The 60,948-nt window shown below is 39.5% G+C and overlaps 1 protein-coding gene across 1 annotated transcript; it reads left to right on the forward strand.

Annotated features, from left to right (window-relative positions):
* The first annotated feature begins 9,487 nt into the window (after positions 1-9,487).
* Positions 9,488-59,975, forward strand: AHCTF1 (AT-hook containing transcription factor 1). Its single transcript, XM_086482332.1, has 36 exons — positions 9,488-9,523; positions 14,182-14,308; positions 15,538-15,791; positions 19,565-19,745; positions 20,473-20,680; positions 21,953-22,069; positions 22,965-23,049; positions 25,584-25,734; positions 28,688-28,820; positions 28,905-29,086; positions 29,567-29,628; positions 30,550-30,678; positions 32,765-32,855; positions 32,943-33,032; positions 33,193-33,333; positions 34,091-34,195; positions 34,967-35,060; positions 36,588-36,711; positions 36,816-36,872; positions 38,045-38,191; positions 38,953-39,140; positions 39,312-39,456; positions 39,551-39,682; positions 41,628-41,775; positions 41,863-42,013; positions 42,561-42,668; positions 43,161-43,356; positions 44,652-44,855; positions 46,105-46,534; positions 48,308-48,410; positions 49,321-49,427; positions 52,388-52,572; positions 54,667-56,503; positions 57,264-57,397; positions 57,842-57,948; positions 58,588-59,975. Exons 2-36 carry the CDS (start codon positions 14,188-14,190, stop codon positions 58,778-58,780), a joined length of 6,840 nt encoding a protein of 2,279 aa, XP_086338458.1. The 5' UTR covers positions 9,488-9,523; positions 14,182-14,187; the 3' UTR covers positions 58,781-59,975.
* Positions 59,976-60,948: the final 973 nt, after the last annotated feature.

Below are 60,948 nucleotides of genomic sequence, written 5' to 3' on the forward strand. Positions count from 1 at the left end.
CAACATATGGGAGAAGCTTGCTTTAAGATTTAATTGGCTATGCACTGAATAAGGTGTAGCAGCAGCAGCTTCTCAACCCTTGATGAACAGAGCAATTCCTTGGTGTAGCTACCTAAAAGTGAAGCACTCTTCCTTGTGATTTGTCTAGGTTGCCTCTAATATTAGAGGGAGCCCCAGGTACCCCTAAGGGACATTCATGCTGACCCACCCAGTTGCCTCTCCTGTGATGGGACAAACAAGGTCTGCTGAAGTGCATACTCTTTCCTCCAGCTACAGAGGGAGCCCAGATGACTTCTTTAATTTACTGGCAGTGGTGCTGTAGGCAGGAGTGTGTCCAGGGCATGGCAGGGTTGTAAGCAAGGGAAATCTGCCTTATGGATCAGTCAGCACAGCTGAAGAAACACAGTCTTTTGGGGACACTTAGACTAGATACTCACCTTTCATATGGCTAAAGTTAGATGAGGAATATCCTGCCATAATGACCAGTTTGTTTCTAGAAGCAACCGTTTCCCTTGGAGGTACATCTGCATTCCTTCTCTCCCTTGCTATTGACAGAACAATATTCATTTTGGGTTAACACAAAGTTATTGCCTTGTGAAGAAATGCACGTACTTGAGGAGAAAAAACCTGCTTATGTGGGCAATGTGAAATATTTGAAATCCCTAATTTCCTCACTTCCAAGTGACTGCTTTTTGTAGATTTTAAGTAGATGGCGTGGTGCCCCTAAATTATGAAATTAAAGGCCTGAATGGCATTAGTCAAGCTACTAATATTACTCAGAGGTTCCCACCTCCCTGAAGCCAGATGATAGAGCATTTGCCTTCTCTCTGCTCCTCAGTTAGGAATACATGTATGCCAACTAAGTGTTAGAGCAAAGACAGGTCTTTTCAGTGCCACATCTCACACCAAACCTGCTAACCACAGTCATTCCCCAATTGCCTTGCACAGCAGAGGGGTGACAGAGAATCAGATCCAGAAAGCACCTTCCTGCCCCAACCTGATTTAAAGGAAGAAAAGTCACACTTTAGATCAGTAAGAGAAAGATGTCTAGGCTTCAAACAATTACCCCAATGGAAAAAAAACCCAAACAAACCCAAAACTTTGTATTAACTTTGTAACGCATAAAATGCAGCTGTGATTAGCTCTGACAATCAAGCTGTAATGTTTTCTACAGATGAAACTGAGATGTGAGCAATACACAGTGTGCTGCTCAAGGAAGCAGTTTTCAAGGTCTCCTAAGGTCCTTTTCCTGTTTGAACTGAAATGCGGACACTTCTCTCCTTCTTTTTTTTTCTGCCTGCATGACTCTTCAGCAACTGCAGTTCCAACCACCATTTAATTTGCTTTTTCTTTGGGAAGGTCTGGAGAGCCTCTCTTTATATTAAATTATTGATGCTCTAGTGGAGAGTAGAAGAGATCCTGTTATAGTATTTTTGGTTCATTAAGTTTCTAATCACTTTGGTTTTGATCTTGAAAAGCACTAATTAATGCCTTTAATGTGTAATATTAGTAATGTCTTACAATGGAATTAGTACCATTTAAAAGGAAAAACAGAAAATACATTCCCAATGAAATATATAGTAGAATTAAAGGCTGAGAATATTTATAAATTACTTAAGAGTATAAAATGTATAGAACTAATTGCTAGTATCTCATAACCAGGCATTCTGAATCTAGAAAATTAAATTAAGATTAGTCTTTTTAAAACCACGAAACCGACTAAATAAAAAAATTCTCAATTGAAACAATTCACAATAAAACCTCTCAAACAGCCCAAACTCCTGTCTGTTGTGTCTGAGGCCTTTTAATATTTGGCTTTAAAAATGCAGGATATGCTTTATAAACAGATTCCTCCTATGCAATTACTGAAAGGCAGTATTTGTCTTGTTTTTAAACTTGTAGACTTGTAATTACATATTTGGATAAGTATAACTGCATCTACGAGCATACTGTGTTTATAAACAATCCTGTGCTTGAAAATAATTATTGCACCACTGCAGTATTTTCTTTTTTGTTTCACCTTTACATCCCTGATGTATGCTTACAGCCTGAACTTCATTTTAACACAGGGCTTTCTTCATCTGAGGATTTGCTTAATTTTGGTACAGCTTACCAAAAATTTCAGACTCTGAGCACCAATTAAGAAGTGCTTCTAGAGGATGTGACTCTGCTCATTACAATGACTTGAAAAAAATATTATCAAACATGCGTCACTTTCCATTTTAGTTTTTTGAGGCAAATTTGCAGATACTCAAGTGCAACACAAAGGCATGATGTGGATGATGACTGGTTACACTGGAGCAACAGCCGCACCACAGTGTCAGGGCAGCACAAAGCAGCAGACCATGCTAGTGAGTCTCACCCGTAATTAGGTATCGACATTATTGACTTGGAAGGAAGATTGTGCTGCCCAGGATGCCACCGGGGAGCCTGAGCCCCACCTCCTGCTCCCTGTCATTCAAAACTGCTTTTGGGCTCTTCCCCCAGCTCCCCTAGAGGAGAGGATCTGCCTCAGTGAGGAAGGCAGTGGTGCTGGAGCCCTTCCCCACACCCAGTGCTGTGCTCCAGGCTTCCCAGTCCTGCGGGGAAGGGGAGGGCCGGGTACCCCCATGGGGTGCATCAGCACCCACCGCGCAGGGACCTGCAGCTGTACAGCAGCAGGCGGTGACCAGCTGCATTAGTGCCTAGGTCTCAGGGGCCTCGTTTCAGAGGCTGCTGCTGCTGTGACTCCATTTGTTCCTTACCCAGCTCTAACAATTAGATTTGGCAATCATTAACTAGCTAAATAAAGGCATTAGCTTTCAAACAAAGCTTGTCCACTAGGTTTTCAACAATCTTAACTGCACTAAACCTGGTGACATCTTGTACACCAAGCAGCCTGATTTTTCCAGCTTAGCTGAACATTTTCAATGTGAATACAACTTCTGTACAATTCCAGTTGCAGCATCTCCCCTCTTCACCACATCTCCCTTCCTTCTTCTCTATTTGCACAGGATCTCACTGCTTTTTTCCAGTGCTTTGACTTCGGACCCCCCTGCACTCTCTCACATCCACTTCCACTTATCTCTCTCCAGTTCCAGTTACCTTGCTTAGCTTTCTGATGCCTGCTCAGATTAGCCTTGCTGTCAGTTCAAGCTGAAGCTCAGCTAAACCAGACCACTTCATCATGTGGCTCCTCAGTTGCTGTTTAGGCCAATGTTCATGTATGCCTACAACTAGGGGGACACCTTTGGTCCAGACCTCTCCCTGGGTCCTTATTCAAGCCATGTCTGAGCGTTGCAAGGTTTGTTCTATAAATAATTTCTGACTCAAAGCCTTTCTGTCTCCATCCATACAGCTAAGGCTCTCATCCAAGCTATTGCCACTTTGAATCGTGCTTACAGCTGAAGCGCTTGTCCTGCCCTTAATAAATGCAGCTCTGTCCTGCACATAATCACTTTTAAATGCCTCCATGAAGGATACGGCTCTAGCTGGTCCTCTGGTGCTGCCATGCCCATCATTGCATTTCTCCCATAGCTCCCTACTCTCTGTCACATCAGATGACAGCTGCTTGTCCTCACTTTTAAGACCTTCTGTAGTCCACCCCAGCTCTGCCGGTCTCAGGCATAGCCTCTCATGTGCAACAGCGTCAGCCCTGCCATCACCCATCAGCTGGTGGTATCACCTGCTCTGTACATTCTCCTATGCAGCCCTGCAGGTGTCATGCTGCCCCGCTTGTCTGGGAGGAACTGCCTGCACATAGATGCAAAACTAACCCACCTTTGAAATTCCACTTCTCCTTGCAAGAAATACATGGCAAGGGTTCCTTTTGTGCAGGCAAATACTGTCTCACCAACGCCTCGTGACTGTGTGCACAACCTCCCCACTCAGGTCAGGAGCCAGGCTGTCCCACACGACTTCATTGCTTGGTGCAGTGGGCTCCTTGTCAATGACGTGTGCTCTCATATGCTACAAATTAATAGATTTAAAATGGCAACAGCAGTCACCAAGTCATGACCAGCATTTGCATAATAATATAAAGAGTGATAGACTTAACCTTAAGAGGCACAGCTGTAATTTAGAGATAATGTATTCTGCTAATAGTGCTGGGAGAAATTGAATGTATTTGTCACTCCCTTGATGATCCTGCCGCTTCTTAGAAGCACTGTAGATCTGTTTATTAATATCTGAAAATGTCTGTTTTAAAGAGTGTTTTGACCATGTTACAATAGATACACTCAAAGAGGTAGCATTAGACTTGCCCTTTTCGCTTCATACTTTATCTCCTTTCAGTGACTAACGCTGTTTTGTGTTAACTGTGTTGGCTTTTTACACATGCTTTCTTATTAAAAATGAGAAAAAATCTGCGGCTAAATAGCCCACCCGTTTAAAATCCAGAGGGACTGGGGGCAGGGTGCGAGCAGTTATAAGGCAAGTTTGGGATATCAGTAGGGGCTTCCTCTCCTGGGAAAGAGGAGGTGAAGAAAGAAGCAGGTGTCTGCTAGTCATCTTTGGATTATGCACCTTAATTGGTTTGCAAAGACTATATTCTAGAGTGTTCAATGGATATATTTTATATTGAGGGTTTTTTCTTCTGAATTTTGTGTTGAGTAAAGTCGTGTCCTTAAAGAAATTCTGAGTTTGACAGGGAGTCCTTGCTGTGATGGGAAACAGATTAGTCCTTACTTACAAGAAGCTATCGTTCTGGAAGAGTATTTGGGAATCTCAAGTAGGATCATTTAGTGTTACTACCTGGTTCAGGTTTTTTCAGTAAACCTTTTTGAACATGTATTACCATGTTGCAGGTTTAAAGATTCATCTCAAAGTTTAGCTGCTTTGCTCCAAAATCAATTAAACTCATTGTGGATGTTGTGAAGAGGTCTGGAATGCAAGAACTGGCCTGTATTCTGATTTTCACTCTTACTCTTTGTAAGGTATTTTAGGACATACATGTGGGAGTGTGAAAGAAAAGGTAGGTATTAAACTGCTGGAGTGACTCTTAATAGCTCTGTTTTTTTCTGGACAATTTGTAAATTGTAATGAAAATTATCTTGAATTTGAAGTGCGATGAATCTCTTTGTGAAGAATACTATGTGGGTTGGAGAAAAAAATAGCATGAAAGCAAAAATTCTGTTAAAATGTCAAAGACCAAAATTCTCTCTTTTTAAAGTTGAAAACAGAACACTTAGTTCCTTAGTCTAAACTGAGGGATGAAAAGATATTATGCTGCAGGCACTACTGTAAGTTCAGTGAGCTTTATTTGTGACAACAGCAAAACACTCACATAAAAGAAATTAGGTGGCTGTCATTTAAGTGTGTTAGTGACTGCATTATTCTCTGTTGAAGTTGGGATGGCTGATGGATTTTTTTTGTTTAAGGCAAGTACAAAAGAAATTGAGCTTTTTTCGGTAGCCAAAATAAAAGGAGTACCATATTCTGAACAGGCATGTGCAGATTGATTAAAAACTGTCTTCTGCATGTTGATGGAGGTTTGAATACACATGCTAAGAAAGAACAAAATGGCTAGTTCTTGGCTACCTGGAGAACAAGATAGGGCATTGTTAGGTGGAAAGGGGGTTGGAAGTATCTCTGTCATCTAATTCTCACTCAGTACAAGCAACTGGGACTTTGATTATTCTTTGTACATAAACAGCGTTGCACAAGAGATGCATCAGTCTGCTATCGCCATCTCATCCTAACTGAAACAACATCCAGAACAACAAAAGTCATCAACTAGGATCCAGCGAATACTCATTCATAAGCACAGTGACACTTCTCTCTCCTAACATTGCTGATGTTCCACCTCCAAGAGGCAAAATCCAAAAGGGTATCTTGCCAAGGTGATGGTGATGTGTACCTTGTGTCACAAGAAAGGTCACAACTCAGCTTGGCAAATTGACAAAAAGAACTATCATCATGACAGGTGTAAAGAATAGTTTTGTACCGGAAAGTACCTCCAGCTGCTCTCTTTTTTGTGGTGAACATGTGCCATAATCATGGTTTCTATTTGTAAAGAAATGCTGATTTATGCTGCCATGTGGGTATTTTTTTAGTCTAAATTTTTACTTAATGTCTAGAGGTGAACTATTTTAAGTATTTTAACTGCCAGTACTATTTCATTAAGTCTAGCTATGTTTCTGCTTCCTTGCTCTTTAGACCTCTGCAGTCAAATAGGAATAACTGTAACGAACTAGAAATCAGGAATCAAGCATGCCTGGAAACTTGTTGATTTACAAAACGTACAATGTCCTCTTCTCATTGGCACTTAGCATATTTTACGAGCAAATACTCCTGGCATAAGCCCCATTTGGATTGCTGAAGGATGTTAATACAAAACCACTGCCTTTACAGCCACCTCACAGGCTGGTACCAGGCACCAGGCTTAAGCTCCACTGAAATACAGCTGCATCTTCTCCCGAGTTTTCACGGACACTGCCAAGATTGTAGTTGTTGCTGAAACCGCTGTGCTGTCACAAGTCTGCAACGAGGTGTGGGAAAACCACAAACCAAGCCTGCCAACTACTAGTGAGGAGTTCGATTTCTAGGCTAAGCTTGCCGGGAGCTGAGCCCAGTGGCGAGGGATGCTGCCCCTGTCAGAGGGGCCTCGCGCCTAGGGAGGGCTGAGCTCCTCTGAAACCCATTTTCAGGAGCAACTAAGTGCCTCAAGGAGGACAGGCGGCCCCCGCGATCAGAGGGACACCCGTCGGCAGGGCCGGCCCGGGCAGGCCATCTCCCCGCCACGGCGGGTTCCTCTTTGGCCGGACAGTGGGGCAGACCCGGCCCCACAGGGTGAGGTGCTGCGGGTCGAGAGGGCGCTGCGGGATGCGCGGCTCCGCAGCGGGTGGGAGTCCTCCCTGCGGGCTCTGGCACCGCCCCCCTGCCAGACTGCCCAGCAGGTGAGGCGCCCGCTGGAGCCCGAGGCAAAATGGCGCCTCCCCTACCCCCCCGCGGCAAGGGCGGGCGCTGCCGGACGCACGGAACTACAGTTCCCGGCGTGCCGCGCCGCCCCGGCCCCGCCCCCGCCCCTATGGGCGGTGTGCCGCCGGCCGGCTGCGCGCGGGGCTCGCCGGGACACGTAGTCCGGGGCCGGCCCCCGCCCTGGGCCCGGTCCCGCGAATTTGAAAATTCCCGCGGTGGCCACGGCAGCTCTCGCGAGAACTCCGCCTCCCCCGCCCCGTCCCGCCCCCCTCCCCCCCGCGCGGCGGGTGAGCGAGCGAGGTGGGTGCCGCGCGCGGGGGGAGGGCCGCGGCGCGACGGGGAGTGGGGCGCGCGCGGCGCGGAGCGCACTGGGTTGCGCAGAAACGGAGTGTGACGCGGCCGGGCAGGCCCGGGGCGGACCGAGGCCGGTGTAACCGCTGCGGGAGATGCCGCCGCTCTCACTGGCACGTACGGGGGAAAAGCGGGCTGGGCTGGGCTGGGGTGCGGGGGTGGGCAGGAGGGAGCGGCGCTGTGAGAAGGCGGCGGCGGTGGTGGTGACTCCCGTCTGCTTTCCTTCCTTCCCTCCCCCGGACCAACGGGTACCGGGTGCTCCTGAAGCGGCTAGGCCGGCACCGCCGCCGTTGGCACAGCGCGGGCCCGGCCGGGCCCGGCCGCCGTTGTCCGGCCGCTTATGTAAGTGACCCCCCTGGCTGCGGCGCCTTCCCCCGCCACACATGGCCCGGCCACGGCGGGGGAGGCCGGGGCGGCCGGCGGCGCGGCCTGGGCAGCGCACATGGGAGGAGGCGGCGGCGTGCGAGGCTCCGCAGCCGGGAGGCGGCCGTCAGAGGCTGGGGGCGTGGGAGATGTGGCGGCCGCCGCCAGGAGGTTTCCCTCCTGCCCGGCCACCCGCCGACCCGGCCACCCGCCGCCTGGCCGGCGGACGCCCCCGCCTCTCGCCCTTCGCTCACTTTTTGGAGGGCTTTTATTTTCTTTTTTCTAATTCCACCCACTCCCACCCGCTTTCCGTGTCATTTTCCAGGAGGAGGCGGGAAATTCGCTATCTGCGTAGTTTGGCGATCGCGGGAAGAGGGCTGGGTTCAATGGGGAGAACACAGCTTTACAGGAATCCAGCGCGTTTTGTGGGGGTCTCTTGATTTTTGCATGAAGCGTGTATCAAGCAGCAAAGTTGCTGACTTAAACAAAAGTGCTTGACTTCTTCCTTAATAAGCCATGACTCCAGGTCTGGAGCTTTTGCCAATAGAAGGAAGCATAGTGTCAGCCTTTCAGGTCTACTAATTGCTTCCTGATCATGTTTGGTAAAATTATGGGAGATCTAGGGACTTACTCTGTCGGGGATGCAGAACCCTGTTCAGGGTGTGTGGGTATACGTGGTAGTTTAAAGTGCCTTCTTAGGCCCATCGATCTGGATGATTGTATCCATCTTGACTGGCCGTTGTCACATGCATTTGGGCACACAGTGCTGTGTCCTGTTCTCCTAAGGACAGCTCCTCATTCACGTACTGCATCAACTTGTTTTCCTGCATTGATTTGCCTGGGGTTTGTTTTTTTAAGACTGTGAAATGAACTTAATCAGGCTTCTATTAATTTTGTGTCTTCTACCTAGTAAGCTGTTGGATAGTGTGGTATTGTTTTACTTGCATGGTGGTGAGAATACTTAAGTTGATTGGAGAGAGTCATCAAAAACCTGGGCCTGCTGGCATGTCTTGCAAGTGTTTTTGCAGTTCAGCTGGTCAGGTTGCTGTTTGCAAAAGGATGTGTCAGAATTAGATGCTCAAAAGCCATCTGGACATGGCCCTGGGCAGCCTGCTCTAGGGGACCCTGCTTGAGCAGGGGGGTTCGACCAGATGACCTACAGTGATTCAGGAAGGCCTTGCTCTTCATTGTGATTCTGTGGTGGCTGGACATGTTAACTACTGTCTCCTTCTGTTAGGAAGGCAGTATGCGTGTTCTGTGCTGAGACTTCACACCTATGTCTGTCTGTGCAGGTACACCAAGCAGTGTTAAAAAGAGCGTGATTTTAGAACTGACTTTAGGAAATGTTGCTAACTTAGCCACATTAGACAGGGACTGCAACTCCTGAACGAAAGTATAGTTGTGTTGGAGAATAACCATAGGAGGTAACTGGGCAAACTGGCTCTAGTGTCAAATTCTGATCTCTGGTTTTGTTTGCTTTTTTGTTTAAAGGGAAATCAAATCTATGGTCTGCATCAGAGCCAGGGTCTTAGCTCTTGGGGATTGTTGGGATAGAGCTGAAAGTCTTCTCACCTTCTGCTGTAGCTTTGTGCTTGTGGAGCATCTGCAGAAAGTCTGCAAGAGAATCTGTAGGCTGTACTTGAGTGAAATAAGCCTGATTGTAGAATCCTGATACAGACTATATGTGTTATGCCAGTGGCTTTTTAGACTGAAACTTAGGTTTTGGGCTAAATGTAGGGGTTTTGCCTAAGTGGGAAAGAAATGACGCAGCAGTACTCACTAAATCACCTGCTAACTCACTCAATAAATCCTCTTTCTGCAGGAGTAAAATATTCAGGATGCTGCAAATTCACTGAGCCTGACTACTAAGGTGCAGAAAGTGTCTTTTCCATCTACTGTGCCTCCAATGCTTGTGAGTTGCTTCCTGTTTTTCTGGGGAAAATGTCATTGAACCCGTCAATAATCATAATTCAAAAAATTCTGTAATTGTCATCTTTACCTGTTATTGAACAAAGCAGACGCTGTTTTTCTCAAAAGAACTTAGTCTTTCTTCTGTTTCTTCTTTGTCTTCTTCCCACTCTTTGTCCTGTTTCCTTAGAAAATGTCACCTGAATAGTGTCACACAATGTCCATTCTCTGATCAGCGAGTAACACTTCCCTGAAATCACTTTAGCTTCCACATCTGGCTGAATAGAAGAGTGACATCTGTCAGCTGCAGCCCTTCTCAGTGAGATAGTGAGTCTCTACATGCAAGAGGGAGTTGAAAGTTGACTGACTGTGTCTTGTGTGGTGTCCTTTCTAAAAGTAAAGGATTTTTTAGCAAACTGAGCCTGTAGTTTCGCACAGATATGAGCTAGCATAACGGCTTACTGACACAAAATGCAGATGGATGAGTTCCCTTTCCTTAATGCATTGTCCTGCCTCCTTGTGCCAACTGTTATGCTTGCTAGTTATCTCTGCAAGCCAGTTTAACTCTCTAACCTGGTAGAAAACGATCTACTTCTCTGGGTTAGTTTCCTGTCTGCTTAGGGAGTTAACCTGGCTCCTAAAGTGCTCTAAAAAGTATTTAAGTCAGTGCAAGGCAAGCCACAGGAATACGTCATGGAACAAAGGAGCAGATGGAGAGATGGGAGGTGGCAGCAAGGCCCTTCTTTTGGTGGCAATGAAGTCAACATGTTTTATGAAATCGTATCTTCAGCTGCTATCATATCTTCAGACCATATTTTTAGCTTTTTCTTAAGTAAGCCCATAACATTTGAAACAAAGCCCATTGGCCTTTGGAACTGATTTTCATGTACTACTGTCAGTCAAAACTAACATCCCATAACTCTGATTTGGATGTATGTGATTCTGCTTGAACATGTAATTTCTCAATTATTTTTTTTTCTCTGGAGCTTTTAAATCTAAAAATCTATCATCAGTCTATGACTTGTGGCACATTCCTTTCCTTGGAAATAGTTCATGATGTTTGGAAGTCATAAGTACCTAGGGTGAAGAAGGATGGTAATTTTGGCAACTTGTACCCAGACCATTTTGGTATAGGATATAGCTGAGAGGTTGGATTCTGGTTTACTCCTAAACATGGAGTAAACCTGTGGTGTTTTACACTGATCTGATTTCTAACAGACAGAAATAGGAATTTGATGGTAGTCATTGTTTTCAAAGACAGCAGAAATGCAGTTGGTGTTGGGTATATCTCTTAAAGGAGAGGCTTCATGCCTTTAACCTAGCTATGACTATTTTGCCACTGTTTTAATTTGCCGGTAATCATTGGCTTAACTTGGCAGAATGATGCAAGTAAAATATCCTAATAACCAGATCACTATATACACTGTTCATAATTTAATACGGATTTTATCTTCCTAGTTCCATATTGCCAAGACAGATGTCTAGAAAAACAAATTGTTTAAAATGCCCGTTGGTTTACTAGAGGAGAGCTGGGCACGCCTGATGCTCTGACATTTTCGCCTGCTTTTATACGCAACAACTGCAGTTGCACCAGGGAAGATTTAGATTGGATATTAGGAAAAATTTCTTTACTGAAAGAGTGGTTAGACATTGGAACAGGCTGCCCAGGGAGGTGGTGGAGTCACCATCCCTGGAGGTGTTCAGAAGACATAGATGTAGTGCTTAGGGACATGGTTTGATGGTGGGCTTGGTAGCATTATGATAATGGTTGGACCTGATGATCTTAAAGGTCTTTTCCAACCAAAATGATTCTATGATTAAATTCAAAGTTACATGGATGGTCCAGGTGTTGGAGTGTAACTTAGTTGATGGTTCTTACTGGTGGTATCGGACTGATGAGCACATTTGATGTGTACTGTAGACAGGACTACACTCTGTCAAGGTGTGAGTTTCCATCAGAGAATAATTATTTCTGATTTGGTGGAGTTTTTGGTGTGGCGAGTGGTTTGTTCTTAAACTCGTATCTCCCCAATAGAGTATCTTAAAGTTTGATTTCCAATTTGTCCTCACAAAGTTCTGTGTTCTTGGCCTGTCCAGGTGGGTAGTGGCAAAGGCAGGGTGGCTCATGGTCAGCATGCAGTTAAAAAGTTTTCTTCAATGCTGTTACCTGCCCTACTGGAAAGTAATTGCTCACTCTTTTTCTTAAAACTGTCTTACTATTACTATGATACATTGTATTAATAATCATGAAGTACTTGCCATGCAGACTTGTTTTTCAGAAGATTTTTTTATTATTATTTACTACAATCATATATGCTCTTTTTGGAATTTTCTGCTGAACAGCCTTATGCACCAGTATGTGTTGGGGGCTGCCCAGCTGGAAAGCGGCTTGGTAGAACAGGCCCTGACTGTCCTGGTGGACACAGAGTTGACCGTGAGCCAGGAACGTGCCCTTGCGGCCAAGGTGGCAGACCGTATCCTGGGCTGCATGAGGGGGAGCGTTGCCAGCAGGTGGAGGATCCTTCCTCGAATCGGCACTGGTGAAGCCGTGCCTGGAGTGCTGTGTCCAGGTCTGGACTCCCCAGCCTCCAAAGAGAGATATGGAGGTAGTGGAGAAAGTGCAATGAAGGGCTGTGAAGATGGTTAGAGGAGACTGGAGCACCTCTTCTGGGAGGAAAGGCTGGGAGAGCTGGGACTGTTCAGCCTGGAGTAGAGAAGGCTCAGGGGGATCTCCTCAATGCATAGGAATAACTGAAGGGAGCAGGTAAAGAAGGCAGAGCCTGATACTTTCCAGTGGTGCCCAGTGACAGGACCAGAGGCAATGGGCACAAACTGAAACACTTAAAAGATGCTATTCACCAGCGCCCTATATCTGTGTTGGTATTTGGTATTATGCATTACCCATGAAACATATTAAATCATTATGACTAAACTAAGCCAGAGTGCTGGTCAAATTGTGGGGCTTTTTACTGTGGAGCCCTTGGATGCAGTGCAAACGTTCATCCTGCTGTCACTTTGAAATGATGACAAGTACCAAAAAGCAAACCCAACAGAACTACTACAGATATGTTGTCCTGCTTGGAACGTGATCTGTGCTAGTTGTGAATGTTGGCAGAGCGGTCAGGCTGGCTGGCTGCAGCAGCATCCTGCAATACTGGCTTTGCTATGCACAATATGTTTTTCAAAACGTTGAGCTGCGCTTAGTGCGGGACCCTGACTTATACTTCCTGTGTTTCATGTGCTCATTGTTTTCATGCTGGCAGAAGATGCTCGAACATAGTCTCAGAGTGCTTGTGGCTTGAAATATAGTAGAATCTGGTGCCCAGGCTTTAGAGCATCATCTTGTTCCACAGAAGTACAATTAATTTAATTTATGTTTATAAACATTTCCCTTTAACTTTGTATTGCTCCCAGAGTGTAGTCTAACCTCCTGTGCTGTAAGGAAAACAGGTTATTAGTGCATGCTGGAAGAAACAATCATAAAACTTTATTTGCAGGAGAACGTGTATGGCACAGTTATGCAATAGGCTTTGTGTGCACATTTAAGTGGCCAGCTGTACTGATTTGTAGCATAGGGTAAGGGTTCTGTTTGATGCCTTGGTTGGTCAGCGTGTGTAATGCCCAGAAATAGCGAACTACATATAATATCTTTTTTTGAGACTGCATGAAGAAAGCAGTGCTCTTTGAACAAGATAATTACATCTGTCTTTTCTTCTGGAGGCTTCAATAACCTATAAAACTTGCAAAACATAATTACTTAAAATAGTTTGTATTTCCGTGTGTATGGAACATCTCTTACTTAGTCAGCAATTTAATCTTGTAAATCACTTCAGCCTTTACGTTTTTCCACCAAGACAAAAAATCTGCCTTGACAAACTGAAATGGGAACTCTTTGTGGAGCACCTACGGAAGAGTGGAAACTGTCCAAAAGGCCTAGAAAGTAAAGTAAAATACTGCAGAGATGTGATAAGGACAGGCAATACGAAGGAAGGCACTGGAATAAGGGATATGAGGATTTAAGTACAGAAAAAAAAAAAATCAGCCTTTTAAAGTGCTGTATTATGTTTATGTCATAAGTGTATGGAAAACTTTCTAATTGATGAGCTATGAAAATCTGTATTGCTTGTAATGTGAAAATGTTGACAGTATGTTTTCTGAAAATTTGAGAATGAAGGTAGTTTAGAACTTAGTATTCCTTCATGTTCAAAATAAACACGCAAAAAGTGAGCAAGACAAATGATGCGTGAAATCTGCTAGAAGGCAATTGACAATAAAGAATAAAGTATAAAATCAAGAGAAAGGACAAGTGAAAACTTGTACTGAGAAGGTTTTTAAAATATGATTTTTCTCAGATCACATCTTATGAACCTATGTGAGTAAACTTGAACATAATGTGTTGGTTTTTTTCCCGTTATTTATCTTGTCAATACCTCTGTGTCACTTTTTGTTGGTGATCTCATAGGCATCAGAAAAGCAAAGGATTCTCCTTTTGCCCTGTTCTGAGATCAAAACCTGTCCTGAGTGCCACTTTTTTAATGAAAAGAGCTACAGGCGATGTATTGGAGATTATTCATTGCATCCTGACGAAACTGCTGTCAATCTCAACAATACGTATGGTGGACGTGAGTCTGGTTTTTAATTTTTTTTTTTCTTTATTTATAGTGAAGAATGCGAGACCTAACAGCTCAGGTAACGAGCAGTCTGCTGCAGTTCCCAGAGGTGACTATTCAGGCACTTGGGGAAGATGAGATAACCCTAGATTCTGTGCTGAGTGGGAAGTTTTCTGGAGGTGAGCATTTTCCTTTAAATTTGGTCTTGGTATAAAGTTATAACTTTTTTTACTGATGTATATAACCTGGAGGTTGCCTGAAGCATAGGGTCATAGTATCAACTGTGTCAAGTTGGCGCTGTTAAGATGCATCAGGTTTCAAGAGAACAAAAAGGATGTTTTAAAGATGAAAAATGTTAATATTAAAACATTAGTATAGTTAGACATTGAAATTACAACGACCTGCACCAATCTTGTGCTGTTAAAATAATTTCCGTAAGCATACCGAGTCAGTGAGCCCTCCTCAATTTCTAATTAAAGGCAGTTTTCAAAAGAGTAATAGTGTTGTTTAGAGCCATAGTTCTTTGTACCAGCTCAAGCTCTATGTCCATCATAATATCATGTGCAGAAATAGTTCTTATACAATGTTACAAATGGAAAACCCCCATACTTTTTACTTTCTAGCCTGAGTAAAAACAGAAGGAAGAGGATAACACTGCTAAGCGCTACAGCCATATTTCCAAAGTATTTAATAGGATGCGAATGAATACTGAAGTGAGAGTTGCTGAAAGTGGCTAAGCAGATTAGGGAGTTGACTTTCTGGGTGATCTGAAAGAAGAGCTGGGTGCCTATCAGGATTTCTGCTTCTGTTAAGACCAGGTAGAATCTATCTACCTGAGTGTAAGTGCAGTAATTGAGTTAATACTTCCTTTGAGCTTGAAGTAGTTCAGTGAAAATGTGTTAAATTCTTTCTGTGATCAGCGTGTGTAAAAGTTTTAATTTAGTTATGCCATGCCCATTTTAAGATAATTTGTTATTAAAGTCCAAATCCCTGTCCGAAGTAGCCATGTGTCAAGTGAAATTAATAAACTAGGAATTAATTGGTTTAGATTTGTTATATTTGAAGTATGCAGTAAGACTTGTATTCCTGCATGTATTTAGGTGATTTCTAGCAAAACCAAGCCTAATACAGACTATAGATTGATACGTTGTAATCTTTATCCCAAACAATCAAAATTCTTCAGTGCGGGAATGACAAGTATAAATGCAAAAGAATAAGCTTGTTAATTTTAAGATTTATTGCTTGAGGATTTCAGTGGGTGATTTTAGATAAATGACCAGAATTAGCTAAGTTGTTCTTCCTCTGTTAGGTACTTTTATTAAAGGAAAGGGGCAGTGACTGTGATTTTTCTTTTGTTTTCAGTCTTCTATTGGAAATTTGCTTTAGTCAGCTTTCTTTTCTCTTACAGGGAGAAATGGCCTAGCATGGTTGGCATGTGGTCCTCAACTTGAGGTAGTGAACTCTGTGACAGGAGAGCGGCTCTCTGCGTACCGTTTCAGTGGAGTAAATGAACAATCTCCCACTGTTCGTGTGGTAAAGGAGTTTTCCTGGCAGAAGAGAACTGGATTACTGGTTGGGTTGGAAGAAGCAGAGGGAAGTGTTCTCTGTCTGTACGACCTTGGGATATCAAGAGTGGTTAAAACAGTTGTTCTTCCAGGAAGGGTATGTACTTTTTAATTGGAGAAATGAAGCTTTTATGTTGTTAGGTGCTGCATAATCCTGTTTCAGGAAAAGCTTTGGAGTGTCTCTTTGTAGGAGGTATTTTTTCTATATTGCATTAGCATACTGTCACTTCAGAGTATCCAGTCAAGAGAGCCTCGATGTGAAATCTTGGTCTTAATGGTACCATTATCTTTTGGTTTTACTGATAGTAAAATAAGTTTTCTGATTTTATTGTAGAGTACATAGTTACCTAATTCTCTGCTTCCACAAAAAGGCATTGAAAACTATCTTTTGGCCAGAGTGAAAAAGAAAAAAAACCTCCTTCTTTGAAGTGTAATGCCTAATTTTGGTCAGAAATACTGTCTTTAAAATATCTCGAACTTCCATACTTGTGCTGTAAATGACTTAGACACATTCCCAAGAATCTCAGACTAGCAAGCAGGTGATTTTAGAGCAGAGTGTTTTTTTATGTTGACTTGGGACAGGAAAAAAGAGCCTTTAGTGAGTTACCTGACAGATTGTTGAAAGATTGACTTTCAGTCTGCAGTCCTTGAATCTCTCCTTATTGAATATTATGTTTTTGTAGCTGGGAGACACTAGTGTAATGTTTATGTATTTTTTGTGTCTTCTGTAACCATAAACTCAAATGATGTAATGTCCCCTAGTCTCATGTTTTTAATGTAAACAAGAATCAGTGTAAGCTAATAGAACATCAGGATTCACTATATCATCTTAGAATCTGCAACAAATAAATACTGATTTATTACTCAGCTTTCTATAAACGTGATTTGGTCTGACTTGCTAGAATGCAGGTGGAGTTCTGTTTGTAATGCGACAGGGTGATTACTAGTAGTAAGCATTTGTATTGTGGTGATTTCTAAAGATGCGAGTTGGGTTGGTGCTCCACTGTGCTAGTTTGCCTATCATTTTGATAAATCTTAGAGTTTTGGATGGAAAGGCAAGTTGTGTGCTGATGTAAGCATATAATCAATAAGTAAATTATGTTTGTGAAAAAACTTAACAAAGCTATGTCATTTATATCTTAAATCTAAGTAAACTGGAAATAGGAAAAAGAAAGGTTAAGAAGGATTATGTCACGTACCTAATCTGTGTCTGCAGAAGTGATTTGAAATGAAGTGTAGTTATAACTATCAGTTTTATTACAGAGTTTTTCTATACCACAAAAAAGTGGTTCGGCAGAAAATATGATGAAGCCTCAGAGGGAAAATTTGGCTGTTGTGTGATGAAGGTTATGAATTTTGTAAAAAAGCCAAAGCTTATCTGAATTTTTGCTCTTATGTCCTGAATGCTCTTGATTACGAGCATGTTTGGTCTGTTGCTTTCATTTTGCTTCCTATTTTTTTGCTGTTAGAGTAGTTAGATCAGCATAGACAGGACACAGGTATTGCTAGTTGAACTGTTAACTTGTAAGTTGTGAGTGGGAGTAAGGGTGTGCAAAAATACTAGGTAAATCTTGCACTTGGCCACTGTATGTATGATTTGTATAATTTGTATAATACAGAATAAATTCATTACATAATACGTGGTTTTAACCTGCCTGAATGTTTCGTTGATTATTTCTGAAAGTAAAACGCAGGTTTATTCTTAACATCACTTTCTGCAGTTTTTGTCGTTACTATTTCAGGGCTTTAACGAGCATGATAATTTCTGGGCTATTTTCTGTGTGGCATATTTTCTGTGGACAACTAAGTTGTACACGTTAACGTAAACTTGAGTAACTCTGCTCCAACGTGTAAAGCCATTAGTGTATTAATATAGGGTATTTATAGTGACTGTATGACTGCGTTTTAGTGTAAAAGTAAATGTGTAGTCATCCAGAGAGTAAAGGAATGAGTTAAAAAAACCAAACTCACAAGCATAGAAAGAATTTTGGCATAATTTTTTTTTTTGGGTGAGCATTTCTCATTACCCTCTGGATATACCTGTGAAATGCAGCAGAACAATTCAAATACTACTTCATTAACATTTTCAGTTGAGTCTAGTAAAAGCAAGTCTGAATTTAAAACATTAATTATATTAAATTGGTTTAGAATAGTTGTCTGCTTCAGAACTGTTGAACAGTATTTTCACAAATTTTCCTGGTTTGTATGAGGCAGAAGGATAGCATTCAGATTCAGTGAGCTGAGAAAAGTTTTCTTTGTTCATTCCCAGAATGAGTTGGCAGTAGTCTAGGAGAGTATGAAAAGCCAGTGCATAGTGCAGTGGAAAAATATGCAGTTTCAGGAGCTTCTGCATGGAAAATTGAAGTGTTAAAACCAGGAAACAGTTTTGGAAGACTGCATGCAAAAATGGAAAAGATTCATTTGGAGCCAGTTGTACAATGAAAAACATCTTAAAAGAAAAAGAAGTTACAGCAACACTTGAACTAACACTAGCTAACGCTTCGGCTAATTCTGCGGCAAGTTATGTACAGTATTGCTAATTTCCTCAGTTATCAAGTCTTGGAGCAGCGAGAATTCAAATAACCAAAATGCTTTTGATAGTCCTTCAAGTAGCAGAGAAGATTGTAAATTCAATTCAATTTACAGGAAATCTGAAACAAAATAAGGTTGTCTGAATTACTGTAGGTACTTCTAAGATTAGAATTCTTGTGACCAAGATGAAAGGTAAATTCGTAGTAGATTGCCAGGCAGCGTAGTCATAGGAAGTGCTTGATATGGGAGAGGAGAAAACTTTGGGGCTTAGGGGTTTGGTTGTTTTTCCCCACCTCTGGGGGTAAAAAAATTAACAACCAAACCTTAAAAAATAGGCTCCCTTGTGATGCTCACTTCTTGTTTTATTTTCATGTAAAACTTTGTTGTTGATGTAAACTCTCCTGTTCTTGTTGTGTTGCATTTTGTAAGAAGGCTTAATGATAGCCTATGCACTTTTGCTGTATAGCTTCAGTGCAGGAGTCTTCGTGTACTTGTATCTCTGCTGTAGCAGTCAGTATTGTCCTGGGATGTGTTGCAGGTGCTGAAAGGTCTGTCTTCACCTTGTAATAATACAGTTGCATGCAGGCTGCTTCACATGTTAAAGAACAGTGTGCACTTCTTCCTTAGTTGGAGTTAGCTTTTTATCTAACAAGGGGCTGCTGTTTTTGCTGTTGTTTTAGGCTGGCTTTTGAAGTTTGTGTTAACATTCATAAAAGTGCCGGTGTGCATGTAAAACATTTTTAATTTACCTGGTTGTTATTTTTATTCTAAATACGGACTAGTGTAAATTTTACTGAGCTAGTATCTCTCTTCAAGACTTTCTGAAAACATTTAATTCGCATGGAAATGGTGTGGCTACCATGCAGCTTGACCACTGCCTTGTCTGACGTGGTGCCATGATTTATCCTAATACCTATTTGACAAAGAAAGTGTAAACTGTATCACAGTGCTGATGGGCTGTGAGCAGTGGGAGAACTAGATTTAGTTCTGTCTTTCTTACACGATTCCCTTAAATATGATAGAGTTTCTTGCATAGAACTGATTTTATGTCTCTTCTTAGAGTTAATTATTTCCAAGTAGGAAATGGAAATTGGTAAGCTGCAATAATACAATGCACCATTTAAGTTGAAGTTAATTCGGTTAATCTAGTAAATGGAAGGCAGTAACAGGTTTTTGTACAGGACTTTTTTTCTTGATATAATTGGAAACAATGCTTTGTTTTTAAGTCTTACGATCCTGTATTTACTTTCTTGTTTCTGATGCACTAGTTCTGGCTTCACTTTTGAGTGATTTCTATTTAGCTTGTCAAACAATTATTAACTTGTAGTTTTCCTGTAGGTAACTGCTATAGAACCCATAACTAATCATGGAGGAGCCAGTGTGAACACTCGGCACCTGCATCTGGGTCTGCGATGGCTCTTTGGAGTCGCAGCAGTGGCTACAGATGTTGGTCATCTACTTCTGGTTGACCTTTGTTTGGATGATTTATCTTGCAGTCAGAATGAAATAGAAGCATCGGGTAAGCTTGCAGTTTTTAAATTTGAATTTAAAAGTAAGAAAACTTGTGTCTTAATAAACAATATGTATCTCACTTTGAAGATAATAGTGTGGAGACATTTATGACTATGATTACAGATGGTGGTTTGATATCATATAGGCCTGAACTGATTAAAAATGGGAGTGGCTTTATGCTCCTTCTAATGTTATAAATGCCCTCTCCCACCAAGATCCCTGTGCACTATGATTCTTGCCAGTGAGGTGTAGGAATTTTACCATCTGACTTGGTGCAGCTGCCTGATAGGAAGTTGTGTCAGAAGTGCCCTACTTCTTGGTTCTTCTGCTTCTGTTAATTGACTTGGGGCAAATTTTAGGCTTGTTTTTTAAAATAAATCCAATTTGCCAAAATCCTGCATTTGGATGAATGAAATCTTTAATCTGTGTATTCAGATTACCTAGACTGTTTCAGCTATTACAACAGTGGCTTCAGGAGTTGATGTCACCTCAGATAGCTTCATCATGAGGCACGAACTCTTGATTTACACTTGAAATACAAGTGAGAATACCTGTCTGATCAGAGAGTTCCTATATTCTTTGAATACATACAAAATGGAAATAGCGAAGTGTCACATAGATGTGTATTTTGCCTGGGATGGTAGAATCAGATTAAACGTGTTGTCGTGTCAGTATTTAGAGTGCTACCTAAATGGCATAACACATTCATTCATTGTGTGGTTTTGTGTGTGTAGATCTAGAAGTCGTCACTAGAATTCCTGCTGAAGTTCCACAAAGAAGAGAAACTGTGACCAGAGAAGGGAGACATCTCTCTTTTCAATTAGAAAATCCTTCAGGAACAGCAATATCAACCCTGTGCTACATAAGCAGAAGCAATCAGCTCGTTGTGGGTTTTTCAGATGGCTACCTGTCACTATGGAGTATGAAAACTTTGAAGAGGGAGTAAGTAGGCCTTTACGCTTGACCATTCCTGGAGGTGCAGGGGTCTCAATTTTTTGCTTAAGGAAGTGTGTTAATTTAAGGATAACTTTTTCGGGGACTGAAATTTTAAGTATAATCTTGGAATGTTTAGAAATCCTCTTCTGAAATAACTGTTAAGTCATGAATGGATTAAGTGGACCACCTTCTCACCAATAGACTAAGATTGCTTTCTTTATTGTGCCTGTTGATTGAGGAATTGTGGAAAGCAAGCTTCTTTGGGTTACGTCAAGCAGTTAGGATGTGATGGAGCTCATTTTGATAAGACAGTTTGTTCTATCAGTAAGTACTCCGTGAAACCAGGAAATGTGTGTATTTTGATGAAAAAGATTTAAGAAAGAATTTTTCAGAACTACTTACTGCAATTAGGGTATACACAGAAAGGCTTAAGTATGTTAGTAGTGTGATTTTGGTGATAATAGTCTTTAAAGTGTCCAGGATGAAACTAGTGAGACATGGAAAATCGATAGTTGATCTATGCCTGAAAATATATTCTTTCTTACATTTCAGCCTTGACCAAAATAGGGGATTGACCCATGCCAAGGCAACAATGCATGTGAATGAAAGTTTGCTTGGAACACTTGGAGATGAGAATAAGGGACATGTAAATTGTAAGATACAGAAAAATTAAGAGATTATTTTAAATCTGCCAAAAAGCGACCTCACTTGAAATATTTGACCAAATTCAGTTAGGGATTCACTTAAGCAAATCTGCAGTGACTCACCAGGAACTATTGGATGCATAAACAGACAGTGGAGGAATAATTAGGTGGCAAGAATAGATTGTGAAAGCACAAATAAGGTTCAGAAATCTGGAAGAAAAATGCTTTACCTGGTCCAAGTAAAGAAACAAGAAACTGCTTCTGTTTGGTGCGGTTTTAAGTTTGTTCAGAAGATATGCTACATTTTAAGTTCAATATTGAAGTATGCTACAACAGTAGCAACAATCTTTTGCCTGGCAGCTGAAGTAATCATTTATGTTCCTCCTCCTCAGGCAGAGGAGGACATAAACCTGGGTTATTGCATTTGATGGACAGTAATTTCCTTACCTTTTGACTGTTGAATAAAATGTAGTTGTTCTTTGACTTACTTGTTTGAGATGGAAGTATGACCATCTGTACTTTGAGGGTAAGCATCTAAGGTACTCTTTTCTCAGAAGATGCTTCGACCCATCTACAAATAGTTAGGGGCAGTAGGCTCACTTTTTTTTTTTTTTTTTAAAAAAAAAACCTGTAGGCACCACTCTCAGCTTGAAGGAGGAAGAATTCCTGTCTATGCTGTTACTTTTCAAGAGCCCGAGAATGATCCTCGCAATTGTTGCTACTTGTGGGCTGTTCAGTCTACACAAGAAAGGTGAATAAAAATTTACTATAAGCCACTGATTTTTTTTTTAAAAAATATGTATTTGCTCACATACAGTTGCTACATGTGTATTTGTTTTGCTTATTTAGCTGTGCAGGAGATTCTGTCAGGTACAGAAGCTGTTAAGCTTACAATTTTGTACAGGATTTGACAGATGTGAAGACAGACCTACTAGTTCCTGCCTTCTGAAAGAAGGCAAAGCAACAGTAACTATATATTTGCACTTGCATTCTTAAATGATTTCTTTTGTTTCTCGATGACTGCTTCACAATTTGTTTGATATTTGCATCATGGTATTAAAATACCATTAAAAGTAGTTGAGGCTGCCGATCTAGAATACTAAACATGACGATATAACAGCCTGCTGCCCCTAAAGGAGGGAGATGACCATGTTTCCAATTACCTTGTGCCAACTTCAGCACTCTTGGGAGCCTTTGTGAGCCAGTTCCGCTCACCTGGCAGAAAACGATCACTGTTCAGCAGAAAAGTCAATTGTTTCTTGCTGGGCTAATGAGTCAAATCAGAATGTGGAAGGGTGCAGTGTATGCAAGAGAGGGACTGGAACTTCAGTGGTAAGGGAAGGGGAGAAAGATATCTCTCTCTCAGCATCAGTAAGCTATTTAAATTTCCAACAATTTTTAGTCCATACAACATACAAAAGTTGTCAAATCATATGGTTAGCATTTGCCCCTGAAGCTGGTAGTGTCAAAATTTCCTCCTTTATGTTTTAGAGACTATGTGACCAATTACTATCTTTTGGGAAGTGGTGATTTTCTTTTCAGGAAGAGCATGCTATTAAGGAAACTTCAGTCTAGATCTAATAAAATGATAATGAGGACTATAAAGCAGCTTTGTAATCAAATTCCATAATTTATACTTTTTTCAGTGAAGGTGATGTTGTGAGTTTACATCTGTTGCAGTTAGCATTTGGTGACAGAAAACGCTTGACGTCAGGACAAGTCATGTATGAGGTAAGATGCGCGCGTATGTGAAAAGATGAAAATAGTAATTTTCTCTGAGTATCAGTCAAGTTGGCAGGGGTAATATTTACCATCAAAATTCGGAGCTGACTGAAAAAAGAACGAAATAATCTTTTGCTGAGTCTTCTTGGGCATGGCCTTTGTCCATACTTTTTCAAAAAAAATCATACAATTTTATACTGCCATGTCGTGTGTTCTAACTAGATTCATCTGCAAAAAGCCTGTGTAAATACAGTTCCTGAAGAGGAAGCAGCTTTTACAAATAAAATTAGTCTTAATTTAAACACCAAATTAATGGCATGTAGGAAGAGAAGATAGGGCTTTGAATAGCTTTGTTTAACTGAACTGCAGCCTTGAATAAGCTTGTCTGTCTCCTTTTCTTAAAACATGGTTATGTAGCTTTATTCTTTTTTGATTTTTGGTTTTGTATTCTTGTTTTTCTCTTGAGCTCTGTCAGCTGGACTTCAAATGAAATGTCCCTACAGTTGTCTCTTAAGTCTTGATCCTGAAACTTAGTAACTGTAAAGATAACTTTCTACTTTTTGGCTGGGTTGCCTATGAAATCTACTCTTAAAGCCAGCAAAATATGTAAATACGGTAAACAGCAGTATAATTTGGTCAAAAGAGTATGCATAAATTTTTAGAACTGGTTCCAAAGATGTTGTGTTTAAAATATGTATGAGGTGTTGTACATCTGTATAATGTATAATTGCATTCAGTAGTATGCTTGGAACTCTTCCAGAATCTTTTTGACAGGAAGTGAACCTTAATTCAGAGCAATGCTTTCCTCCTGTTTTTATACTTTCCTTTGTGTATTCTCAATAGGTATGGAACGAAATAGGGGCGATTCTTGTATCATGGTACTTTGTTTTTATAGGGACTGTGCGTTTTGACTTTTTTGAACGACTTACAATTTTGACCATTTTCTTTTTCCTTATATATAGAGGAGCACTGTCCTCACTTGTAAGTGTTGCATTTGAGTAGATAAAGGCTAGGTGCTTGGAAAAGGTAATATTTCTTGAAAATGCATTATCTATCATGGGGACGAAGTAAAAATATCTTCCAGTGATTCAGCGTGTTCTAAATACAGATATCATCTCTTTATCTTTGTTGATGTGCAGTTTATTATGACATAAATACACAGTCCTCCAGAGGAACAAAGCAACCTGATCGTTTTTTTAAATTTTAAAAGGGCTTTTGTTGCAGTTCACTTCTGCATCTTTTTTAGTGCTCTAAGCGCTTTGGCACCTTGATAGGAGAAAGTTTCTTTAATCTTTCTCCAGTTTCACTTTTGAACTTCTGCTTTGTTTTATCCTCTTTTAAATGTTATTTTTAGCTACAGTCATAGCAGTGGCAAAGACAATATCTTGTACTGTGTGCTTCTTTGGAAGAAAAGCAGTTATCTCATGGCTGCTTTGTTTTGTCTCAACACTTTAATGTTAAAATGTGGGACCTTTTACTATTTGGTAATTCTTTGTCTTGGTCATCTTATTTTCCTGAATGTGACAAGTGTCAGATTTCATCTCAAGAGGGTTGAAATGTTTCATCAACCTTTAAAAATGGGTCTATTAGAAATTCCAGATGACTCTCTTAAAAAAGCACACTAAAGTGATTAAATAATATTGTGTTTGTGACCTGAGAAAGCTGTGGTGTAGTTAATATAAGACTTTTAACCCTCTACAGACTGTGCAACTGGTAATACATTCACAGCCTTGTAACAGGTATCAGGCACCAGTCTCTGGATTTGAGGTATTTTACTCCCCTGCTGTTTCTGTTTTCCTGTGGTGAGTGTTGTGGAAAATTGAAACAGGAACCAGTCTTACAAGGTAGTTGAAGAGAGAACTAAACAGCTGGACCCTCTGGGGAGAAAAGACAGGTTCTACAGCTAGCTTCCAGATGAGCCACTTATACCAAGACCTGGTAACACCTAGTGCCAAAAAAAACCCCCACCCAAAACCCCAAAAGATGCATTAGGATGGGATCTGTGCTCTACAGTGGACACTTTCAGTCTAAGAATACTTCCTTGTAGTCACAGATTGGTGAGTACTACATGACTGTCTGCCTGCCTGGCTAAGTCAAGTTTCTTGTCCATCTTCAGTGGCAGAAAATTTAAGAGTTGTTCCTGTTTGCCAGGCCAAGTTAGAGTAAACAAGGAGGAATCTACTGTTCATTAAATAGAGCTCATAGGAGCTTTGAAGACTTGTCTACTATGGCAGTGCTTTGCTTTCCAGGAATCAGACTTGAGGCTATGAAACAGTGCATCTTTGACTTTGTATCTAAAAAGTCACTGTCCTGGTTTGGGCTAAACCTTGACAGTCACGAGCAGTACTTTTGGAATGTGTGGCGCTGTCTTTTTATAAATGGGTGTCAAATTTGTGTTTCCATTGCCTTCAAGGCTAGTTTAAGTCTTAAGGAAATATATAGTATAATATGTCTATTATATTAGATAGATACGTTCTTTCGTATTTAGGTATAATGTATGTTTTTACCTCAAAATGACCTTTTTTCTATTCTATTTTCCCCAGGGTTTGGAATACTGTGATGAAAGGTACAGTTTAGATCTCACAGGTGGAGTCTTTCCCTTGAGAGGGCAGACCAGCAATACCAAACTACTCAGCTGTCAAACCGTGGAAAAGTTTCGCAACCATGTTGACAGAGAGGACAGCATTAATGAAGGTTTGTTCTGATGTCCGTGTTTGGTTATTCTAAAATAAGTGGGTTTAGAATCTAAGCAGTGAATGCTGTTCTGTACCCACAGTCTGAAAGTCTTAATATCTGTATAGACTAGCTTGCTGGGCTTATTTAAAATTAAAAATTGGGTGCTTAAGTTATGTGGGACTTCTTTAAAGGAAAAAATAAGTTTTATTTTATGCTTGCTGACATGCTGTATAATGCTGGTCAGTTGTTTTATTCTCCAGCTGCCTCCTTTGAACAATAAGATCATTCTCTTCATTGCTTAGGAATGTTACCTGAATTGTTTTTTCCCTGTTCAAACCTATGTTTGCATCTGCACCCAGTTGGCAGCTGGTCACAAGTGGTGTTCCCCAGGGCTCAGTACTGGGGCCAGTTCTATTTAATATCTTTGTCAGTGATCCTGACAAGGGGATCAAGTGCACCCTCCTGAGGTTTGCAAATGGTACTAAGTTGAGTGGGAGTGTTGATCTGCTTGAGAGTAGGAAGGCTCTTCAGAGGGATCTGGCCAGGCTGGAACATTGGGCTGAGGCCAACTTTATGAGGCCAAGGCCACTTGGATAACAACAGCCCCATGCAGCCCTACAGGCTTGGGGATGAGTGACTGGAAAGCTGCCCAGGAGAAAAGGACCTGGCGGTGCTGCTCGACAGCTGGCTGAACATGAGCCAGCAGTGTGCCCAGGTGGCCAAGAAGGCCAACAGCATCCTGGCCTGTGTCAGCAATAGCGTGGCCAGCAGGAGTAGGGAGGTGATTGTGCCCCTGTACTCAGCGCTGGTGAGGCTGCCCCTCGAATACTGTGGGCAGTTTTGGGCCCCTCACTGCGAGAAAGACATTGAGGTGCTGGAGAGTGTCCAGAGAAGGGCAACAAAGCTGGTGAAGGGTCTGGAGAACAGGTCTTGTGAGGAGCAGCTGAGGGAACTGTGGTTGTTTAGCTGGAGAAGAGGAGGCTGAGGGGAGACCTTACTGCTCTCTACAACTACCTGAAAGGAGGTTGTAGTGAGGTGGGTGTTGGTCTCTTCTCCCAAGTAACAAGCGATAGGACAAGAGGAAAGGGCCTCAAGTTGCACCAGGGGAGGTTTAGATTAGCCATTAGGAAGAATTTTTTCCCTGAAAGGGTTGTCAAATTGGACCAGGCTGCCCAGGGAAGTGGTGGAGTCCCCATCCCTGGAAGTATTTAAAAGACGTGTAGATGTGGTGCTTAGGGACATGGTTTAGTGGTGGACTTGGCAGTGCTAGTTAATGGTTGGACTCGATTTTAAGGTTCTTTTCCAACCTAAATGATTCTGTGATTCTGTGATCTGCCTGTCTATTTTTTCCTTTCTATATCTAATAGATTCCTACAGCTACAAATTCTTAAGGCAGTAGCTTTCCTTGTCCATATACACAGTTAAAACTGTTACGGTGTCTTTTATTATCTCGCAGTAATTAAATACATTTGTCTGGGTTTACAAATTACGTTATGACCTTATCTTTGAGCCTGCTGCAGTGATAACTTTCATAGCACTTTGTTTTGACTGTGTTACTCACTTTCCCTCTCTTCTAACTGGCCTTAACTTCTGTCTGATTTTACAAAGAAGATGCTTGCATGATCTTTTTAGGCTATTTCCATTTATTATCTTTGACTTAGTCCTGAAGCGGCAACTTCGTCTCTTTTACAATGCCATCCTCTATCAAGAGTATCAAAATCTATTAAACACCTTTGGATTTTTTCCACTTGTGTCATGTTTCTGAGGAGGGTGCCTTCTAAAAGCTTGTTAAACACACACCCCCAAAAAACCCTGAAACAAACAAAACAACAAAAAGAACCTTTCTGTCTCCTTTTTATGAAGTATGAGGTGTGGAGAAATACCTGTATTTTTTCTGGTGGTTTCTACTTAGCTTTTATTCAGAATATGTTCAAGTTAAGGTCTAGGCACACATGAGCTTCTGTTGGATATGTGTTGAGGCTAGCAATGAAGCTGTCCTGTGAACTATGAAAATAATTGATCTCTTCAAAGGCAGTGTCAAAGCAAAACTGAGATGGCACAAAAGTTCACAATGAAACTTAAACAGTAATGGTGGATTCAACAGAGGAGCATTTTGCCAAACAGTCATCTTGTTCCTTACTCTATTAGGGCAAATGATATACCACGTACTTTTCTTACATCTAGAGAATGCATTCTCCCCAGAGAAGACAGACCATTGCACTTATTGAGAGAACTGGACTATAACATTGTGAATGTTTTATGCTAAAGTCTTTGTTCCAATTTCCTGTTTGTTGGGTTTGGTGGATTTTTTCCCTTATTTATTTTGTATCGTGATTGTGTTAGTTCGTTCTGAGTATGCTGGAAGGGAACTATATTCTTAAAACTTGTGATTGAGTTAAATCTGAAGATTAATGCCAGCTGAGTGATGCAAGTGTATATGATAAATCATAGAATCATTTTGTTTGGAAAAGACCTTTAAGATCATCAGGTCCAACCATCATCCTGACACTGTCAAGCCCACCACTAAACCATGTCCCTAAGCACCACATCTATACGTCTTTTGAACACTTCCAGGGATAACCACTCCACCACCTCCCTGGGCAGCCTCTTCCATATTTGTATGCTTTCTAAAAGTAGCAATATGTGTTCCTAGCTTATTTTTTTTTTGCTGAACTGTTCATCTAGATAAATGTCTTGATCAACTCTTAATGTATGGAAAACTTGATTAATTAATAATTGTGTATTTGATTTGTATTAGAGCTGATACAATTTGAACAAGAAAAAGAGACAGTATGATTGAAACCTATCACAGAGATGTCTGCTATTCTATAAATTTTTTTAATTATTCTTAGTAAGTGTTGTGTTTCATGAGTGATGTAATAGAATTAAGCCAAAATAGAAAGTGGTGTTTTAAAAATATCAGATATATCATGTTTTCTACAAATAAGAAACAATGTCTTGTCTTTTACAGTAATATCTCCTGAGACCAGTGTATCAATCTTCAGTTGGCAAGTGAATACGTATGGTCAGGGAAAACCATCTACTTATTTGGGTGTATTTGACATTAATCGCTGGTATCATGCTCAAATGCCGGACTCACTAAGGTAGTTTTCTAAGTTGTTTTCAATATCCCTACAAATAATTAATTTGAAAGTTGCCGTTTAGCTTATACGCTTGTTTTCTTTAAGGCCAGAAGAATTCCTTCATGATTGCCCCTATTTTGCATTGTGGTCACTGGATACTGTAATAAGCATGACTTCTCCAAACCTCATTTTGGATATTCTGGTACATGAGCGGAGTCTAAGTCGGGGAGTTCCTCCTTCTTATCCACCACCTGAGCAGTTTTTTAATCCAAGCACCTATAATTTTGGTAGGTATTTCACTGCTTTTAATAGTGATAAGCTTAAATTGAGGTCAGATGCCATTTATTGGTTCTCTTGTTTATTGTTTGTCACTCAAAACCGAAACCAAACCGAAAAACCCCACACCCCCACAAACCCAACTTTGGTTATGTTGTAATAACAAGGTATTTAATGTTGTGAAACGTATATGACAGTCTGCTGAGTTTTGCGTTTTGGTGCTTTTGTACTGTAGCCCGTGAAGTAGTGATGGTTCTAAAATGAAATAACTTTGAACTGAAGCTCAAAGCACAGCACTTTGTTAGCATTAGAGGTAAAATTTCTACATGAAGTAATTTTTTTTTTTTTGAAGAAGAAGTTTGTAAATGATCTGATGAAGAAAATGGGTACTCAGTTATATCTTTCCAGGTATTGCCATTTAAAAAATGTAAACTGGTCATAACACAACTGTGAGAATCTGGAAGGTTGTCAAATGTTCATTGTTTCTGCAGATGGTACATGCCTGCTGAACTCCGGAGTTGTTCATATGACTTGCACCGGCTTCCAGAAGGAGGTGAATTTTTACAGCATCTTTATTGAGAATGCCAAGAGATGTACTTTTTCTACGTTTTCTGTTGCACTGCTTTCAGTATCAGAGACCATTTTATGCTCATTCTGCCTATCCATACATGTAATTGCAATTGTATCCTGCCAGTTTTATGCAAATGGTACTGTTTTAGGTCCACTTTCAGGTCTGGAAAACTACCACTATCTCCTGTTGAAGCATGGTCAGGGATTGAATGTCTAGAAAGGAATACAGCATTGCTCTAGGAGTAAGAACAAAAATGTTGTGGAAAGCTGTTACTGCTTTATTACCCATCAGTTGAACTGCCTGCATAGCCTTGAGTTAGGGTTTTGATCCCTGATTAACGTGAAAAAGGAGGCCAGAATGGAGAAAATGAAAAATTATTTAACTGTTTAAGAAGAAACTGAAATACTTCTTTCCCTGCAAACTTGGCCAAATTATAACTTCCGAGCCACTGCAGAGGTTGTAACAAAGAATTTTGAATTAAGCTTCATCTCACTAAATATTTCCAATATAAATCAGCTTCTGCGCAATCAAGCATAGAAAGGGTCTTCCAAAGTAATTTAAAGTTGTGTGTTAGTTTTAGCTTGTATAGAATGTATTTTGTGTCAGTGTTCAGGGAAAAAGAAAGGCCTGTGTATTGACAGAGAAGCTAAATTAAGTGTTGCAAGGGCTGATGTTTTGTTTTACAGGGTTTTTTAAACTGACTGTAACTGTTAGTTTGGTTGCCATCTTTAAGACGCTATAGAGTAATGCTTACTCAGATTGCTAACCTAAAGCATATTAGTAATGCAACCTTTCTGTCAGTTTAAGTGAACATTTATACTATTTCTGGATAGTGGTTATCTAGAACATTAGTGATTGAATAATAATGCTGTATTAATCTGTAGTTTTTGATTGATGTTTCAGACCTTGAATTTTTTGAAGAAATCTGGTCCTTCAATAAGTGAAGCCATTCATGATAGCTACAATAGGTGTCTTGTAGCTGGTTTGCTGTCTCCAAGACTAGCTGATGTCCAGCCATCCAGTTTGAGTCAGGTGAGTACGTATCGGGGAATCAAGGGGGAAATATATCCATCTTGTCTGCCAGGGCCATAGAGGCTACAAGACATGTAATCTGATTTTCATATTATAAGTTGCATTGAAATGCAGGTGCTGACTTCCATTAGCAGAAATTATAGTGTTCATAGATCCAAACTACTCAGTTTCACTGGCAACAGCCCTAATAGATCTGTCTTTAGAGACCTATCTATTAATTCTGTGCCACAGATATGCACAAGAAAGCATGCAGGCAGTGCTGGTCATATGCAGCATAAAGCATTTTTCTGTCAGAACAGCCATCGTCCCTGTCAGTTTCTCAAGGCATTAGGTTCAGTACAATAGCTGACAATGGAGGTGTCTCGCTCAGATGCGAGCTATTGCAAACACCAGGTTGCTCCACTATACGTGGTCATTTGCTTCCAAAGAGGTGGGCTGTGGTAAATACTCTTGTCAGCTCTACCTGACCATTTCATCAGTACTTCTCCTTGTTTCTCCTTCATCAGTAGGCTTTTCTGCAGCCTCTCAAAGCAAATCTTCAGCTCTGTATCCTTTGCCTTGTACTACAGTAGTCCAATTTACTCCTCTTAGACTGCCCTCTTGTTGCTGCCACACCTTATTGACCTTCATGTCATGACACCCACTAGCTTCTATCTGCTTTATCCTGACATAGTGGCTTCACCCTACTCTGTCATAGGTTTTCCATTTACAGTGCACCAACCTTTCTTTCTTATCTGAATAGTTTCATGAGAGATGGAGCCTTTGTGAGGAACAGTCCATCTTCACCAATGCAGGATCTAAGCTAAATGATCAGCTACCTAGTCTCATCCTGTAGTGGAGCAAGTCGTAGAAAGGGGAGAGCAGTCTTCCCAGGGCCCTCATCTTCCTGTCTACTGGATTCTTCACCAGATTTGTGGAAATGCATTAGCACAAATAACACTTCTGTACAGTGTGGTAGCTATGATAAATTTCTTGGCAAGTTAACTTAACCTGTTTATTTTGCAAGCCTGATGTAGACACTTACAATCAAATTAGATGTTCTTATGACAACTCCAGTTTGGAAATAACTTGGGAAATCAAGAAATTTTTTTAATAACCTCTGCCGAATTGTGACTGTGTCGTTCAGAGGCTTGCTATATGTTTGAGCAGGGATTTCTTTTGAATGTTTGTAAGACAAATTTCAGAACCGGCGTCAAGAAGCTTGGTTTGGAGTTTTGTTTGCCACCGTAAGCAGTATTTGGTGTGTTTCCTTTTCTGAAACCCATTTTCAGAAAAAGCTGGAAGTTTCACATCTGTATTCTAATATGTAGAAAACGCTTTGAATGTAATGATTTTGCCTAGAAGGGAAAGATACTTTTGAAAGTGTTTAAAACAACAAACAAACAAAACACTAAAAAGATAAAAAGTAAAATTTTATGAAGAATCATTTCACCTGAAAGAAGTATCAGAACACTGCCAGCTGAAGTAAGCTACTACTAAGTATCACATGCCTGTGTGTACCTGTTATCCTTCTCAAGGATTACCGCTGCATTATAATACAGTATTTGAACAGCCTAAAATTTAAACCTCTTAGAATTTAAATGTTTCATTTCTTTTGTGTCATTTTAGAAAACTGTAACAATGTTTCAGGTGTCAGAACTGCTTCATGTCTTCATAGCCTAGAAAGCTGCTTGACCTTAGCTTCACTGTTTCCATGCAGACACTGCGTAGTTGTATTCGTTCTGTCTGCTTTGTTCATTCCTGATGGCAAACTTGTATACACAAAATGTGTAATGGGTACTAGCAGAGGATGTTACTGAAAATAGTTAATTGGAACTCAGTAAATTGAGACTGTAATTCAGATGCATGCAAATAAAGACTGGAATTAGCCTTCAGTCAGAGGAAAAGTTTAATGTATTTCTCGGACCAACAAGCAGTCCAGCCTGTGGCTAGAATTAAGAAAAAGAGTATGGAATTAGTTGCATGTGCACTAATTGACTTTGTGATGTCTGAAGGAGTACACAGTTAGAAACAAACACTTACTGTTGATGGTTCAGATATTGAAAGTATGTAAGATTCTCATTTTAATTGTCTCTGTTATGTTAAGGAGGAGCAGTTAGAAGCAGTATTGTCAGCTGCTGTCCAGACTGGTTCTTTAGAACTTCTGACTGGATGCATTAAACACTGGACATCTGAAGGTAATACTTCTTAAGTTGTTTTTATATTATATATTTGTTTAGCTTGAAATTGTGGATTAATTTCTTTTCTGTTTTCTTTTTTTAAAGAGCAGCCAAGTTCTGCTGCTAATTTACGGTTTGTTCTTGAGTGGACGTGGAACAAAGTGATCTATACGAAAGATGAATTTGACCAAATATGTGAGTACTAGTCTATCATTCTGCAAACATAAAATCATTCTTTCTAATTGAGTTTATTCAGTAATCTACCAGTATATGATATTGCATGCGGTTCTTTAAGTGTACTTTGAAACTCCAGAATTGCTCTGTGGTCTAATGATTTCATATTTATCTTGAAAAGGTGTTCCTCTCTTTGATGGCTCCTGCAACTTCATTGACCCACAAACATTACAGTCTCTTCAGCACTGCCAGTTGCTTTTGAGCAACCTTAGCACAGTCTTAAACTGTTTTCTAACAGAAGCACAAGAGCTTACTGAGAAAGGTTTGTAATAGTATTACTAAATCTTTGGTATGTTTTATTAATATTCGGAATTATGTTTGGGTTGTAATTGTGGAAACATGAGGTTTTTTTGGTTTAATGATTGGAAGAAAGTCAAATGCAGCTGGGAGAAGGGGCTTAAATCTGAGAAGTTCGGACTACCACTGAATATGCATTGAGTTCAGGGAAATAGTTGTTTGTGCAGTTCATGCAAGTGGGTAGGGGAGGCTACATTCAGCAAGAAGCTATGTAAGCAACTGGGTTGAAATTACAGCAACTGAATGTTTTAATTCTTAGCTAGCAATTTATAATTGCATGCAAATATTGTATTGCAAATTACTAGAAAATATAAAGGAAGCACAAATGAGTAAAGTTACTTACTTGAGCTTCTATAGCTTTTTGTGTTATAAATTGTTCTTGGCATATTGGAAAAAAAAAAAAGGAATATTCCTTTGCTGTAGTAAAAAATCCCTGCTAAGTGTAAAATGAGTGTCTTATGAGTGTACTTACTAGTTCAGGTTTTGGTTTTTTTTTTTTATTTATTTTAACCTGTAGTGAATCTGGTTCTTTGTACAGGTTGCTTTTTATTTTGGTGGTGATTGTGGGTTTTTTTTCAAATAAGAAAGTGATACAGGGTGAAAAATGCAAAGACAAAGATTTCTACTGTGTAATTTTTATACTGTATGTTTACAATGATGAAGGGAGTTCTGTAAAAATGAAAGGAATTGCATAACAAAAATCATCTTATGCCTTTTTTCAGGTTTTACAGACCTGACGAATAAGCAGGTGGTAACTAGCCTCATTTCTTTGTATGCACAAGTGGTCATCTGGTTCTGTCGGTCCAGTCTCCTTCCAGAGGGTTTAGGTAAGTGTAAACTGCAATACGTTTGTAACAAGGAGACTATCCAGGAAGTGATTCCTGTAAGCATGTGCTTAGCCATATTTTTGTAAATGTTTCGTCAATAATGAGTCCTGTTGGTTCAGTGACAGCGTATTCTGAAGTTCCATTGGTGAAACTGAAATTTTACTGTTTTTTCAAGTACATAGTGTAGAATAATACAAGCAGTTGCTTTCCTGGATGTTTTTCAGAAAGAGCAATAAGCTGCTGACTTTAAGGAGTTGCTTGTGTCCACAGCTTGAAATACTTGGGATTTTAAACAACTATTAAACCACAAATACTGGAGTGCTTTTTTTTTTTTTTTTTTTACAGTAACAGCGTTACTTGCATGTTTTGAACTTGTTATTTATTTCTTGAGGGAAAAAATACACCTTGGAAATACTTCTTTATTTGGATGGATTATAAATTCTATTGTTAGCCTTAATTGTCTTACAAATGCTCACATGACATGTTCAAAAACGCATTCCCTTTGAGAATGGGATTTTTATAGTAAACTTCAGGTTAGACTACATGTTTTGAATGTTTTATCCACTGTAAACTTGAAATGGCACTGGAGACAAGAAGGAATTGAGTCTTGTGTCTTATATCTCTTTTAGCAAAGGCAGCAACAGGATTGGCTTCTTTCAAAGTTGGAGACTTCTTGATGCTTAGCTTTTATGATCTGTATTTTTAGTCAAAAATTTAAGTTTAAAAATGTGATACTACTTCTCTAACACGCTTTAACTCTATTGCCTGTAGATGATGGTATGCATTTGTCTAGACCTTTCTACAATTATCGTCTGATTCAGAGCTACTATACTGGTCATCGACAGAAACTTGAGTGTTTATCAAGGTAAGCCTTACAGGAAAACTCTAGAACACTTCCACTGCAAATTCAGAAGTGGAAGCGAATGACTTTTATAGCAGCAGTTGTAGTTGTATATATGCTTGATTCATTTGCCGGCAGTACTCTTTGAGTTCAGTGATGCATGTGTTCTGTTGAACACAGAGGTTCCTCTCCTGTGTTACAATGTTTATATGTACCTCTGCTTAGTATCATTTGTTGATATCTTCATTTTTTTATAGCCTACCTAATTCATTGGCTAATCTGTTTAATTTGTTACTACTGAAAAAGATCATGTGATTAGGATAGGATCAGTCATCTCCAGTTCAGCAAAGCACAGCGTTCACAGAACAATTGTTTTGGGCACAGAAGAAAGCATGTTTTAAAAAAATTGTCTCTCTTATTGACTAATAATAGATGGAAATAATTGTATTTGCCTTATTTGTATTTCTCCTCTTAATCTCCTACTCGCAAGTACATTTGTGTAATTTAGTAAGATAGTCAGTTACATGCAGTTGGCACACCTAGTACTCTCCTGGCTGTTGGACAGAACTCACCTCCTAATGTAAACTCTGTTTCCTGGACTAGCTTACTAGCATATAGGTGATGTGCCTTGGATTAGATGATAATAGGTTCTTCTTTGGAAATCATACTGAAAACTAAATAAAAGACCTAAAGAAGCTTAGGCTATGGCACTGTGGACAAGGTGCTATAAAATGAGTTAAGGTGGAAGCTGGTGGTATTAGGTATTGACTTTAAAGTTCATTTTACTTAGCTTAATCTTCAAGTAACGTACATACAGGCTCGTGTGTTCCTTAGAAGCGTACAACCTCTAGTGTGCTTTTCCAGCTTTTTATCATTAGGAAGCTAAAGGGTAGCATTGCAGTCAGAAAGACTGATGGATTGCAGAAGGATGTAATTTTTAAAGGGTCAGCCATCTGTGATTGTAATGGTATGTGTATAGAAACATGAATGCTGCTTAAAATGATACTAAAATTTACCTGTATGTTCAGCTTTCTGAAAATAACTTTTTTTGAGTAACAAAAGCGAGGTGCTGAGAACAAAATCTGGAATTTCCATTATGTTGTCTCACAGCTGTGTTTTGGAACACTCCACTTTGAGCCATTAGATTTGTGGTAAAGAATAATCTTGATTCTGCTGTGTTTCGTGTTAGACAGTATGAGACTGGTTATTTCTGCTACTTAAAAAACTTTCTTTACCTTTTCTTTGTACTAAATACAATAAAAAAACCCACATGAAAACTGAAAGGTCATTGCAACTCTTCCTCTAATAAGAAAGCTTTTAGGATTTCTATTTTGAACTCTTTCAATAACTCAGTATGCTCTAACAAACATCTCTCTTCTGACTCAGAAATTTTTCATGTGTATTTCAAGTCATAGTCATGCCTTTGTATGTTTGTTACTTTCTTTGACTTGTGGGAGCTTTTTTTTTGTTTTGACTGGTGGAAATCTGTTATGCTGAGAGGCTGGAATTAGTATTTTACTCTGTCCAAATCCTTGCTATCTTTTGTTCCAGAGGAAAATGGGATTCTGACTGCTTGATGATTGATGGAATGGTTTCCCAGTTAGGAGACCAAGTTGAAAAGTTGTGGCGGAGAGATGAAGGAGGAACTGGGAAATACCCACCTGCTAGTTTACATGTGAGAGCTATGTTTACTGAAAATAACAACACAAAATCCCACCCAAAAGCCAATGATTTATGCAAGACAGGAGTTTTTAAAAAAATTTTCGTTTTTCGTTTCAGGCACTGCTGGATCTCTATTTGCTAGAAAGCATTGAAGAAAGCTACAAACATGCAATTGTATCCTTTGTAGTTATTGTTATTATACTTTCAGTATACACACATAAATGTTCTTAAATACTTGTCACTTGTGTGTTTAATAACATTTTAAAATTTATGCTTCAAACACAATGCAAGTGAAAACATTTAGTTTAGAATTAGGTCATAGACAGAGGCATTGTTTTATTTCTTTGGATTTTTTATGTTTTGATTATTTTTTTTTTTACTGTTTTGTTGCAGACTTTTCTGATATGAGAAAACAGATTTATTAAGAAGTGTTAAAGATAAACTCCCTTAGTTTTTCTCAATTTGACACAGGTTTTAATTTTTTAAAGCACCCATGTCTGTAGCAAATGGCTGTTTACTAGAATGATGCACTAAAACATGGTGCTTCAGAGCAAAAGGATTTCTTTACAGTGATTTACCAGTACCTGATTTTTGCCAAAATCATCTATTTTCCAGCACAGCTAATGGTCCTTGCTTTTGTTCTGTTAAAAGTACAGGCACACAGAATAATAAACAGACAGAAGAGCAAAGTCATGGGCAGAAACTTAATTTTTAAGCTGCTGAAATACACAGAATTGCTTTTGTTGTTCGTTGCCTAAACCGAGAGGGGAGCCTGGAGAGCAAGGGGTTAAAAAACGGTTGTACCTCAGAGTTGCCTTATTACGTCCCTAAAAAAGATGTCAGAAAATGACATACCAATGGGTGATCCATATATTGTTTTAAATCCAGTTTTAACCATTTGAAGCTAAGTTGTATGCTAAGGGCACAATAATTTACATTGGTTTGTATCCTCTGTAAATGAGGGAAAAAACAACTGTAGAATTTGTTTGCTTTAATAATTAAGTATTGGATGTTCAAATATTTTGAATGTCCAACAGGTAGCTCCACTGACTAAAGGGGGAGCCTGAGTTTATAACTGAAATATTTAAATATCTAAAGTTAAACTTTCTGAGTGCCTTACAGAAATCAAAGCATGTTTCTTTCTGGCTATTTATTCAGAATGCAATGTTGTAGTTAGGACCTGACTGTCTTCAGGCTGTGATAGCTCAAAATGGCAAGACTAATATGTTGGTATTTTCTGCCTCCTATGACTTCTATGTTTATGTGTCATTATGTTTTTCTAAATGTAATGTGATAAACTTTTGGTCTCACAAATTTATTAGCCTTAATTAGATACTTGATGTCAGACGATTTACTTGCTGCTAGATATCATGCATTCCTTTCCAAATAAAACAGAAACTTCCATTGACTCCTTCCCGACTGCCTTTGCTATCCCTTGGGGTCTTGTTAAGCTTATTCAAGGTTTTTGGCTTCTAGATCACAATGATTACGAAGTAAGTATGTTACAGTTTAGTTAGTCATACGTTACAGTACAAAGCTGTAATCTATAAAATGGTTTTAAAAAATTGGTGCTTAGCTAATAAGAGGTGATAAATATTAGAAGCTTTTTTGTAATACTGCTATGACATCTTCAGCAATAAGTTATCATTTGAAATTTTGTTTTAATTACTTTGAAAGGAAATTGATTAAAACAAAGTAGAAATCAGCTTTAATAGTGCTTGATATTTGAATATTCAAAGCCATCCGTTGAGGTGGTTTTCAGCAGACCAGTTGAGCACTTTCTCAAAAACAGCAGTTTAGGTACATTAAATATTAAAACTATGATCGTAGCAGCAAGATTTGAGACAGAAGACTGCAAAAGTGACTTTTCAGCGTAATTCATGTTCTTTCTGATGCTGAAGGTTGTTCTTTGCCTGTCACGAAGTAAATACCATCTGTTTGTCTGGGAAAATAACTTACTATTTAGTAATGTATTTATAAAAAGTGGTGTTTGAATACAGAGATTTGGTTAACCCAGAAAAGTGTGAATTACTCCTTTTAAAACACTCAGTTTGTTCTGTATGGCTAAGTGATTTTTTTTTTTTTTTTGGTGCAAGTACTTAAGAATTTTTATTTATGTCCTGTATCAAGTATTTCATTAGTTTGTCATCTAAGTTTAACACGCATTCACCGTTACTTAAGCAACTTTTGAATATTTTGTTTGCATGCATGTATATATATATATTTTAATACACCTGATCTCTAACTTCTGCAGAATTCGCTGGCATTGCTCTTTCATCCAGCTACAATCAAAACTGTATCATGGCAACATATGAGAATTATTCAATCCCTCATGTGCCAAGGGGAGCATAGGCGAGCCCTCAGATACATACAGATGATGAAGCCATCAATGTCAAGCAGTAGTGAAGTGCGGCTTCTCCTCACCGTGTTGTTGTCCAACAGGTAAAGAAATATATCCCACCATTTTGGCATTCAAATATTGTGAAAGTTGGGAACAAATAATACAAATCACAGTCCTGTAAATTTCCTTTAAACTTTGATACAGTAATCTGGGGGCATCTTTTTGGTTATACTATTAATATTCCTTTGCATCTCAAAAAAATTAATTAACAGGTGCATGGTGGAGGCTTGGGGTCTGTTGCAGCAACATACCACTAAGTTAAATGTAGAAGAGCTGTTAAAACACATGTATGAAATCTGTCAGGAGATGGGACTAATGGAAGACTTGCTGAAGCTACCTTTCACAAACACTGAACAAGTAAGTGTGGACGAGAAAAAAAATCTTAATCATCTCTTTGAAAAGAGAAGAGGCAGAATCATAATAGATTTTTGAAATGTGTTATTTCTCATAGGAGTGTTTGGAGAAGTTTTTACAGACCAGTGCTGGTGTTCAGAATCCTGAATTTCTTTTAGTCCACCATCTGCAGCGTGCCAACTATATCCCAGCATTACAGTTGAATCAGTCAATGAATGTTAATCTTACGGTAAGTTTAGAAGTTCTTTCAAGTGTGCAAGTTTATTAGGTGTTACTGTTTTTGATAGTACTCAATAAAAATCCTGCTTTGTTTTTTATACCATTCTTTGAAATACCAGGAATAAGTTTCTACACCTTAAGCTACGGCTGAACCTAAAAGTTGAACAAAATATTTCACTACTCCAAAGCTACTCTGTGAAGTTATAAATTAAATGTTACAGACCGTTGTTGACACCACTTACAATAGTTTGTTTGCATCTGAGGAATAAATGCATCTTTTCTGTCAGCCAATCTTAGCATTCAGTTCTTAGGATATGTATGTTACGTGTGGTTTAGACTTAAAAGTTGTTTGTGTCACTGTTTTCTGTGGAATGAAGAGTAAGTTGTGTGTCATCTCTTGTATCTTCCACACAACTTTATTTTACTAGCTGAGAGCAGTCTGGATGCCAATCCACAGGTAAAATTTGTGTGCTGGGTTTTTATTTTATTTATTTCCTCAAGTTATAGCATGAGTTCTGCAATTCCACAACTTTCATTTTGCCACTTTTGGTAAGTGGCAGAAATTCTAACTTCTTGTCACGGTTTGAGGCTGGGCCGGCCACTAACGAATGACAGATGCTCTCTACTAACCCCTCTCCCCTCCCAAAAAGGAAAAGGAGAGAGAACAAGGGAGAGAGACTTTACAGTTTGGAAAAGAAAACTTAAACAGCTTTAATGGAACAATAACAATAAAAGAAAAGATAAATAATAAGAATAAGGAAAATAATGAAATATATACAGTATGTACAAATATATACAAAACCAATACCGAACCCAACTCCCCCCACCCTGATGACAATACGTCACCACCACACCACAGGGCTGGCACGGGGGCGGTCCCAGGCTGGACTCAGCAGCAGACAGGGATGGGATACAGGAGCTGGACTCAGGCACTGGGTTCAGGGATGCATGGATCAGTCCTCCTCAGACGTCGGCCATCGAAGAAGAGGGGAAGAGACGAAGAGAGCGAAGAGGGCGAGACCCTCGTGATCTCTCAGCTTTATACTGAATATGACGTATATGGGATGGAATACTCTGTTGGTCAGGTTTGGGTCACCTGTCCAGTTCGCTCCTCCCTCTAGGTGCGACCCTTTTCACTCCTGACACCCCAACATGGAGTACAAGATTCAGCAGTGACCTTGGTTGCCATAGGAACAAGTATAAGCAAGGGCCTCTCTGCATACCATTCCTTGGTACGAACTATAAACACCAGGCCTTATCACTGCTAGGAGCAGTCACTGTCTGGAAAAACAGGCTGCTGTTTCAGAAAGTGCTGTTAGTTAGAGGAGACTTAACTGAAAAGTTAAAAGCACTAAAACAGAATTAGTTCTGATTTAGCCCAAACCAGGACACTTCTGTTTCTCAAACTAGCCAGATTAAATTTTGTGTTATGTGAACTTCTGTTATGAATCTGTGAGGCATTTGCTGTTTTCTGGAACCGTAGTTTTCCAGTGAACCAAGCTTATAAGGTGGTCTTGGAAGTTTTAAGTCCTGCATTTGAAAACTTTCATCCAGCCAGAACGTGTGTGTAGGTAGCTTTTTCTTACTCATTTTAATATTCACATCATTTTATCCAATATAATTTGCAGTTGTCCTGTATATTCAGTCATCTCGGACATTGGTGTTTCAGGAAAAGCAAGGGAAAGCCTGCTATTTTGTAAGCTGTTTGAAAATTGCAGGTGATAACAAATATATCGGAATGAGGTTCTGCAGAGTGCCAGAATTCTTTTAACTTAAAGTTGTACATTCTGTTGTTAATTCTAGTCCACCTTCCACTTTGCTAAAATTACCAGAAGAAATTGGTATGTGCTGATGGGTAGAACTTACTGCACAGGAAGTTTATTCACTAATTAGATATAGTTCTGTGTGATCAACTTCTTGTAATTAATTTTTGCTTTATGCTTTTCATTCATCAGAACGATCGTGATCCTCGCTTGAGAGAGAGAGCAGTTGCCAGAAATTCTATATTAGACCAATATGGCAAGATCCTTCCTAGAGTTCAAAGGAAGCTGGCTGCAGAGAGAGCCAAGCCTTACCATTTGCCTTCATCCGTCTTAAGAGAAGGTAAATTTCAGGGGTGTGAAATATAATGGACAACTAACCATGACTTTGATAACACAAGGCTGTTATTTTTTCCCTCATGCTTTACAGTCGCCAGACCAAAGCCATTATCAACAGTAACGAAACAAGCTAATGCAGGAAATGTGCGTACCAGAGCAACTTTCATCAGTAATGTATTGTCCAAAATTGAAGAAGTATGGGTAGGAAATGAGAAGAAAACTAGTTTCTCCCGGTATGATAGGTAAGCAGTCTTTTAACAAAGTCGAGTCTTGAGCTACATGTTTGGAGAGAGAGAGAGAAAAATCCATTTGAAATATGTTAAGTGTTTTGGAAGGAAGGTGCACCTGAATAAAGCTTTGTTTGGCTTTTTTGCACTTAACAATATCTAACCTTTAAGATTCAATGCATCATAAGTAATATTTGAAGAAAGAGTTTTTCTGCTATGATAATCGTATTTATGGAAATACATCTATTTACATTACAGTAAATGTGTTTACAGAATTTAAGATAGCTGAAACTAAAACTATGATTACCATCAAGCTATTGGTGTATGGATTTTGATAGACTTGACTGTGTGATCAAATAGTAATCTTCTAGCACCTCCTGCCCAATTTCTATTTTGTTTCTGTTCTTTTTACTTAAAAATAGGCAGAATTATAAGGAGCTGAAAAGAGGCTTGTAGTTGTCAGTTGATTTTGCTACAGCTGGTCTGGTCAAATGAACTTGAACTCTGATATGATTTGACTTCAGGGGAATGAAAGTCGGTTACATTTTCCTTTTAATTCTAGTCCTAGAGCTACAGAACCACCAGTCATACCACGTCCTCTCCCTGATGGAGAGTTGTCTGATGCATTTGTTGGGACACCACTTACAAAACTTTCACGGAAATGTTCCAGGTATAGTAGATCTACATAATGAATATTTCAAAAAGGTGTTGCTTCTTTATATATGCATGTGTGTGTGTATGTATATGTATACTTTCTGTGTTTGCAAAGTGTTCTGTTTGCATGTAGGTTTGTATCTGTTAAAAAAAAGGTCAACTTAGGGATACAACTAAGTGGAGAAATTGAAGTGGTCCCAGCATTGAAATGCAGATGAATTTTCTTCTGACATGAGAACTACATCACTTTTGCAACTTAAAATTGGATTACTCTTGCCTCAGAGGCAGTGATTTAGGAAATTAAGTATGAAGTGTAAAGAAATAATTTAAAAAAAAGAAAATGCCTGTAACTTGTTCATAGGCCTGATGCATCACCCCAACAGTGAGGGTTCACCCGTATTTCTTGTTCATTGACTGTTTTTGTTACGTGTCACCTCAGATTTCTTGAACGTGGCATGATTTTTTTTCATTTATTTATGTTCGTATTTAAAATTGTATATCTTAACAGATTGCTGGATTTGGTGGTTCGTCCTGTTCCTTCATGTTCTGCAGCACAGGGTGGTAGCTGGCAGTCACCGTGCACAGCTTCTACTTCATTCATGGCATCCAGCCCACTGAAATCAAATATGCATGGTTCCATCTTACAAAAGAAATTTTCAGGAGCATTGGAGCTGAATTTACTAGAGACTCCTCTTGTGGTTAAGGTTTGTATTTTGAACAAACAGTAAGAACCAACCAAACCAAAAGCCTGTAAACTTTGCTTAAAATGAAACCACCAAAGTATTTAACACAAACACTGTTGGATTCAAATTGTGGAATGTTTTCAGTATGCATGTGGTTATTGTATACACAGTCTTTTTGGAAGCAGAATGTTGGGAACTGTCTTGAAGAGGGAAAGTTTAGTTCCAAGTTACTTGCGGTATGCATGTTGTTCCATAGCTTTGTGGAATACACTTGTTTTATTGCATGGAATGAAGTAAGTTAAAACCGGACTTTTCAATATATTTGGGTACTTATAGATGCAATTTGTAGCTTAACCATCTCATTATTATGCTCATGCTCAATAGCTCTATATTTTGACCTACATACCTACAATCAAGATTGTATATGCTTCAGTTTCTTAATCCAGTTAAGCTAATGACAACTAAGTGATGTCAGTTAAGTGATGTTAGTCTCTGTCAAATGCAATGTTTTTTGGCAGTAGTTTTACTTATTAGTTGTTTGTGTTAAACTGTATTTCCATTCACTGCCATCAGACTCTTACCGTGTAAGGAAATCACATTTGACCTATCTTCTTGGTGCTGTTCTTTTTGCCTTTGCCTACCTGAACAAAATAGTTGTGATCTCTGAATTATAACCTTTTTCTTCTTATTAAATATTATTCATATCATTAAACTAGTTTAATTATCTACCTTTTAAACCCTTTCAATACTGTAAAATCTTTTTTTGAACTGAGGTAAGAAGACCTGAATGCTTCTAGATGAGGATGTGTAGGTATTTTTACAGCAGTATCACTTAATTTAGTCCAGTGCGTGGATTGATTAATTAGTGAAAAAATTAGTTGTTGCTTTGCTGATTGCCATTCACATGGCAATATTCAGTCACTATATCTGGGGTAACATTTGAAATTGTGTGCCTTTTAGAAGAGCAGTGTAGAAATTGCAAAAATTACTGGGATGGGAGATAACATTGCAGACAACAAGATCCGTATCCTTGTTTCTTCAGGAAATTAACTGGAAAAATAGCATTTTGTGTTGGCATTAAAAAAAACCAAAAAAAACCCCAACAACAACAACAAAAAAACCACCAAAAAACATGGGGTTTTATCATTAAGATTTTTTTTGTACCTTTGGAAAAAGAGCAGTGTAGATGCTAGACTTAGTCATTTCTTCTGGTACAAACTCAGTTTGTAATTTAAACTAATAATTTTGACAAATGAAGTCTTCTGTTTTGAAGATTTAACTGGCTTTAAATTAAATAGTTTTATTTCTTTTTGTAGAGAGCTAAAATTTTGGCCACATCTGCTTCTGCTTCTGGTTTTCCTGGGTTTACTCCTCAGTCTATTCTCAGATCCAGCCTTCGCACCACACCCCTAGCAACTCCCTCTGCATCTCCAGGACGATCAGTTACTCCTCCTCTACGAGCAAAGGAACCTAGAATATCTTTCAGGGAAGAGAACTCTAATGCAAAATGGACTGTTGGGGTAAGCTGGGCTGTAGTTAGTGATTTTTACAGTTAAAGTCTTTATAGACCAGTGTTTGCCAAAACTCCTTATATTGAGAACTGGAATTGCAAATCAGGTGGGCAGACTTGAATTTGGTCAAAGTAGTTTATGTTAGACCATGTGTAACATCACATGCCTGCATGGACTTAATCATCATAAATGTCAGTGACCTTGGTGGTTTTTACTCAAGTGTTGTTAGGAGGTGCGATTGTTCCACATTGCTAGTTCAGCTCCCGCTATACGTTTTCAAATGGTGGTATGTCAGGAAGGTGAGGAATACAGATTGAGCAAGTTGTTTGGGTTTGTTAAACTTTGTGAATTAAACCTCTTCAAAAGCAACAAAAGTCATGAGCTGCACTTGCTTTCAGTCTCTATCTTCACAAGGCTGAGTTTACCTAAATTATGGTAGAAATAGACTCCTGATGAAGAGCACTGTACTGTTGTCTGTTCTCTAGCCCTAAAGTTCTCAGTTTTGCTTCTTGCCTTGCACCAGGGATAGTATTCATATAGTTGTCAAATGAGGTTGGTCTGTCTGAAAGTTGCCCCTTTCTACTCCTCGTATTGTTCTGGCAATTGGATTCCCTGGTTCAGCTTGACACTCAGTTGCTGAAGTGAAGTAACATACCAAAATCAGGGGCAGAACAGGGGCATATGCTAATATCTACATGTATGAGCCCTCCATACATGTACTAACAAATTGTCATAGTATGTTTTTGTTACACCTATTATTGCCTGTTATAAAGAGCTACTCAGTTGTAACAAGAGGCTACCTCTGCTATATAAAGTACATACTAACAATGCAGCGTGGCCAGATTAATTTGCTTGTTCCATGCTACGAGCATAGTGAACACTAAAATATTTTAGTAGTGCATACAAGTTGAAAAGCCAAGCATAAAAAAAGAGAAGTCTTGAGCTATGATTTTAGGTATGCAAAGCTCCCGCTTCTTGAAAACACAGTAGTGAACCCAATGAACAGCCTTGAGATGACAGTATAAGCAAGCATGTACAAGACCCACTTCATCTAATTCTCCAAGGTCGTGGAAACTCAATAAGCAGTCAAAAGTGTGCTTTAAAAGCTAAGGTAGTGCTAGAATGAGAGTTAATTTTGTAGCGCCTTGCTTAAGGTGACACTTGTAAAACTTAAAAATACCGGTATCATTTATTCTTTTTTTTTTTTTTCTTTGATAAAAAGCATATGCATGTTATTGATCATGAACTTTTTTTAAAGGTAACGGAAGATGACAAAGCACTATCTGGAGCTTCATCTGAGCATCATCATGGAGTGGTGGAGGATGCTTGGTCTGAAAGTAGGGATAAAACAACTCTGTTTACGCTGAGCAATCCTGAGGATCATCGTGCCGAAATTGAGGAGTCTTCAGAAAGCATACCTGGAGATGGTTTGGAGAAAATGGATGCCAGCAAAGAAAACAGTAACTTCTCTGTCAGATCAGACCAAACTACTTTGGAGTATCATGATGCAAAATCACCTGGTGATTTTGAAGATGATGTCATCTTTATAGCTGCTAAACCAGCTAATTCTGCCACTGAAGAAACTGCTGATTTTCAAGAGTCTGAGAAGGAAGAAGACAGGGAAATGGTTGAAGATAAACCTTTGCAGATGGAACAACCAGATTCATCAGAACTAAGAAAAGAACCTGGTGTGTTTCATCCTATGATAACCTGAATTTCTGAATTTTTCAGATGTCTTCAAAAGGTTAAATTACTGCAGCAGTTAATGATGAGTGTTCACAAGTGTCCTAGGCACTTCCTTGTCCTAGGCTTTTAAAATTGCAACTATGTTTTGAGTCCTTTTTTAGGTATCCTGGACATTATGAATGTATACTGCTTTTGGCTGGTGTAACTGCAGCTGAGAGGCAGCAGTGATTTGTGGGAGTTTTGTGAGGGATACAAGCTGAAAGCTTAGGCTTCTGGTTATGTTTTAGGCATGCTTCTGTAGTCTGTAAGTTTAGTGTATGGTGTGCTTTGACTAGAATTTTTTTTTTTTAACCACCTCATTAGTGCTCAGTTAAATAGTTTCCTTCTGGAGGTGAGTTTGCTTGTGTATCTGCTTCTCATTACAGTTATGCTTGCTCATTTTGCTGGCTTAACAGCTTATGCAGCCTTTTCTAAACCTATTTCAGCTGGTCTTTGGTAATTCAGCTCAATTCAACTCGTTCAAGCCAGTCCAGGTGCTGAGGATGTGTTCATGTGAGCAGATCTGCTGGCAGATTAGAAGAGATGTAGGCCACTAGCTCTGGTGAGCAGTGATGAAGAGCTGGGAATGAAAGTAGTACCTGATGTGCAAACACAGCTACAGTCCGTATTTGACAAACGGAGCTCAGTCTGTTCAACTCCTTATAAAAAAAGTTTGCTATTGATGGGGCATGCATGCAAGTGTCAGAGTTTAGTGTCTGAGGTCTTGAAACAGTTCATAGCAGTGAGTGTGTATCCAGTATCAGTGCATCATATGCAGCCTGATTCAGTCCTAAGTCTGAGATGATTCTGGAGGATCCTGGAGAGTGATTGTTGCTGTTGAAGTTCCTCGACTCCTTTTCTTTCTCAATAACAGAAGTGCACAGATACAAACTCCATATACATGGGTAAAAGAGATTCTCCAGATCTGAGTGTTTCTAGTAAAACAGGTCAACACATTTGCCTGTACTATTTTAGCTGTCTTATATTTGGACAAGAAATCAAAGGTGCTTTTCATTAAGGTAGTAATCATTAAAGAATAACGTTATGAAGAAGCTTTGTCCTTGCTGGGCTATGGTACAAACAGTTCTGTACAGTCTCAGTATTCTGGAAGCATTAGAGGGCAGTCAGTATAGCTCTGATTTGGCCTGAGCTAGCAAAATTATCCCAGTCTGCAAAGGCAATTGCTAGATGTGGAGGCAGCAGACAGTTGAAACAAAGAAGAGGAGGAGAATGTTTCTAAAATTGAACCTGTTGAGATAAAAGCAGGTTAGCATGCAGTTTGGTTTCAACACCACCAGTCAATCACTAGAGAAAAGAACAAGAAAAGACCTTACATACATTCTTGTAGAAGAGAGGAAATGGAGTCAGGAAAAGAAAGAAGCATTGCTTGAATCACATAAATATCCAAAGAGAAATAGAAAACTTACTACCCAGTTTTAAGAAGGAGGGATGTTTTCTGAAGTTTTGATGTATTAGGTCAGTAACATACCAAGTTTAGTTTGTAAACAGAATATCAATGGTCATTTTGTTTTCTTGATGGAAATTATGCATCAGACTTCTTGTTTTTCTGGAAAGAAGAATTCAGACCTTCTGTGCATTTGAAGTCTTGGTAGCATTATTTTGTTAAATCACTATCCTAGATGAAATGCATAAAGGCTTGCTTTAAAGTCATGAGTGTTTTAAAAGAAATGATATTAAGTGCAACAGGGAAGTCATGCATCTGTTTATTTTTGTAGGATTTGTGGAAGAGTCAAATGCTGAATGTCTTACCCTTCCAGAGGGTGGTAAATTAGTGTTTAAAGCTGCTGAGGTTGCTACTTTTGGGACTGCAAGTGAAGGGTAAGTTTATAAAATAGGTACATCTTTGGGTTCACACAACGTGTAATTGCTGGCTTGCCTGTGTTTGAAAACTATGATTTCAACCTGGTATTGGTACTTTCCTATATTCTTAAATATAACAGCTTTTCTATTTCTTTCTGTCTGAGAACAGACTTAATTTGGCCTGAATACAAGTCAAATTGACTAGCTGTCAGTTTGAGCCTTTTTTTCTCAAATCATTGCAGACCCCAAAGTATGGTGATGAAGACTTCATTCGACAGGCTATAAACCTTTTCACAGTTTGTGGGTTACTAAGCAGATACTGTGAACATAAGCCCTGCTTTTGTCTGAGAATTGTGTAGCTAAAAACTATGCCTTAGATTCCTGTAACTTTGGTGGGTTTATTTGGGGGCTTGAATACTTTCTGGCAGTATTTTATACACTTAATTACAGTTTTCTCTGTGTGCTCCATTAGCATCTATTTGTTTATGGAAGGGGAAGCAGTTTTCTCACCAGATACTTTAAAAGCTGCAACTGCTTATTGATAAGGACAGAATGTTAGCAGTGAAATAATCCTGAATTTCAAGTGGTGACTTACACTGGCACAAACTTTTGTTCAGTTTGCTCTAAACCTCCAGTATAGCAATTGCACTCTTTCTACAGAAGACAAATAATATGTTATTCTTTAATACAACTCCATTGTTATGTTATTATCTACTGCTAGGTAGCTGGGAAGAATGTTAAGTACTTGATGTGTTGCATAAAATGAGTTATGAATTGAACGTGGATATGTTGGTAAAAGAATTTCTAGTTTTTCTTAATTTTTGCTGTTTTGAATCTTGAAGATTTTACAGTGAGAAAGTAATTGGTAAAGGTCTTGAAGGTTTGTTTTGAAGCTTTATGACTAATTTCTCTCTTACTGTTCATGAAGGGAAACAGTCCACCAGGAGTCCAAAATGTCCTCTTCATCAGAAGAAAAAGCCATACCAGTTGCAACAGATCCACAGCTTTCTGAATCCCCGGAGGCAGACGGCGAATGTATGTACAGTATGTTGGAGTTATGTGAGTTAAGGTAGCTGAACTCCTGAAGTAAAACGTGTAGTTTGCCATACCACTACAGGTGTCTCAGATTGAAGTGGTAGTAGCGTGTTACTGTTAACTTTCATTAAACTGTAGAGAGAATACCCTCCTCAAATAAAGTCCCTGTAGAAAATGAATAGGGAAATGCATTTCCCCCATTGAGGGGGAAACATAGTAACAAAGGCCGAGGTACATAATGCCTTCTTTGCCTTAGTTTTTGATAGTAAGAGCAGTTGTTCTCAGGGTACCCAGCCCCCTGAGCTGGAAGACAGGGATGGGGAAAGGAACGAAGTCCCCGTAACCCAAGGGGAAATGGTTAGCAACCTGCAACCACAACACAAGTCTACAGGGCTGGATGTGATCCACCCAAGGGTAGTGAGGGAGCTGGCAGAAGTGCTCACCAAGACACTTTCAGTTATTTACCAGCAGTCCTGGCTAAACGGGGACGTCCCAGTTGACTGGACGTTAGTAAATGTGACGCCCATCTACAAGAAGGGCTGGAGGGAGGGTCTAGGGAAATACAGGCCTGTCAGTCTGACCATGGTGCCAGGGAAGGTTATGAAGCAGATCTTCAGTACCATCACATGGCATGTACAGGTGATCAGTCCCAGTCAGCATGGATTTATTAAAGGCGGGTCCTGCTTTGACTAACCTTCTATGACAAGGTGACCCGCTTAGTGGATGAGGGAAAGGCTGTGGGTATTGTCTACCTGTACTTTTAGTAAAACCTTTCGTACCATTTCCCACAGCATTCTGGAGAAATTGGCTGCTCTTGGCTTGGATGGGTGTGCTCTTTGCTGGGTAAAAAACTGTCTGAGTGGCTGGTACCAAGGAGTTGTGGTGAATGGAGTTCAGTCCAGTTGGTGGACAGTCACAAATGGTGTTCCCCAGGGCTCAGTATTGGGGCCAATTCTGTTTAATATCTTTTTTTTTAATATCCAGTGAGCTGGACAAGGGGATCGAATACACCCTCAGGAAGTTTGCAGACAACACTAGGTTGAGTGGGAGTGTTGATCTGCTTGAGGATAAGGAAGGCTTCTCAGAAGGATCTGGTCAGGCTAATTGTATGAGGTTCAACAAGGCCAAGTGCTGGGTCCTGCACTTGGGTCACAACAACCCCATGCAGCCCTACAGGCTTGGGGATGAGTGGCTGGAAAGCTGCCCAGGAGAAAAGGACCTGAGGGTGCTGGTCGACAGCTGGCTGAACATGAGCCAGCCGTGTGCCCAGGTGGCCAAGAAGGCCAACAGCATCCTGGCCTGTGTCAGCAATAGCGTGGCCAGCAGGAGTAGGGAGGTGATTGTGCCCCTGTACTCGGCATTGGTGAGGCCGCCCCTCGAATACTGTGTGCAGTTTTGGGCACCTCACTGCAAGAAAGACATTGAGGTGCTGGAGAGAGTGCAGGGAGGGAAACGAAGCTGGTGAAGGGTCTGGAGAACAGGTCTTATGAGGAGTGGCTGAGGGAACTGGGGTTGTTTAGCCTGGAAAAGAGGAGGCTGAGGGGGGACCTTACTGCTCTCTACAACTACCTGAAAGGAGGGTGTAGTGAGGTGGATGTCGGTCTGTTCTCCCAAGTAACAAGTGATAGGACAAGAGGAAAGGGCCTCAAGTTGCACCAGGGGAGGTTTAGATTGGGTATTAGGAAGAATTTTTTCACTGAAGGGGTTGTCAAATTGGACCAGGCTGCCCAGGGAAGTGGCAGAGTCCCCATCCCTGGAGGTATTTAAAGGGCGTGTAGATGTGGTGCTTAGGGACATGGTTTAGTGGTGGACTTGGCAGTGCTAGTTAATGGTTGGACTTGGATGCTCTTAAAGGTCTTTTCCAGCTTAAACGATTATATGATTCTATTCTATGTTGATAAAGATATTGAGAAAACTGGCAGAATTTAAAATATTAGGAGGAGAGATCAGTATGTATTTTAGTGTTATACACCACTATTAATTTGACTGCTACGGGATCTGCTGCTTGAGGTATTATTTTAAAAGATGAATCGTCCTTGGTGTTCAGGCTGTGAAGAATAACTAGCTATCAGTGTGACTTTCCAGCCATTCTTTCCTCTGTTCTTTTTCTGTATGGACTTGGCAGCTGATTGTCCTATTCCTCTTTTTTTTTTTTCTCTTTTTTTTTTTTTTTTATTTTTTTTTTATTGTGAGGCTGCCTCTGTTAGGAGATAGACAGTTGTCATGGTTTGACCCCAGCCAGCAGCTCAGTCCTGCACAGCTGCTCACTTACACCCCCTGTTAGTGGGATGGGGGAGAGAATCGGAAGGGTAAAGTGAGAAAACTTGTGGGCTGAGATAAAGACAGTTTAATAGGTGAAGCAGAAGCCACTCAGGCAAGCAAAGCAAAACAAAGAATTCATTCACCGCTTCCCATTGGCAGGCAGGAGTTAGCCATCTCCAGAAAAGCAGGGCTCCATCACCTGTAACAGATACTTGGGAAGAAAGACACCATCACTCCGAACTTCCTCTCCCTTCCTTCTGCTTCCCACCCAGCTTTATATGCTGAGCATGACATCATATGGTGTGGGATATCCCTTTGGTCAGTTGGGGGTCAGCTCTCCCAGCTGTGTCCCCTCCCAGCTTCTTGTGCATCCCCAGCCCACTTGCTGGTGGGACAGTGTGAGGAGCAGAAGTGGCCTTGACGCTGTGTAAGTGCTGCTCAGCAGTAATTAAATGATCCCTGTGTTATCAACGCTGTTCCCAGCACAAATCCAAAACGCAGCCCCCTACTAGCTGCTGTGAAGAAGATTAATTCAGCCAAAACCAGCACAAGAGTTTTGGCTTCTAGTTTCTGGAGAAAGCACAAAATATGTGCCAGGATGGAGAACTGTATTGTTGGCTCCTGCTCCCTCTGTTACTTCCTGTTGCTTAAACCTGTGTCATTTATATAGCAGTTAAAATTATATAAATCTTTTCCAGCTGTGATAAGTATCCTTGACAGCGAGGATGTGGTCAGTACTCATTCAGAAAATCACCTTGAGGGGAAGTGTGTGGATTTACCTAAAGAACGTAACCTGGAAGCAGCTGATGTTGAAGAAAATGTTCCTTTTCTGCAGGAAGAAATAACTGTTTCTAACAATCTTCCTAAAACTAAGGAAAAGAATGTAAGTAAACTATTTTCCCATTTTCTACAAAATAGAAAAGACTTTGCAAATTGAGGACAGTCCTGACTTTAGTAACAATTAGAAGGCACGCAAAAACGTCTGTTTCTTTAGCTGGTTAACACAAGTTAAGACCTCTTTATGTAAGGACAGATATGTTTTTCTCCTACACATTTTCTGTACCTAGAACACAGACTAGAACTTGTCAAGACTTGGGCCTTTGAGAGCTGTAGTAGTACCAAAAAAAATGCCTGTACTCTTTTTTAAAATAACCATGCATTCATTTGGTTTCACCAGAACTTACATGTTTCTTATTTGACTTAAAAAATAAATAGCTTAAATATTAAAGACAGTAAGAAAAGTTGGAGAGCACAGCTTTTCAATACTGGAGGCCATTTACCAAATGACAAAATGATGTGGGGACCAAACTAATTTTCAGAATTATTTGGGTTCTTAGATCCTTTATTTGTTCCTTATTAATGTAAACAGAATTCCCAGTAATGAGTTAATTTCAATGTCAAGATATTTCCAGCTACGTAAAACTCTTTTTAAAAAAGGCAAAACAAAACCCCACATTTTTGTAACATCTAAACTTTGTAAAATGTGAATTTTAAAAGGTTGTTCACATGGACTGAAAATTAGAACTAGAGATTCTCCAGTTGTCCCAGGTTTTTCCATGTTATTCTTCTACTGGGACTGATGAGTTATTGGATTTGTTGTGGATGTCCTTTAAGTACCATATAGAGTATACTGTCCATTTCCTGTAGGATTATACTCACAGGAATTAATAATGGTTAGAGTGAAATATGAACTGAAAGGTAGGCATATCGCAAATAGATTGGTCTTAAGCAACAGAAAATGCTTTTCAGTGTCCCATATTTTAGATGACGTGAAATAGACAGGTACTTACTTAGCTAATCTTGGCTTTGGGATTTAGGACAACACTGTAGAGATGATGATTACAGACTTGGGAATACATAAATCACTTATAGAAGTAAATGGAAAATCTGTGATGGGAAGAAGGGAGCAGGTACATGAGACAGTCACAAAGCTGCAGTCATTCACGTAGCAGTACAGTGAAGGTTTTTCTGCCTTTGTTATAACTGGTTCTTACTGTTTTATATGTAAACGTCTCTTTTGGGCTTGTCTGCCTTCACTGAATTTAGGACAGACTACTTGCTGCTTTCTTGTTTGCAGATTTGTAATCATAAAAGGGAAGTTTGCGCAGACTAATATTTCCTGAATTTAGTTCTGAAGCATGGCATGTTGCTGTAATATGATGCTTTAGCAACTTTTGACAAGTCAGGAGGCAAGAAAATAAGCAGATTCTATGGAGACCTGTGTTAAGTGGCTTCTTTCTTCTGCCATTGTTGGCTAGCATTGTAACTTAGAGAGTTGGGCAAAGGTCTTTACACATTGATTAAGTTATCTTGACCATCTGAATCACTTGAAATACGTAACAGATACTACTTTTGTTCTCCACATAAAATCTTGAGTATCTCACGTGGATCCAAAAGGAAAGAACGGTTGCTCAGTACAGGGAACTACAAAACATGAGGTGTTTAGAATACATTTGTTGTCTCGTGCAATCCAAGAGATTCCTTGAAGTGCAGTGTTGAGTTGTTGGATGTGACACCTGGCCAGTTTGACTTAGTGTTGCAGTCACAAGTATCATGACTGAAGCTTTAAACTTTGGGGACATAATTGTATTTTACCATGTTAGAGACAGAGTCAATCACTCTGTGTGGATTTGTAGTCAGTCCAGAAAGTACTGCAGTGCGGTGATTGCTGCAGTTGTGTGTATACAGCTTGTATTGTAAAACTGCTCACTTTGTTCACAGGTGGTGGCAAATCATTAGTCATGAGCAGAAATATCAGAAATGGAGCATGTGATTGCATGCACTGAATACTCTGTTCTCTGTCCCTTACATGCATAAACTTTTATCTGTAGTAGAAAGTACATTTTATGTTTCTAACTCTACATTTGGTGGTGATCTAAAAGGAAAAGCAGCATTTGGCTGTCCTCAGTTTCATCTAGCTCAGTTTGACATTAGTCTGGTAATTAACAATGCATTAAGAGATATTTTGTAACTTTAGGTTATTGAAGACAGTGCGGTTAAGGCACAAACCTCCGAAAAAGCACCTGAAACATCACCATATCGTGAACTACATCCATCAGGCAATCTTCAATACAGCTACGATACTATAGAGCAACAATTTGCATGTGATTTGCCTGATAGTAAAGATGATGAATATGATGCAGCTGATGGAGATGGAGAGCTTTTTCTGTCTCAGAGTAATTTTACTTTAGTCTTGGAAGGAGAAGAAGGTGAAGTGGAGATGGGAGACCCTATATTAGTAGATGCTTCTAAACCAGCTGGCACAACAACAGAGGAAAAACCTGTGAACAATTTAGGAGATAGTGAAAACCAAGAACACGTTACAAACTCAGTGTCCACTGTAACTAGTGACCAGGAATCTCAAAATATTGCAGAGTCGCTCCCATATGTGCCTGAACCCATTAAGGTAGCTATTGCTGAGAACTTACTGGATGTAATCAAAGACACAAGAAGTAAAGAATTTACATCTGAAGTTGTAGAACAATCTATTCAGGAAACCATAGGTAAAAAGGCAACTAGATTCCAGAAGGGAAAAGCTCCCTTAACTGTGCCAGAAGGAGTGGAAGATGAAACCAGCAGACATCCAGTAGAGTATGGCATCACTCCTAGAACGCGCACAAGGAGACAACTGAGTAGAAGTCAGAGTATTCCGTTGTCAGGTGCTCAGCAACTACTGAAGACAGACAAACCTGTTCTGTTTGGACTGTCTCCCAGAAGAAGTACCAGGCGAACAAAAGAAGCATCTGAGACTTCTAGTCTTAAAACAGAAGAAAATGCTCAAGATGAGCAAATAGCTGTGATGCCTGTTACTCCTAGGAGAGGTAGGAAGCCTAAACAGACTAATTTAGAAAAAGTAGAAAGCAGCGATTCTGATGGACAAACACTGTCTGTCAGTACGCAGTCCATAGCCGTTACTCCAAGAAGAGGATTAAGGAGAGCAAAGGAAGCTGCATCTGAACTCTTGGAAGAGGCTAATGAGGAAACTTCTCTTGCTGAAGGTAGCATTATTGCTTCTGCTACTTCCAGACGGACTAGAGGAGGAAAAAGTTCATTGGGAGATCGAGAAACTGGCCAGATTGACACTGCTCGTAAGATAAAGACAGCAGTCAGTCCCAGTAGAAGTGCAAGAAAACTGAAAAGCATTCATTTACAACTTACTGAAAATACTGTCAAGGATCAAGATGTGCAGCCTAGCGACCAACTCCTCCTACATGTGCCAGCTAAAAGAGGCAGAAGAAGAAAGGTGAGTTCATTAGAAGTTTCAGAAAATTCTGACCTTGATCTGTCTAAACCATCGCTTCCTCAGCCAGAATTAAAACTTCTCGTCACTCCTAGAAGAAGTGCTAGGAAGCGGGCACAAAATCTCTTGGCAGACACAGAATCTGTCTATACTCAGGAAGATGTAGACTCAGGTGGGAAAGTGGAAATCCTTGATACTCCTAGGAGAACAACAAGAAGAGTTCCCCATGCTAAACCAGAAAAAACAGCTACTCATGAGCAAACACCTACACAGCCAAATGAGGAATTGGCCACACCCAGGCGTACAGTAAGGACAGGGCGTCGGGGCAGAAAGAGACGATCAGTACTGGAGGAGAGCATGGGGGAGGAAGCCTTCCCCCAAGAACCTGATGGCAGTCCTTTGCTGCTTGAAGACATAAACCCATCAGGACATGATGAAACATCAAGAACTTTAACTGATCGTATTGCAAGAACCAGACCCCGCAAAACTGCCACGCATCAGAAGCTGTCTGTTGAGGAACAAGAGTCCTTCCTTTTCTCTCCTCCTCTTACAAAGCTGACAAAGAAATTTAAAGGTAGGTGCTATATGTTTACATACAAAATAGGGCATATTGCTGTTTTGTAAACACAGACTATGAGGAGGCTTTACGTATTGTAAAGAGTGTAACCATGCGAAATAAAAAATTTGGAAAGAGGCAGTTCCTCTCTTTGAGCTCTATGTGACTAGCTGGCTAGTTGTGGTGGAAGCAGATGAGGAGGCTGATCTGAGCAGAGTGAAATTAAACTTAAGGTGAACTTGTGTCATGAGCTTAATTTCTATGAGTTTTGGAAAGCAGAGGTTACCTGTTAATATGTGATTGCCATCCCTTCCCCCCAACAGAGAAATAAAGGAGACATGCTTCCAAATTCTGTTCAGTTTTTAATTTAAAATGAGCTGCGTCTTGCAACAAACTATGCAGCTGTTTTAATTATGTGATTGTTTTCCATGGGCATATACTTCATTAGTGAAGTTGCTGTGCATAGTGTTCTTTCTGTTAGAGCACATGATAAAGGTTTTTGAGCTGTGTAAAGACTGTTGATGCCTCTTGAGTGTAGTATCTTTGATTATGTAAGTGCAGGTAAAATCACTACCCAGGCTTCTGTTTGTTTCGCAAGTTACTGTCAAAGTATGGATCCCAAGAGGCAATTACAAGGGGAAAAATACTTCCACACTGAGTGTTTATAAACCTGATTGCACCTTTTATTTCAGGAAGCTCTTGATTATCAGTTGTAACTTAATGTCACTGTCCTTAATGTATAATGTATATGCATGCTAACAATGCATTGTCATTTTAGCTGAGAAAGCAGACCACCCTGTGCAGCTTAAGGATTTAGACCCGGACTTGTCTTCTCAGTTTGTCTTTTCACCCCCTCTTTTGAGGTCAAGGAGAAAAAATGTATCTAGCATTTCCCGAATTGTGAAAGAACCGGTAAGTAAGAACTCTAATTGTCTTATGTTCTTGATTTTTGCTCTGTACTGCTTTTTCAAATCATACTTCACAATGCCTTGCCTTTTTTCTTAAAAGTATGTCTAAAAAGAGAGCTTCAAATTAATCAGATAAACAATTTTTTTTTCCTTCATGAAAACTCCCTGCAAAAATCTGTTTTGAATCTATGTAGGTCAAGAATTAGTAAGTATTGCTTTGCCATTAAGAAAAGGCACAGTGGTTTTCTTTAGACTTACTTGTTAATTCAGAATTTGAACTTTAGGATGGTACAATAATTTGAGATGGAAGGTTTGTTTTTGTGGAAAAAATCTGTAATGCTTTGGGAAATAACTTTGGCATGACTTCTTCATGAAAGAAACATTCATTTGTGTTTTGTAGAAGTGTAACAACTTGTGCATGAGTGACATTTTTGTTGCCTTACCATAGGAGCTTCCAGCTAAAGAGGAAGAGGATACCAAATCCATAGAGTCTGTGGGCAAGCAAAAGCTGAAGAGAGGTAGACCTGCAAAATCAAAGATGAAGAAAGCAAGCAAGTATGAAATTCTTTTTGAACACTGATTTGCATTCCTTTATTGTGGTAGCAGTTCAGCTGTGAGCCACCTGACTTCCTCTTCCTCATATGGCTGTGCCATTCTGCTCTGACCTTAGGAGCCTGTCCAGCTGGCTGGGCTGACAGGCACCTCTTTGCCCATGTAACAGTGTAGTTTTCTAAGGGAAACAGAAGAGGGAGGAGATAGAAAAGGGCAAGTGGATACTACTCTGTGCAATGATGGTGTGCCCTGACATTGCCTTTTTCCGCCTTATGAAGCCGCACTCTTATGGTCTTTAGTTCCCTATACAAGGCAGGATGGGGTCAGACAACGAGTAAAGAGAACTTTCTGTTTCTGGGGATGTTTGCTGGCTCCTTCTGGAAAACTGAGGATATTTGCCTCTTAAATCTTGGGTGGGAGGCTCTAAAAGCTCATGAACAATGACTGAGACTTGGGACACTCTGTTAAGGAGTGAAAGCAAAAGAAAGCTTATTTATATACCTTTTCTGCCTTGGTCCTATCTACAGAGAAACCCATAAAGAATTTTTTGTCATTGATCTTATAATTCCACGAGTTTGGGTTTTTTCCTCTACTAAATACTATTGGTAATAAAAATAATTTGATACTTCTCTTTCTTTTCAGAACCACAAGAAAAGAAGGTTCTTGGTCACCTCCACCAGTGGAAATAAAATTCATCTCTCCTTTTGGAAGTCCAGTGGATGGAACAAAAAGCAAACAGAAAGAAACCACAGATGCGGCAGAGAAGACTGTACGAAAGAACAAAAAAAGACTGTCTAGTTTTCCAAAGCCCGTTGTGCGCCGGAAGGTGCTGTAACTGTTTTTTAGGTTTATAATGTACACCATTGTTTGTAAAGTCATCAAAATTGTGTGGATTAGTAAAAAAAAAAAAAAAAAAAAAAATCATTAATTTGGAAGAGGTAATTTATATAAATTATTGTAAAATTTCATAAACAAATTGTCAAGTAACTCCATATGGAGTGTGATTTCCTCAGTCAATGCAGTTTTCTATTTTATATTAAGACTTCATACGTTTATATAATATGTAAATACAGCTTATTTTAGGAATGTTAAATAAAAATGTATACTTCACAATATGTTTACTGTCTGATAGCTTTTTGAGGGAATAGTGGGTTGAATGGTCTATATCACTCAAAAATTTTCATGTTGGTTTGCAAGTGTTGCTGACCCTGAAAAGTGAGGCCAAAAGCTTTTTAAGCTTTTTAAAAGTTTGTTTAGAATTCGTATAACAAGTAAACATTTAAAACCTCCTAGTTTAAATTTGATAAATTATGCTTGACCTTCTGGCACAAATAATTGGGCTCATAATACAAACTGGTAATCCCTTCCATTCATGGTTAAGTTGTACTCTATTGAAGTCAGAATGTAAACAATTGTATTTTAAGCTGTGCAATATTTTTTCGTATTTGGAAAAGCTGCTCTTTAGTTCATAAAACTAGATCACACCTCAGATGTTTCACTGGTTTTTTTACAGTTTGTTGTCAGCAAAAAATTACATGTATAGAGGGTGTGATGCTTACAATAGCACATCAAATTTAAAGGGATATTGCCAACACACTGAAATTTGAGCCAAAATTATTTTCATAAGGTTAACAGGAGTGCTACTATAATTGAAATAATTATTGTCTGTAAACATATTTTGCAATATTTGAAGCCTGCATATCACAGCACTGAAAATCTGATGGTAAAGCTGACATAATAGTCTGAGAAAGGTACAAAAATGTACAGAAATCTTAGTTGCAAACCATATTTTTGAACAATTATTTCATTAATAATCTTGGGTTATGGAGTGAATGTCCCTATAAAGCTTCAATTTGTAAAAATAAATTCAAAAAACTATTCTTTTAAAAGCAGACACGGAAGTACTATTTTGATGTGCAGTCTTTTAGACAATGGATTATTTTTATGTATTTTAATTTATATATGGATGCAACTTTGAAGACTACAGAATGGTTGAACCTGACATTAAACTTTTCAATTAGTAAAAACTACTACAGTTACTCTAAGAAATAATTTATTGGTTAACTAATACCTTGTACATAGTGGATGAATGTATTAATAACAGACTAAGCTTGTAAATGAAGTTTTTTCTGGGGCCGTGTTTTTTGTCTTAGAATGGGTCGTTCTACAGAAGCAGCTGCATGCACTTGGATATTTTTCTCTTTGGGAGTATTCATGAGTGAATGAAAGCTTAAAAAAAATGCCAAATGTTGACAGTGTGAAAGTGGCAGTTTGAGTGAGACCTTTCAGTCAGGTTAGTAATTATTTACTCTGAAGTATTTTGTACTTGAACTACAGTATAAATTTGGTCAAAGGTGGGGGGGGGGGGAGTTCTAGCAATATTTTTTTAAATTCATATTGTACAGAAATGCAGGGAATAGCTCAGAAAATGGGGTAAAAGATCAAAATTTCAAAACTGGAATAGAAAATGGATGTCAAATCTGAGTATGTTTTGCCTAGTGCACAAGAGTATTTATAAAATGCTCTGATTCCTGATCAGATAGGATTGACTGATGAAGTGCTGGTGAAGATTGCTTATGGGGTTTCAATGTGTTTCTGGCATTTATACTTACATTTATATTATTTTTTTTGGTATGAAAATCAATTAGAACATATGAAAACATAATTTTATTAATATGTAGTCATTTTTAGCCTCTTTGTTTTATAACCAGCTCGGCTGAATTGTCCTCATCTGGCAGTGCTTTGGAGGAAAAAAGAAAGCAATAGTAATAACAAGAAAATTGGCATGAGATTTAATAACTTCCTAAAGGTTTGTAATAGTCTAGTGATTTTTTTTACTTTAAAGGAGTTTTGATTAAATTATATGTTAAAATGTTTTCCTCCATTTTTTTTTTTTTTCAGTTATTTAGAGTCAGTGCGCAGTTTTTGGGTGCTGACTAGTTTCTCTAGGGAGCAGTATAAAAAGGAGCATAAGCATAATGCGTAACAAGGAATGGGATTTCA

This window comes from Leptosomus discolor, chromosome 2 (assembly GCF_034619465.1).
Source record: "Leptosomus discolor isolate bLepDis1 chromosome 2, bLepDis1.hap2, whole genome shotgun sequence".
NCBI lineage: Eukaryota > Metazoa > Chordata > Aves > Leptosomiformes > Leptosomidae > Leptosomus > Leptosomus discolor.

What these genes read in the sequence shown, in the direction of transcription:
- AHCTF1 (XM_086482332.1), top strand. Translation starts at nt 14,188, where the DNA reads ATGCGAGACCTAACAGCTCAGGTAACGAGCAGTCTGCTGCAGTTCCCA. An exon ending in AGAACTAAGAAAAGAACCTG is followed by an intron (nt 46,535 to 48,307) that starts GTGTGTTTCATC and finishes TTATTTTTGTAG; the next exon opens with GATTTGTGGAAGAGTCAAAT. An exon ending in CCCGGAGGCAGACGGCGAAT is followed by an intron (nt 49,428 to 52,387) that starts GTATGTACAGTA and finishes AATCTTTTCCAG; the next exon opens with CTGTGATAAGTATCCTTGAC.